This window comes from Mirounga angustirostris, unplaced genomic scaffold (genome assembly GCF_029215605.1).
Source record: "Mirounga angustirostris isolate CCGP_5_RB_7025 unplaced genomic scaffold, mMirAng1.0.hap1 SCAF_3, whole genome shotgun sequence".
In the NCBI taxonomy this organism is placed as follows: domain Eukaryota; kingdom Metazoa; phylum Chordata; class Mammalia; order Carnivora; family Phocidae; genus Mirounga; species Mirounga angustirostris.
In genome coordinates this window covers 79,677,415-79,749,503 of record NW_026991711.1, presented here as the reverse complement: position 1 = coordinate 79,749,503, position 72,089 = coordinate 79,677,415, and the positions used below count along the sequence as shown (strand labels likewise).

At 39.2% G+C, this 72,089-nt stretch overlaps 1 protein-coding gene across 10 annotated transcripts; it reads right to left on the bottom strand.

Moving 5' to 3' along the window:
* Window positions 1–26,936: 26,936 nt before the first annotated feature.
* Window positions 26,937–63,905, bottom strand: ZMYM5 (zinc finger MYM-type containing 5). 10 transcript variants are annotated; one of them, XM_064586321.1, is made up of 10 exons: window positions 62,478–62,608; window positions 61,592–61,656; window positions 53,830–54,328; window positions 53,497–53,680; window positions 40,927–41,212; window positions 39,736–39,895; window positions 38,101–38,313; window positions 34,030–34,078; window positions 33,680–33,800; window positions 28,244–28,383 (listed from the first exon to the last, which is right to left on the bottom strand). In XM_064586321.1, exons 1-10 carry the CDS (start codon window positions 62,517–62,519, stop codon window positions 28,380–28,382), a joined length of 1,623 nt encoding a protein of 540 aa, XP_064442391.1. In that variant the 5' UTR covers window positions 62,520–62,608; the 3' UTR covers window positions 28,244–28,379. The 10 variants fall into 10 exon arrangements, with proteins under 10 accessions (XP_064442389.1, XP_064442390.1, XP_064442388.1 ...); XM_064586319.1 differs by lacking the exons at window positions 33,680–33,800; window positions 34,030–34,078; window positions 62,478–62,608 and adding an exon at window positions 63,882–63,905 and having other exon boundaries at window positions 26,937–28,383; XM_064586320.1 differs by lacking the exons at window positions 33,680–33,800; window positions 34,030–34,078; window positions 62,478–62,608 and adding an exon at window positions 62,716–62,861 and having other exon boundaries at window positions 26,937–28,383.
* Window positions 63,906–72,089: the final 8,184 nt, after the last annotated feature.

Here is a 72,089-nt window from a genome sequence, read left to right as displayed (position 1 = left end):
TAATTGATTTTTGTTTTTGTTTTTTTATTTTTTTACTTTTTTTTTTTTTAAGATTTTATTTATCTATTTGACAGAGAGAGACACAGCAAGAGAAGGAACACAAGAAGGGGCAGTGGGAGAGGGAGAAGCAGGCTCCCTGCCAAGCAGAGAACCTGATGCAGGGCTCGATTCCAGGACCCTGGGATCATGACCTGAACCGAAGGCAGACGCTTAATGACTGAGCCACCCAGGCGCCCCTAAATGATTTTTGAATGTTGAACCAGTCTTGCAAACCTGAGATAAACCCACTTGATTGTGGTATACCATTTGTTTTACCTATTGTTAGATTAAATTTGATAATATTTATTGAGAATGTTTGCATCTATGTTCCTGTAAATTATTGGTTTGTAGTGGTCTTTTTTCTTTTTTCCCCTTGCAATATCTTTGTCTAGTTTGAGAATTAAGGTAATGCAGGCCTCATAGAATGAGTCAGGAAGAATTCCTTCTGCTTCTACTCTCTGAAAGGGATGATAAGAGAATTGGTATAACTTATTTCATAAATATATAGTAGAATTCACCAGTGAACCCAACTGGGACTAGTGCTTTCTGTTTTGGAAGGTTATTAACTATTGATTAATTTCTTTAAAAGATACAGGCTTATTCAGATTGTCTATTCATATTTCTGTGATTTGGGGCAGACTGTGTCTTTCCAGAAATTAGTTCATTTCATCTAGACTATCAACTATGTGGGCATAGAGTGGTTCACAGTATATCTTCATTATCCTTTTAATATCCATGGGATCTGTAATGTTGTCCCCTCTTTCATTTCTGATATTAGTAATTTGTATCTTTTCTCTTTTTTCTTAGCTTGGCTAGAGGTTTATTGATTTGTTTGATCTTTTCAATGAACTAATTTTTGGTTTTATTGATTTTCTCTAATATCTGCTTTTCAATTTAATTGACTTCTACTCTAAATCTTATTATTTCTTTTCTTCTGCTAACTTAGGATTTAATTTGCTTTTGTCTTTCTAGTTTTCTTTCTTTTTTTTTTATTAAAAGATTTTCTTTTTTTTTTTTAAGATTTTTTTTTTTTTATTTATTTGCGAGAGAGAGAATGAGAGACAGAGAGCATGAGAGGGAGGAGGGTCAGAGGGAGAAGCAGACTCCCTGCTGAGCAGGGAGCCTGATGTGGGACTTGATCCCAGGACTCCAGGATCATGACCTGAGCCGAAGGCAGTCGCTTAACCAACTGAGCCACCCAGGCGCCCTGTCTTTCTAGTTTTCTAACTTGGAAACTTAGATGATTGATATTAGATTTTTTAAATTTATGCATTCAACAGTATAAATGTTTCTCTAAGCATTGTTTCTGCTGCATCCCAGAAATTTGGTAAGTTGCATTTTCATTTTCCCTTAGTTCAAAATATTTTTAAATTTCTCTTGAGATTTCTTGTTATTTAGAAGTATACTATTTAATCTCCATGTATTTTAGGAATTCCCAGTTATCTTCTTGTTATTGATTTCTAGGTTAATTCTAGAAAATCCCAAAGAGGCTCCACCTCAAGCACGGAGCCTGACACATGGCTTGATCTCACAACCCTGAGATCATGATCTGAGCTGAAATCAAGAGTCAGACACTCAACTGACTGAGCCACCCAGGCACCCCACAGTCCATGTGATCTTGAGGAGAATGTGTATTCTGCTATTGTTGGACAGAGTAGTCTATTAATGTCAATTATATCCAGTTGAATGATGGTATTGTTAAGTTCAACTATGTTCTTACTGATTTTCTCCCTGCTGGATCCATCCATTTCTGATAAAAGTGTTGAAATTTCCAACTGTAATTGTGGATTCATCTATTTCTCCATGGAGTTCTATCCATCATGTATTTTGATGCTCTGTTTTTAGGCATATTGAAAGCCAAGATTGTTATGTCTTCTTGGGGAAATGACCCCTTTATAAATATGGAATTCCAAGAAAAATGGGAGGTGGCCGAGTAGTAAGATCCTGAGCTCACCTACTCCCATGGAAACAACAGGGCTGTGACTATGAATAGAGAAACTCTCTCTGAGAATGACCTGAAGATTAGCAGAACAGCTCTTCCGCAGCTGAAGACATAAAGAAAAAGCCAAAGCACTGGAGGGGCAAACACACCGTCTAATCAGGAACCAAATTCCTGGCATGGCAACCCATAAGCAGGAGGCATGTCACTGGCACAGAGGTACTCCCTGAGGAGTGAGAGTTCAAGCTCTACATTGGGTAATCCCTGCCCTGCAGATCTGAACCAGGTAGATGAGCTCCCATAATGTCTGGCTATGAAAATGAGTGGGGCTTAACTCCAGGAGAGCCAGACAGCTAGAGGAAACCAAGACTCTACTCTTAAAGGTATTGCACACAATCTCACTCCCTCCAAGACCCAACACAGAGGCAGCAGTGTGAAAAGGGCCTGGGCCAAAAGTGAAGACTTATTGACTAATTTTAGGGCATGTGCCAGAGGGACAGGGATCTGTAGAAATTTTCTCTGGGAACAGAAGGACTGACGGGTGCCATTTTTCTTGCCCTCTTTCAGCATAGTTGACCTGATGCTGATGGGCACCAGTTCTGACACTCTACATCTAACATGCTAACACTGACCACCCCTCGAAAAGCAGTTTTTGCTCTGCTGCAGCCAGTGGGCAGCCTCAGCAGGGAACACAACCCCTCCAAAGCAATTCCTGCTCTCACAGAAGGAAGGCCACCCTGGCCCAACAGCACACCCACACCAGTCATGGCCAGGCCTCATGGTCAGTCCTGCCCACCACTGCACCTGCAGCAGTCATGGCCCAATCACAATAGTAGGGCACATGGAACTCATACAGAGGACATCACTGGAATGCCTGGTTCTGGTAACCAGGGGGAAATTGTACCTTCTTCGTAAGGCCACTACTTTCAAGACCAGGAGACATAGTTGACCTACTTAATACATAGAGAAAAACACAAAGAGTCAGACAAAAAGAGGAGACAGAGAAATATGTTCCAAACAAAAGAACAAGACAAAACCTCAGAAAAGGAACTACACAAAACAGAGGTAAGCAATCTATCTGATAAAGAGTTCAAAGTAATGGTCATAAAGATGCTCACTGAACTTGGGAGAAGAGTGGATGAACTCAGAACTTTAGCAAAGAGATAGAAAATAATAAAAAGAACTAATCAGAGCTGAAGAATACAATAAATAAAATGAAAAATACACTAGAGGAGCCAATAGTAGATTAGGAGATGCAGAAGAATAGATCAGTGATCTAAAAGACAGGATAGTGGAAATCATTCAAACCGAACAGCAAAAAGAAAAGGGAATTTTAACAGGGTAGGTAAGGGACCTCTATGACAACATCAAGAGTACTAAAGTTAGGAGTGCCTGGGGGGCTCAGTCAGTTAAATGTCTATCTTTGGCTCAGGTCACAATCCCAGGATCCTGGGATAGAGCCCCCTGTCGGGCTCCCTGCTCATTGGGGGGTCAGCAACTCCCTGTCCCTCTGCTTCTCGCCTCAATCGTGTGCTCTCTCTCTCAAATTTTATAAAAAAGGGTACTAACATTTGCATTACGGGGGTCCCAGAAAGAGAAGAAAAAGAAAGGGGCAGAAAACTTAAAGAAATAATAGCTGAAAAATTCCTTAACCTGAAGAAGGAAACAGACATCCAGGTCCAGGAGCTACTGAAAGCCCCAAATAAAATAAACCCCAAAAGATCCATGCCAAAACACATAATAATTAAAATCACAAAAAATAAAGATGAGAGAATCTTCAGAGCAACAAGAGAAAAGCAACTAGTTACATACAATGGAACATCCATGAGGCTGCCAACTGATTTTTCAGCAGAAACTTTGCAGGCCAAAAGGGAATGAATGACATGATATATTCAAAATGCTACAAGGGAAAAAAACCTACAATCAAGAATATTTTCCCCAAGTGTGCCTGAGTGGCTCAGTCAGTTGAGCGTCTGCCTTCGGCTCAGGTCATGATCATAGGGTCCTGGGATCAAGCCCCATATCAGGCTTCCCTGCTCAGCAGGGAGTCTACTTCTCCCTCTCCCTTTGACCCTACCCCTTGCTTATGCTCTCACTCTCACTCTCTCTCAAATGAGTAAAGAAAAAATCTTAAAAAAAAAAAGAATATTTTACCCAGCAAGATCATTACTCAGAATTGAAGAGAGAAAGAATTTCCCAGACAAACAAAATTTGAAGGAGTTCATCACCACTAAACTGGCCATACAAGAAATGTTAAAGGGATTGTTTTAAGTGGAAAAGAAAAGGCCATATATAGAGGTAAGAAAATTATGAAAGAAAGATTTTCATTGGTAGAAGCAAACATATAATAAATACAGTAATCTTTTATAAAGCTAGTATGAAGGCTAAGAGACAAAAGTAGTAAAACTAACTATATATACAATAGTTAGTTAAGGGATGCATAAAAAATTAAAAGCTGTGAAATGTGGTGTCAAATACATAAAACATGTCAGCAGGGAGTAAAATTGGGCTTTTAGAATGTGTTTGCCCTTAAGTGACCATTAACCTAAAACAGATTGCTATAAACATAGGGTGATATTTAGGAACATCATGGTAACTACAAATCCAAAACCTATAATAGATACACAAAAACAAAGAATCCAAGCATAACAATAAAGCAAGTCATCAGAATGCTAGGAAAGAGAGCAAGAATAAAGAACTACAGAAACAACCAGCAAAGAAAATGGCAATAAGTATAACCTATCAAAAATTACTTTCAATGTAAATGTACTAAATTCTCCAATGAAAAGACAAAGGGTGACTACATGAATTAAACAAAACCAAACCAAAACAGGACCCATCTATATGCTGCCTAAAAGAAACTTGCTTCAGACCTTAAAACACATAGAGACTGAAAATAAAGAGTTTGAAAAAGACATTTCATGCAAATGGAAATGAAAAAAATAAAGCTGGTGTAGCAATACTTATATTAGATAAAATAGACTATTTTTTAAAAGATTTATTTATTTATTTATTTGAGACAGAGAGAGAGAGAGAGCAAGAGGGTGGGGTAGGATGGGCAGAGGAAGAGGGAGAAGCAGGCTCTCTGTCGAGCGGGGAGCCCGACGTGGTTGGGGCTCGATCCCAGGACTAGGGCTCAATCCCAGGACCCTGGGATCATGAGCCAAGCCAAAGGCAGACAGACACTCAACTGACTGAGCCACCCAGGTGCCCCAAAGATTTTATTTTTTAAGTAAGCTCTACACCCAATGTGGGGCTTAAACTCACAACCCCAAGATCAAGAGTTGCATGCTCCCCCAACTGAGCCAACCAGGAGCCCCCAAACAAAATAGGCTTTACAACAAAGACTACAGTAAGAGGAGAGAGGAGTTAAGATGGTGGAGTAGTAGGAGGACCTTATGTTTGCCTTGTTCCCTGAACACAGCTACATAATTATCAAATCATTCTGAACACCCAGGAATCGATCGGAGGACTGAGAGAACAAATTGCACATTGTGGAAGGTAGGAGGTGTGGAGATGTGATTTGGGGGAGAAAAGAATCATGGATGCTGCAGAGGGTAGGGAGCCCTGATCAAGGAGAGAGGAGAGAAAGAGATAAAGCAGCACACATGGGATTGCACAAGAAAAACACTTCCCCAAAACCACTGACTGGGAAATGAGAGGGGCTGATTATCACAAGTTTTTACTAGCAGCAGAGCTGAAATTCTGAAGTTTTAGAAGTCCACACCATTGCTGGGGTCATGCCTGGTGGGCATAGCCCAGGGAGCCAACAGCATGCTCTGAGGATCCCCTGGGTCATGCTGGGAGAGACACTTCCCCTTCTTGGAGTGCATTTGGGAGAGGTGGCCCTGCCTCTCAGGGGACAAAAGAGCCAGCAGGCACCATTGTGTTGTGCCATTCATTAGCATATGAGCAGAGACAGAAACTGAGGGCAGCTAACCTGGATGCCAGCTTTTTGCTGTGCTTTATCATAAACCCCAAGCCCCTGCACATTTGTGCAACTTTCCTTCTGGAACAAACCAGCACCAGCCACAGCCAAGTAAGACCCTATCCCAGAGGATCAGAGCAGTTCTGCACCACCCCGGGTCTCTAAAATTTGGAGTTTTAAAACCCAGCTGCATGCCTGAGATAAAACACAGGAGCACTACACCACTGGCAGGCAGATGGCTCAGACACAGACAGGGTGAAGGAAGGGATCTGATGGAAGCCTGGGACACAAGAGGGGAGATTGTTTACTCTTCTGTGAGGGCTTCCTGAACAGTGATCGGCGGGAACTCCCCTCTCTGTGGAAGAGAGCAGACTGTCGCCATTTTTACACCCACCGATTAGCACCCCTGGATTTCAGTGAGCAGCACAGTGCCCCACAGTGGACGCTTGAGCCACTTACACCAAGCCCCAACCCTCCTCACTCTGCAGGTGTCTTTGTTACTAGGGCAAGTGTGACTGAGAGCCAGAAGAGCAGTGGGCTCCTCCCCAGAAAACCAGCACAAACCCTCCACTCCCACCAGTTTTAGAGTGCGGCAAAGCTTCTTCAGCTCTAGTGGAAATAGGACCAGGCACAGGGTTCCTAAACACAAAAGACAGAGTCCTAGACAAAATGCCAAGATGGAGGAATTCATCCCAAAAGAAAGAACAAGAGGAGGTCAGGGCCAGGGAGCTAATCAAAATAGATAAATGTAATATGCCTGGACCAGAATTTAAAACAATAATCATAAGGATACTAGCTGGGCTTGAGAAAAGCATAGAAGAAACCAGAGAGACCCTTACCACAGAGATAAAAGTCTTAAAAACTAGTCAAGCTGAAATAAAAAATGCTTTTACCAAGATGCAAAACCAACTGGATATAATGACTACAAGGATGGAAGAAAGCAGAGGAATAAATCAGTGATTTAGAAGATAAAATTACGGAAAATAATGAAGCTGAAAAGAAAGGGGGAAGAAAAATATTGGATCATGAATGTAGACTTAGGGAACTCAGCAACTTCATAAAGAATAACATTCGTATCATAGGGCATGTGGGTGGCTCAGTTGGTTAAGTGTCTACCTTCAGCTCAGGTCATGATCTCAGGGTCTTGGGATCGAGTCCTGCATCTGGCTCCTTGCTCAGCGGGGAGTCTGCTTCTCCTTCTCCCTCTGCCCCTACCCCTGCTCATGCTCTCTCTCTCTCAAATAAATAAAATCTTAAAAAAAAAAAAAAAAGAAGAAGAACATTTGTATATAGGAGTCCTAGAAGAAGAGAGGGGGAAATGGGCAGAAGGTTTATCTGAGCAAGTTATAGCTGAAAATTTCCCTAATTTGGCGAAAGAAACAGACATCCAAATCCAGGAGGCACAGAGAACTCCTATCAAAATCAACAAAAGCCAGCCAACACCAAGACATATTGTAGTAAAATAGGCAAAATTCACAGATAAGGAAAGAATCCTGAAAGCAGCAAGGGAAAAGAAATCCCTAACCTACAAGTGAAGACAAATCAGGTTAGCAGCAGATCTCTCCACAGAAACCTGGCAGGCCAGAAGAAAGTGGCAGGATATATTCAACATGCTGAATGGGAAACTACACAGCCAAGAATAATTTATCCAGCAAGGCTGGATAGAAGGAGAGATAAAGAGTTTCCCAGACAAAAACTACAGGAGTTTGTGACCATTAAACCAGCCCTGCAAGAAATATTAAAGGGGACTCTTTGAGTGGGAAAGAAAGACCAAAAGCAACAAAGACTAGTTAGGAACAGAGAACGCCCCCAGAAACAATGACTTTACAAGTAATAAAATGGCACTAAATTCATATCTATCAATAATTGCTCTGCATGTAAATAGACTAAGTGCTCCAATCAAAAGACATAGGGTATCAAAACGGATAAAAAAACAAGACCCATCTATATCCTGCCTACAAAAGACTCATTTTTATACCTAAAGACACCTGCAGAGTGAAAGTGATTTTTCCAATGGAGACATCCAGATGGCCAACAGACACATGAAAAGAGGCTCAACATCACTTAACATCAGGGAAATACAAATCAAAACCACGATGAGATACCACCTCACATCTGTCAGAATGGCTAAAATTAACAACACAGGAAGCAATAGATGTTGGCAAGGATGTGGGGAAAGGGGAACCTTCTTGCATTGTTGGTGGGAATGCAAACTGATGCAGCCACTCTGGAAAACAGTATGGAGGATCCTCAAAAGTTAAAAGTAGAGCTACCCTACAACCCAGCAATTGCACTATGAGGTATTTACCCAAAGAATACAAAAATACTGATTTAAAGGAGCACGTGCCCCCCAATGTTTATATGTTTATAGCAGCATTATCAATAATAGCTAAATTATGGAAAGAGCCCAAATGTCCATTGACTGATGAATGGATAAAGAAGATGTGGTGTGTATATTGTGTGTGTGTGTGTGTGTGTGTGTGTATATAATATTACTCAGCCACCAAGAAGAATGAAATCTTGCCATTTGGAATTATGTGGATGGAGCTAGAGTGTATTATGCTAAGCAAAATAAGATAGTTAGAGAAAGACAAATACCATACAGTTTCACTCACATGTGGAATTTAAGAAACAAAACAGATGAACATAGGGGAAGGGGGAAAAAAAGAGAGGGAAGCACACTGTAAGATACTCTTAACTGTAGAGAACAAACTGAGGGTTGATGGAAGGGTGGAGGGGGACGGGCCAAATGGGTGATGGGTATTAAGGAGAGCACTTGTGTTGAGCACTGGGTGTTATATGTAAGTGATGAATCACTGAATTCTACTCCTGAAACCAATATTACACTATATGCTAACTAACTAAAATTTAAATAAAAATTTGAAAAAGAAAAAACAAAACAAAACAAAAAACCAAAGACTATAACAAGAGACAAAGAAGGGCACTGTATAATGATAAAGGAATCGATACAGTAAGAGAATACAATTGTAACTTTCTATAAACCCAACAAAAAAGCACCTAAATATACAAAACAAATATCAACAGACATAAAAGTAGAAATCAACAGTAATATAATAACAGTAGGGGACTTTATCATGCCACCTACATCAATGGATCAGCCAGACAGAAAATCAATATGGAAACAGTGTCTTTGAATATCAGATCATATACACTTAGATATATACAGAACATTCCATCCTAAATCAGCAATATACACATTCTTTGGACGTGCACAAGGAACATTCTCCAGGATAGACCATATATTGGCCACAAAACTAGTCTCAATAAATTTAAGAAGATTGAAATCATATCAAGCATCTTTTCTGACCAAAATGATATGAAACTAGAAAAAAATTGGAAAAAAACCACAAACATTTGGAGGCTAAACAACATGCTACTAAACAACCAATGGAGTAACAAAGAAATCAAAAAGAAGTAAAAAATACATGGAAGCAAAGGAAAATGGAAACACATTTCAAAATCTTTGGGAGGCAGGAAAACAAAAAGTCTTTGGGATGCAGCAGAAGTAGTTTAAGAGGAAAGTTTATTGTAATATAGGTCTACCTCGAGTACAAGAGAAACTCAAATAAATAATGTATCCTTACACCTGAAGGAACTAGAAAAAGAAGAACAAACAAATCCCAAAGTAGGAGGAAGGATATTCTGAAGATCACAGTGGAAATAAATCATATAAAGACTAAAAGTAAAAAATAGAAAAGGTCAAAGAAACTAAGAACTGGTTCTTTGAAAAGCTAAACAAAATTGATAAACCATTAGCCAAATTCATCAAGAGAAAAAGATAAAGGGCCCAAATAAATATAACTGGACATGAGAGAGGAGTAGTTACAACCAACACCACAGAAATACAAAGGATTATAGGAGACAACTACAAAAAATTATATGCCAACAAATTGGACAATCTAGAAAAAATAGACAAACATACAATCTTCTAAGACAGAATGAGGAAGAAATACAAAATCTGAACAGACTAATTACTAGTAGTGTAATTGAATCTGTAATCAAAAAACTCCCAGCAAACAAAAGCCCAGGGCCTAATGGCTTCATAGGCGAATTCTATAAAACATTTAAAGAAGGGTTGATACCTATCCTTCTCAAACTATTCCAAAAAAATTTGAAGAGGAAGGAATGCCTCCAAATTCATTCTACAAGACAAGCATTACTTTGATACCAAAACCAGACAAAGACACTACAAAAAAGAAAATTACAGGCCTATATCTCTGATGAACACAAATGTAAAAATCCTCAACAATACATGCTAAAATATTAGTAAACCAAATTCAGCAATACATGAAAAGGATCATTCCCCATGATCAAGTGGAATTTATTCCAGGGATGCAAGGATGGGTCAATATTGGAAAATCAATCAATGTTATTCACTACATAAACAAAATGAAGTATAAAAAATCATATGATCATCTTAGTAGGTGCAAAAAAAAAAAAAAGCATTCAACACCCATTCATGATAAAATTTATCAACAAAGCGAATAGAGAGGGAACATACCTCAACATAATAGAGGCCATATATGAGGGGCACCTGGGTGGCTCAATCACTTAAGTATCTGCCTTTGGCTTTGGTCATGATCTCAGAGCCCTGGGATTGAGCCCCGCATCAGTCTCCTCACTCAGCGGGGTGTCTGTTTGTCCCTCTGTTCCTCCCCCCATTCATGTTCTCTATCTCTCAAATAAGTAAATAAAATCTTTTAAAAAATTGAGGCCATATATGATAAACCCAAGCTGACATCATACTCAACAGAGAAAAGGTGGAAGTATTTCCTCTAAGATCAGGAATAAGAGAAGGATGCCCACTCTCATCACTCTCTCTCTCTCTTTTTTTTTTTAAGATTTTATTTATCATTTGACAGAGAGAGAGAGAGAGAGAGCACAAGCAGGGGAGGCAGCAGGCAGAGGGAGAAGCAGGCTCCCTGCTGAGCAGGGAGCCCAATGTGGGACTCAATCCCAGGACCCTGGGATCATGACCTGAGCCAAAGGCAGACGTTTAACTGACTGAGTCACCCAGGCGCCCCTCACTCCTATCACTTTTATTGAAGATAGCACTGAAAGACCTAGACAAAGCATCACAGAAGAAAAAGAAATAAAAGATATCCAAATTGGTAAGGAAGAAGTAAAACTGTCACTATCTGAAGATGACATACTATATACAGAAAATCCTAAATATTTAGGAGCACCTGAGTGGCTCAGTCAGTCAAGCAACTGACTGGATTTCAGCTCAGGTCATGATTTCAGCGTCATAAGATCAAGCGCCACCTTAGACTTTGCACTGGGCATGGAGCCTGCTTAAGATTCTCTCTCTCTCTCAAAAAAAGGAAGGAAGGAAGGAAGGAAGGAAGGAAGGGAGGAAGGAAGGAAGGGAGGAAGGAAGGAAGGAAGAAAGAAAAGAAAGAAAGAAAGAAAGAAAGAAAGAAAGAAAGAAAGAAAGAAAGAAAGAAAGAAAGAACCTAAATATTTTTTTAAATACAAAAACTAATAAATGAGTTCAGTAAATTTGCAGGATACAAAATTAATTATATAGAATCTGTTGTGTTTCTATACATTAATAATGAACTAGCAAAAAGAAAAATTAAGGAAACAATCCCACTTAAAATTGCTCAAGAAGAGTAAAATACCTAGGAATACATTTAGCCAGATGGGTGAAAGACCTATACTTTGAAAACTGTAAGACATTAATGAAAAAAATGGAAGATGACACAAATAAATGGAGAGGTATAACATGCTCATAGACTGGAAAAATTAAAATTGTTAATATGTCCATACTACCCAAAGCAATCTACAGATTCTATGCAATCCCTATCAAAATACCAATGGTATTATTCACAAAACTAGAATAAATAATCCTAAAAGTTGTAGGAACCAAAAAAGACTCCAAATAGCCAAAGCAATCTTTTGAAAGAAGAAAAAAGCTGGACGTATCACACTCACGGATTTCAAACTACACTACAAAGCTATAGTAATCAAAACAAAATAGACACATAGATCAATAGAACAAAATGGAGAGCCCAGAAACAAATCCACACTTAATGTGGTCAGTCAACCTACAACAAAGGAGGCAAGACTATACAATAGGAAACAGTCTCTTTAATAAGTGGTGTTGGAAAAACTGGACAGCTGCATGCAAAAGCATGAAATGTGGGTCCACTTTCTTACACCATACTCAAAAATAAACTCAAAATGGATTAAGGACCTAATGTAAGTCTTGAAACCATAAATATTCCATGAGAAAAAATAGGCAGTAATCTCTATGATATTGTTGGATCTGTCTCCTCAGGCAAGAGAAACAAAAGCAAATACAAATAATTGGGACTACATCTAACTAAAAAGCTTTTGAACAGTGAAGGAAACCATAACAAAACAAAAAAGCAACTTATTGAATGGGAAGATACTTGCAAGTGATGTATCAGGTAAGGAGTTAATATTCAAAATATATAAAGAATTCATGCAACTCGACATCAAAAAATCAAACAATCCAATTTAAAAATGGGCAGAAGACCTGAATAGACATTTTTCCAAAGAAGACATGCAAATGGCCAACAGACACATGAAAAGATGTTTAACAAAACTAATCACCAGGGAAAATGCAAATCAAAACCACAATGAGATACTACCTCACACCTGTCAGAATATCTAGTATCAAAAAGACAAGAAATATCAAGTATTGGTAAAAACATGAAGAAAAGGAAATCATGATGGTGGGAATATGAAATAGTGCAGCCACTATGGAAAACAATATGAAGTTTCCTCAAAAAATTAAAAATAGAAATGATCCAGCAATTCCTTTTCTGGGTATTTCCTCAAGAAAAGTGAAAACACTAATTCAAAAAGATCTATGCAGCAGTCATAAAAAAAAAAAAAAAAAGAAAGAAATCTTGCCATTTGCAAAAATGTGGAACTAGAGGGTATTATGCTAAGTGAAATAAGTCAACCAGAGAAAGACAATTATCATATGATCTCACTGATATGTGGAATTTAAGAAACAAGGCAGAGGATCATAGGAGAAGAGAGAAAAAAATGAAACAAGACAAAGCCAGAGAGAGAGACAAACCATTAGAGACTCTTAGGAGAAAAACTGAGGGTTGCTGGAGGGGAAGGGGCTGGGAGGATGGGGTGGTGGGTGATGGACATTAGGGAGGGTATGTGTTACAGTGAGCACTGTGTGTTGTGTAAGACTGATGAGTCACAAACCTATACCCTTGAAACAAATAATACATTATATGCTAATTAATTGAATTTAAATTAAAAAAAGATATATGCACCCCTATGTTTATTGCAGCATTATTTAAAATAACCAAGATATAGGGTGCCTGGGTGGCTCAGTTGGTTAAGCGACTGCCTTCGGCTCAGGTCATGATCCTGGAGTCCCGGGATCGAGTCCCACATCGGGCTCCCTGCTCGGCGGGGGGTCTGCTTCTCCCTCTGACCCTCTTCCCTCTCGTGCTCTCTGTCTCTCATTCTCTCTCTCAAATAAATAAATAAAAATCTTTAAAAAAAAATAAAATAAAATAACCAAGATACGGAAAAAAAAAACAAATAACCGAGATATGGAAGCAACCCAAATGTCCACTGATCGATGAATAAAGATGTGGTGTATATACATATTACATATTATTGTATATATTATTATATACACACATACACAAAATCAATTGATATGTGACATATATGTATATATATGCTATAGGTGATATGTGATATGGAATAGTACTCAGACATAAAAAATAATGAAATCTTGCTCTTTGTGACATGGATGTACCTAGAGGATATTATGCTAAGTGAAATAAATCAGGCAGAGAAAGACAGATACTATATAATTGCACTTATATGTGGAATCTAAAAAACAATGAACAAAAAAAAGAAACAAACTCATAAATACAGAGAACAAATTGGTAGTTGCCAGAAGGATTGAGAGTTTGGAGATGGGCCAAATTAAGAGTTACAAACTATAACTTATAAAATAAAATAAATAAATTTATATAATATATAAATTATAAAATAAATAAATCATGGGGATATAAAGTATAGCATAGGGAATATAATCAATAATATTGTAATAACTTTGTATGGTATCAGAAGGTAACTACAATTGACGCTTGAACGTTGTGGGGGTTGGAGGCACTGACTCCCGTGCAGTCAAATATCTGTGTATAAATTTTGACTTCCTCAAAATATAACTACTGATAGCCTACTGTTGACTAGAAGCTTTATTGATTACACAAACAACTGTTATATGTATTATATACTATATTCTTACAGTATGGTAAGCTAAAGAAAAAATGTTATCAAGAAAATCATAAGGAAGAGAAATTACACTTACAGGGCTGTGCTGTATTTATAATAAAAAATTCTTGTGTAAGTGGACCCACATAGTTCAAATGTGTGTTGTTCAAAGATCAACTATATACTTGTTATGGGGAGCATTTTGTAATGTATATAAATGTTGTACACCTGAAACTAATATAATATTGTATTTCAACTATACTTCAATTTTTAAAAATTAAATTAAAAAGAAAATAAAGAAAACCACCACAAAAATTATGGAATGCCTTTGTTTGTCCCTGATAATGTTCCTTACTTTGAGGTCTGTTCTGCCTGAAATTAATATAGCTAATTCTTCTTTCTTTTGATTTGCATTAGCATTGTAGATCTTTCTCCATCCATTTACTTTTTTTCTTTTTTTTAAGATTTTATTTATTTGAGAGAGAGCGAGAGCACGCACAAGCAGAGGCAGCAGCAGGCAGAGGGAGAAGCAGGCTCTCCGCTGAGTAAGGAGCCCAAGTGGGAGCTTGATCCCAGTACCCTGGGATCACAACCTGAGCCAAAGGCAGACACTTAACCCACTGAGCCACCCAGGCATCACTCTATCCACTTACTTTTAATTTGTATATAATCTGAATAAGCAGAGGGAGCAGTAGAGGGAGAGGAAGAAGGAGGCAGAGGGAGAGGAAGAAGTAGGCTCCCCACTGAGCAGGGAACCCAATGCAGGGCTTGATCCCAAGACCTTGAGATCCTGACCTGAGCCAAAAGCAGCCGCTTAAATGACTGGGCCACCTAGGTGCCCCAATTTTCCTTCTCTTTAAAGAACATCCTTTGACATTTCTTTTTTTAAAAAGATTTATTTATTTATTTTAGCAGAGGATGGGCAGAGGAAGTGGGAGAGAATCTCAAGCAGACTCTCTGCTGAGCACAGAGCCCCATTTGGGGGCTCAATCTCATGACCCTGAGATCATGACCTGAGCTGAAATCAAGAGGCAGATGTTTAATGGACTGAGCCACCCAGGTGCCCCAAAGCACCACTCTTTTAACATTTCTTACATGGGGGAAAACCATACATTTCTTACATGGATGTGCTGCTTGCAACAAAGTCACTCAACTTTTGTCTGAGAAAGCCGATTTCTCCTTCATTTTGGAAGGATATTTTTTCAGGGTACAGAATTCTAGATTGGTGGGGTTTTCCTCTCCACACTGTAAATATTTCACTCATTCTTTTCTTGCTTGCATGGTTTCTGAGAAGTCAAACATAATTGTTATTTTTGTTCCTCTATAGGTAATCTGCTTGTTTTCTCTGACTTCTTTCAGGATTTTTTATTTACTTTGATTTTCTGTAGTTTTTTTTTTTTTAAAGATTTTATTTATTTGACAGAGAGAGACACAGCGAGAGAGGGAACACAAGCAGGGGGAGTGGGAGAGGGAGAAGCAGGCTTCCCACTGAGCAGGGAGCCCAATGCGGGGCTCGATCCCAGGACCCTGGGATCATGACCTGAGCCGAAGGCAGATGCTTAATGACCGAGCCACCCAGGTGCCCCTTCTGTAGTTTCAAAATGATATGCCTAGGTGAATTTTTTTAAAATTTATCTTGCTTGATGTTCTCTGAGCTTTGTGGATTTGTGGTTTGGTATTTGATATTACTTTGGGGAAACTCTCAGTCATTAATGTTTCAAGTTTTTCATCTGTTTCTTTCTCTTTCTTTTTCCTCTGGTCTTCCCACTACTCATTTTAACACCTTTCATAGCTGTCCCAGGATTCGTGGATTTTCTGCTCTGTGTTGTTGGGTTTTCCCCCCTTATTCCTTGTTTTCTTTGCTTTCAATTTTGGAGTGTTTTTGTTTGTTTGTTTGTTTTGAGATATCCTCTAGTTAAGGGACTTTTTTCTTTTTTTCTTTTCTTTTTTAACATACTGTGTTATATTTAGTTTCAGGTGTACAATACAGTAAATCAATACTTCCATACATAATCCAGTGCTCATCATAACAAGTGCACTCCTTAATCCCCATCACTTATTTAACCCATCCTCCCAACCCCCTTCCTCTCTGGTAACCATCAGTTTGTTCTCTATAATTAAGTGTTTCTTGATTGGTCTCTCTTTCTCTCGTTTTTTTCCCTTTGCTTATTTGTTTTGTTTCTTAACAAATATATATGCACAAACAATCCACCATGAGCAAGAATCAGTAGGAAAAAAAATAGGACTTCAGGCACTGGAATGATTATAGCACATAAAATAATTTTATTTAAAGTGTTCACAGAAATAAAAGAGGGAACTAACAATAAAACAAAAAGAAAATATCATAAAAAATGAGAAGGTACACTATCAAGGAAGTGAAAAGACAGTCCACAGAATGGGAGAAGGTATTTGCAAATCATACATCTGGTAAGGGATTAATATCCTGAATATATAAAGAACTCCTACAACTCAACAGCATCCATTAAATAAATAGATACATAAATAAATGTAAAAAATGAGCACAGACTTGAATAGTAAGCCCTATGTAAGTCCCAAAGAAGATACACAAATGGCCAAAAACCCAATGAAAAGAAGTTCAAGGTGATGGATCATTAGGGAAACACAAAATGAAACCACAATAAGACACCACATCCACTTCAATAACAAGAACCAGGGATTTTTGGAGAAATGTCTGATTCTAGGGCTGGAGCAGGAAAAGTACAAGAGCCTGAAACATCTTATAATGCCAGAAAATAAGAAAATGCAAAAACAGATGGAGATAGGTCAAGAGGCATAGGATTGAACTTAAAGAGACTCCCAATGGCCAAATCTGGGAAAATTTAGGCAACAAAATAAATGACATTATGGATTATGGATTATAATCAATAGAATTAAATAAGAATCTGTGAATCCATGCAGATATAAATAAAATAATTGCAGCCCTGAGGACCCAGAAAAAGGCTCCCAGAGGAGAAAAAGCGTCCCAGAGAACCATTTGTCTGGCTTTGCTTTGCGCAGCGGCTTTGGGCAACACAAAGGAGCTAGCCCCCCTTCCCCGGGTCCTAACAGCCCCCTCTATCCTGCGCCTCCGCGGTGCCTCAAGTGGAAATCCACAGCTCGGGAACAATTTCCGCAGTCCACACCACACCCGGAGGCTGTGACCAAGTTGCTCAGGATCCCCGGGCCTTCTCTACGACCCTTAAGGAATGGTGTCCTCCTCTGGTCCAGAGTCAGCAGACAACGCTGTCCCACTCCTGGCCCGGGGAAAACGGCCCTAGGGAGGCGGCGGCTCTGAACCTGGAGGAGGTGAGGATGGGCCCGGCGGGAAAGATCAAGCGACATAACCGGCACCACCCAGCTGCAGTTCGCCTTAATCGGGCTCCACAAATCAAATTTATAGCCATAACCTAAGAAGGACCAAGCCAAAGCTGTGGCCTCCGGGGATCGGCAGCCCCGTGCGGAGGCTGGAGGCACTGTAGGACCAGGGTTTCCAGTGCTAGGGTGTGCCTTGGTGTTCTCCAGCATTTGCCCACCCATAACGCCTGCACTGCTCCAGGACTCCTTCTGGAGGCCTGAAGTCTCGGACCCTCCCACGTAGAAGTCTCTACATGCCCACAATATTAATGGCGTTCCCTTACATGGGGATCCCTGAGGGCCTGACCAGGCCAATGCACTTGAAAATTCCAAAGCACTCTCCGTACAGGGAGTACAAATCTAGATACCAGTGAAGCCGTTGACTTACGGGATAAACAAAACTTCACCCATAAAAGGAAAATGATTCAGGACCTACCAGTTTTAAGCTTTCAGGGGAGCTTTTTATTTTATTTTATTTTTAAGATTTTATTTATTTGACAAAGAGAGAGCACAAGTAGGCAGAGCATCAGGCAGAGGGAGAAGGAGAAGCAGGTTTCCTGCTGAGCAGAGAGCCTGATGCGGGGCTCCATCCCAGGACGCTGGGATCATGACCTGAGCAGAAGGCAGATGCTTAACCCACTGAGCCCCTCAATGGAGCTGTTTAGAGGAAGAACGCAAAGAGATCACATCGGATTATTCAGTTCAAGGAATGCAATATAAATCTGCAGAGATTTATAATCCAAACCAGCCTTAATAATAGAAGAATCACTCCTGCTTAGAATCCTACAGCTGTATCTTTGGCACTATTTCCTTATCATGCCTTTTGCCTATTCAGAAATGGCCTGCATGAAGATGGATCTCAGCCTGTTTTAACAAAGTTTGGGTGCTCTGGTCCCCCCAATGCCTTTCAACATTGCCATTTATCTCCTTGTGAATTTTTTTAAAAAAAAGGATATATATATAGGTATTATATATATACACACCATTTCCTCAAGCTTATCAATTATGAACACAAAGCAGTGTTAATACACTCAAATAAAAATAAGGGAGAAGAGGAAACAGAAGTCAGTTAGAGGGATGACTTATGCAAAACCTGGAGTCATAATAGTATATGCCTCACGGGGAAACAGGAAGAAGTTTAGGAAGGCAAGGCTGTGAGGGATGTGTGATAGGAAGTAATCAGAGATGAAGTTGGCAGTGGCTTGTAGGGCCCAGTAGTAAATGTCCTTCTATACCAAGCTTTTGTGTATTGAAGTCCTAGCCCTCAGTACCTCAAAATATGACTATATTTGGAGATGAGGTTTTAAAGAGGTAATTAAGTTTAAATGAAGTCATTAGGGTGGATCCTAATCTGATATGACTATCCTAATAAGAAGATGAGAACGAGGTTAGGACACAGATACACAGAAAAAAGACTGTGAAGACAAAGGAAGAAGACAGTCACATGCAAACCATGGGCTAGACCTCAGGAGTAAACAACCCTGCTGACACCTTGATCTTGGACTTTTACTCTCCACCACTGTGAGGAAATAAATCGCTGCTGTTTAGGGCACCCAAACTGTGGTACTTCGTTATAGCCACCCTAGCAGACTAATATAGGAGCTCATAGAAGTATTGAGGCTGAAGACTGGACAAGGCTGCCTTTTTTTTTTTTTTTTTTGGATATTAGAGTGAAGGATGGACTATAGTGGAGATACACAGATACCAGGGAAATAGGTCTTGTATAGGAAATTATGGCAAAAGGGTAAGAAAAATATGAGTAGGCTTGGACCAAGGCAATAGTGGGAATGTAGAAGAAAGGCTTATTTTAAGAAGAAAGGGAGGAAAAATCTGTAGGGTTTGATCTCTGGTTGTCTTGTCAGGGGGAAGGTGGAAGGAGAAGAGACACGCATTATAAGAAAGAGTCAAGAAATTGAGCAAAGCACCAGAGTGTCAACTGTGTATATTGAATATTTTAATTAGGATTAAAATTAGAACAGAGGCAGCTGAGGCATATTAGACTGAAGGATAAACCCGTAGACAGGTGAAGTGAGTCACCCTATTAGCTTTAGGACTTTGAGTCACGATTATGAAAATGTTTGGCTCAGGGCATTGACATATTGGCACTCAATAATAAACATTTGTTTTTAGGGACGCCTGGGTGGCTCAGTCAGTTGAGCATCTGCCTTCAGCTCAGGTCATGATCCTGGTCATGATCCCGGGTCCTCGGATGGAGCCCCGCATCGGGCTCCCTGCTCAGTGGGGAGCCTGCTTCTTCCTCTGCCTGCTGCTCCCCCTGCTTGTGTGCACTCTCTCTCTGACAAATAAATAAAATCTTAAAAAAAAATAAAAATAAACATTTGTTTTTAAAAGACAATACTAGTATCAAAAATTATAAAATACATATGAGTAAGCTTAATTGATGAGACAAAAGACTTGTACATTGAAAACTACAAAACACTGGATCTCCTTTGAAACAACAAAACTGGTTGGTTTGGTTACAACATAAATTAGGAAAAGATATATTCCACTTCATATTTAGAAACTAAAATTGTTGCTTGTTATACACATATAACTGGGAATTATATATAATTGTTGCTTGTTATACACATATAACTAAAAATCTATCTCCTGGGGTGCCTCGGTGGCTCAGTCGGTTAAGCGTCTGCCTTCCGCTCAAGTCATCATCTCAGGGTCCTGGGATTGAGCCCCGTGTTTCCCAGGCCCCTGCTCAGTGGGGAGCCTGCTTCTTCCTCTTTTTCTGCTCCCCTGCTCGTTCTCTCTCTCAAATTAAAAAAAAAAAATACATCTCCTAAATTAAATTTAAGGCCTACAGAGAGTGGAAGGTAATAAAACACAGTATATAAATTAGGTGTGCATGAAAAATGGCTATGGCATTTGTAGAACACAAAAATTCAGCAGTGGCTGGTAGCATTTTGTTGTCACAAGCAGCAGCAAAAACAGAAAAGAAGCACACATATGCCAAATTCAGTTGCAAGGAATCCGTTCTCCTGGCCCAGTGTTTCTTATAGTGTGATCTAGTGATAGCCTGCACAAAAATCCCCTACAGAATGGTCAAAGTACAGGCCTCATGGCCACACATCAGACATCTGCAGTTTAAACAAGCTCCCAGGACTTTCTTAGGTTCCCTAAAGTTTAAGGACACTTCTCCAAATCTCTGAAAACAACTGTTTTTCTGAGAAAGCCACAGGGAATATTTGTCTCTAGTAGCAGCAAATTAAGGATAACCCACAAGAAACTTACTTGAATGTTCTGAGATTATAGAGTCTAAGAAAGTCATGTTTTTCACTTTAATATTTTGAGCTTTGAGGAAGGAATATCAAAGATATAACCTCACTTACTGTTTAGTAAAGAAAAGATGTTTTGGGCTCCTGGGTGGCTCAGTCATTAAGCGTCTGCTTTTGGCTCAGGTCATGATCCTGGGATCGAGCCCCACATCGGGCTCCCTGCTCGGCGGGAAGCCTGCTTCTCCCTCTCCCACTCCCCCTGCTTGTGTTCCTTCTCTCACTGTGTCTCTCTCTGTCAAATAAATAAATAAAATCTTAAAAAAAAAAATGTTTCTTGGAATGAAAGAGTTCTTCCTACCAAAAAAAAAAAAAAAAAGTCAAGATATAACAAATTCATTCTTTGTTCTAGTATTCTTTTCCTCAATAAACTCAATTTCTCTACTGGCATGTTTTGTTTTGTTGTTGTTGGTTTTTTTCTTTTTAAGATTTTATTTATTTGACAGAGAGAGCGAGAGAGCACAAGCAGGGGGAACAGTAGAGGGAGAGGGAGAAGCAGGCTCCCCGCCAAGCAGGGAGCCAGATATGGGGCTCGATCCCAGAACCCTGAGATCATGACCTGAGCCGAAGGCAGACGTTTAACTATCTGAGCCACCCAGGCGCCCGTTTTTTTTTTTTTTTTCTGACAAACAAAATGTAGAATGAAGGTGGTAGACACTGCTTCTTAACTTCTGTGTTTTCCATATTCTTGGCCTCTGAATATGCACTATGTTTCATAGACTCTCACAGGTCCTCCCGCTCTGTAGTAAATCTGTTGATCACCCCTTCCAAGGCACCTTGACCATTCTTTGCATCAGGTGACATAGGGTTTGTCTTTAAACTTTCCATATGCCTCCCTAGGCTAATTCCTTTCACAGTAATGATAGCTTCTTGTATCGGCATGGTCATTCCAGGATTCTCTGGATGAGGAGCATATACCAACCTTTCATTAACTGATACTAAATTTGTGAGTGTAATATAAGTGGCACAAAATTCCATGTTTTTTACCACTGGATCCACAACAGAATGTTCTTTGATGTATATCAAAGATCCACAAGTTCCCCAAATCTGAAGGTTCAACACTTTTGCAAGAGTATGCAACCCCCACTCAGTTGTGAGGAATCAGTGGATATGAAGCCTGTTGACAAATCAATATTCTGCTTCAACACATCTACTTCCATTATTCAAGTAGTTTCCCATAGCAGCTGTACCCTGGGTGTCTCCATGGGTCCACTATGGCCCCATGGGTGGGAAAATGTGCTCTAAGTTCTAGATCTTTATATTCATGAGCCATGGGCATAGGGTTGTTGGGCCACTGGATGTGATCTCCATTTCTTTTTTATTTTTAAAAATGTCCCCCATTTAGGGGCACCTAGCTGGCTCAGTCAGTAGAGCATGCAACTCTTGATCTCGGGCTCATGTGTTCAAGTCTAACGGTGTAGAGCTTACTTAAAAATAAAATAAATAAGGAGCACCTGGGTGGCTTAGTATGTTAAGCATCCAACTCTCGATTTCAGCTCAGGTTGTGGTCTTGGGGTCATGGGATTGAGCCCGAAGTCAGGCTCCATGCTCAGCACAGAGTCTGCTTGTCCCTTTCCCTCTGCTCCTCCCCCCACTCACAATTTCTCTCTCTCAAATAAAGTCTTTTCAAAAAATCAAAAATAATAAATTTTTAAAAAGTCCCCCATTTCACTTTTTAAGGCACTATATGTTGTGTTTATTCATTCTTGTGTTCCCTCTACCTTACTCTTTCTAACACTTTTATTTCTATTTTTTTCTTGACATCTGTGCCTTCATTTCTCTTTTTTTTTTTTTAAAGATTTTATTTATTTATTTGAGAGAGAGAGAATGAGAGAGAGCGAGTACATGAGAGGGGGGAGGGTCAGAGGGAGAAGCAGACTTCCTGCTGAGCAGGGAGCCCGATGCGGGACTCGATCCAGTGACTCCAGGATCATGACCTGAGCAGTCGCTTAACCAACTGAGCCACCCAGGCGCCCTTTTTTTTTTTTTAAAGATTTTATTTATTTACTGTGCCTTCATTTCTGAGGTTTTGATTAAGGTTCTATCAAATTGGGAATCATTTTCTTGAAATTTTTTCCTTTTTGAATCTTGTTTTTAAGTAATATGCTGCAGTTTTGATGTTTTCTAAGCATGTCTTTCTAGCATATTTTCATTATCTCTTTGGATGTCTGTTTCTTATTTTTTTTTAATTTTTAAAAGATTTTATTTATTTATTTATTTGAGAGAGAGAGAGAGAGAGAGAGAGAAACAGCATGAGAGGGGAGAGGGTCAGAGGGAGAAGCAGGCTCTCCGCTAAGCTGGGAGCCTGATGTAGAACTCAATCCCAGGACTCTGGGATCATGACCTGAGCCGAAGGCAGTTGCTTAACTAACAGCCACCCAGGCGCCCTTTATTCTCTTTTTTCTTATAATTTTGTTGGGATTTGGCCTTGATATTTTTGTTGCTTTTTTGTAGGTTGAGTTTAGTTTTCCGGAATTATTAGGAAGTGTAGTTCAGGGTAGCTTTTGTACTTCAGAGGGCTTTCATCTGTTGTGTTTGTGTAGTGTTAAAAAACTATGTCAACCTGCTTTCTGAGATTACCTGGCTCTGTTCTCATTTCACACTTGAATCCAGACATCTTTGCTTGGTCTCTATTGTTCCTAATCTGCTTAATTTTGATTTCTCTGTGTGGGGCCTTGTCCTTGAAGGGACCCCTAACTGTTCAGTTTCTGGAATTTATACTCATCAGTTACTGAATTAGGAAAACCCCTTCCAGTGTCAGTTCTTGGATTGGCCTGCTGTATCTCTCAGTGAGTACTTGTTGGCTCTCTTGCGGTTTTTCTATTCTCAGATCCATCAAATGCCCCTTGCTTTGCTTTTCCTCATTCAGAGGGCTGAACAGGCACCCCTTTTTTTTTTTTTTAAAGATTTTATTTATTTGACAGAGAAATAGCGAGAGCAGAAACACAAGCAGGGGAAGTGGGAGAGGGAGAAGCAGGCTTCCCACGGAGCAGGGATCCCCACGTGGGGACTCGATCCCATCTGGCCCCTTGCTCTGCAGGGGGTCTGCTTCTCCCTCTGCCCCTCCCCTGACTCGTTCTATCTCTCTCTCTCTCTCTCTCTCAAATAAAATCTTTAAAAAAAATTTGTGTCTTCCAAGGTCATGAAAATATTTTCCTGTGTTTTCTTATAGAAGTTTTATTGTTTTACTTTTCATATTTAAGTCTGTGATCAATTTCAAATACATTTTTGTGCATGGTGTGGATAGAAGAGTCAAGGTTTACATCTGGCACTATTCATTGACAAAACCATCAATCATCCTTTCTTCACTGAATTGCAGTAATACCTTTACTGTAAAGGTAAACCAGGTGTTTATACATGTGTAGTTTGGTTTCTGGGCTCTCTATTCCATTCTACTTACTGGATTTATCTGCCTATCCTTTCCACAAAATCAGACTTAACTAGTTTTATAATATATATTGATAGGGCAGGATAAGTAGATCCTCCACAAATTCATTGTTTCAAGAATGTTTTGCTATTTTTTTTTTGAGATTTTATTTTTACATAATCTCCACACCCAATGTGGGGCTCGAACTTACAACCCTGAGATCAAGAATCACATGCTCTACTGATCAAGCCAGCTGGACACCCCTATTTTGGCTATTATTCTAAGGCTTTATATTTCCTATAAACATTAGAATCAGTTAATCAATTTCCACCAAACACACACAAAAACTGAGATTTTGACTGGGATGGTAATGAATCTACATCAGCATTGGGAGAACTGACATATTTTATGTTAATATCAAGTCTTCCAATCTAGGAAAATGGTTATTCATGTTTTCTTCAATGTTTTATAGGCTAATGTGTGGAGTTTATGCATCTATTTCACTATATTATTTGCATGTATTTGATTTTTTGATGCTATTATAAGCAGCACTTGAAAAAATTTTAAAATTTTAAAATTAATTGTAGTCCTATATATTAACAATAAACAATTAGAAAATAAGCTAAGTGCTGCTTATAATATTTATTTTTTTAAAGATTTTATCTATTCGAGAGAGCGAGCATGAGCAGGGGAGGGACAGAGGGAAAGGGAGAAGCAGGCTCCCCACTGAGCAGGGAGCCTGCCACGGGGGCTCCACCCCAGAACCTGGAATCATGACTTGAGCCAAAGGCAGATGCTCAACGTACTGAGCCACCCAGGCGCCCCTAAATTCTCAAATTTTTAATCTCATCCTAACATGGTCACACTTTATAATTCAAAATTATAGAGCACTAGTCACTTCTACAATTTTGTACTTAATGTTGTCTTTGTCTACAACCTCTTTGCCTATTATCTGCCACTCAGGATTGCAGCTATTTATGATGTGCCAAGGAGTTGGGAGTTTTAAACTAAAAGCAATGGGGAATTTTAAAGCTTTGAATCAGAAGAGTGACATGACCTAAAATGATAAAGTATTATTCTTTCTACAGAACTTGAGCTCTTCACTTACCCCCTTTTACATCCTGTGTAGCAAATTGTACCTTGTACATATAAAAAATTTATCAAAGAATTTCACTTGTCCTCTGTGAAATGAGAAAACCAATAAATTGCCATTTCTTAAGGACTGTTATTCTGAATTGTCCTTCCTAATTTTTTATATTAAATTAGTGGTAGATGTTTCCTAATGCCTTTTCTCAATAAAATTAAAAAGATGAAAACAAATCCTGGGTACAGTCCAGATCACTGATGACAAGTCCTTCAGCAGGGGAAGTAGATGAAAAACAAGACTTTTAACTGTTTTCTTCCTTCCTTCTACAGTAAGAACATAGTAATTTTACAATTAAAAAAAAGTTGATAATGGAAAAAAAAATTATCCCCTGCCTAGAGGTATTTATTATGTTCTGAATTTAGTTGATTTTTCCATCAACATTTCATTATGAAAAATTTCACATACCAAAAAGTTGAATGAACTTTACAGGGAACAAGGATAAACCCAGCATCTACATCTTTTGAAATTTTCACATTTACTTCATTACTACATGAAGAGCTTATGGTGCCTTACAGGTGTTTGCAGTATGTTGAAGAAATGAAAGAATTTTTTTTAAAGATTTTATTAATTTGTCAAAGAGAGAGAAAGAGCACATGAGAAGCAGGGGGACCGGCAGGCAGAGGGAGAAGCAGGTTCCCCGCTGAGCAAAGAGCCTGATACGTGGGACTGGATCCCCCAGGACCCTGGGATCATGACCTGAGCCGAAGGCAGATGCTTAACTGACTGAGCCACCCAGGCGTCCCAAAAATGAAAGAATTTAAAGGAGAGGATTTGGGGCGCCTGGGTGGCTCAGTCATTAAGCGTCTGCCTTCGGCTCAGGTCATGATCCCAGGGTCCTGGGATAGAGCCCCGCCATCAGGCTTCCTGCTCCCTCTGCCTGCAGCTCCCCCTATTTGTGCTCTCTCTCTCTGTGTCAAATAAATAAATAAAGGAAAGGATTTAATTGTTTTCTCAATGGACAAATTCAATGTTTTTAGCAAATTATCTTAAGTAGCCACTGGCTGATTTCATTAGTTTACTCAGATACCACTGATACCAAGCGTCTATCTAATATAATGTCATTCAATTAACTGTTAAGTTTTAATGAAATAATGGGCCCATTAATCATTTGGAAAGGAACTTCAAAACCTGTGTTATATTCCTAGAGAAGCCTCTTAGGCCTCCAAGAGTAAACTGGATTTTTGGAAACATCCCAAAGCTTCATTCAAATCCGACTCCGAAAGACTGAAACGGTCCAGTGTCAAAACCCAAAATGGTTATAAATTAATGAGAATGATTTTCCTAGGTATTCTAAAAATAATTTTATGCACTGGCATCACTGACAAAGTCTACAAGTACTCCTAGTGTCACCCCCCACCAAAGGGAATGCACCTTGTTCTGCTCTGGTCATCGCTTATATGACATTTTGTTCCACAGCTTGAAAACACAACCCAGGTATATGTTAAGAATTTAATATATGATAAAGTTGGTTTCAATTTCCAAAATCAGAAGGGAGAATTACTAAATATAGTGATGGGAATAGTGACCATTTGAAAAAACAGAGATCCTTAATTTTCATTAGTGTATTTCTCAAATTTAAGCATGTAGTCTCCTTCAGAGGAAAAAAAAATTGCCACAATACCTAAAGGTTGACTTAACATATTTTTAATATTTCTTAGATTTGTACTAACATAAAAATAGGTATACACTCTTTATTCCCATAGTTCTCACACAACAATAAGAGCAAAAACATTTATAAATTAAGACCAATAAAATGCAAATTAATCACCTTAATACAATGTAACAAATAATACTGCTTTGCTCAAATAATAAAAAAATGTTTTGCCCAAAAGGAATAAATCACAGGTATTTGGTTTAATAGCAAAAAGCTGCAGTTTCAGATTCCATTCTACTCTCAAACTGTTTCTGAATGTTTTTACCTTAATAATGAGAATAGTCACACAGTATCTTGTTCAAACTAGTATTGATAAATTGAAGCCTTTTTCTCCTCCTTTCAAAGTAATCAGAACAGAAAATTAACCAAACATGTTAAATGTTAGTCCTCAAATGCCAATTGTAAAAGGTGTGAATTCACACAGAATGAAAAAATAACTGCCTTTACTGAAATCTGCATTAATCACTACTGAACCCAATTAGCTTTAGAATTTGGAACAGAAACATTCTTTACTATTTATTTGCTATTATACTTATTGCTAATGAACTGCTGCAAGTCATAGGAGCCTGAGCCTCCCAACAAAAATGGTACTGACCATTAGGGTATAGATCTTTTCTGAATAAATTTAAGACCCTATTACGTCAAGAACCACATCAGGTATATTATGTGTACAACAAGAGCACACCATCATTTTTCTCATTCTCATGTAATCCATGTTCTGCAGATTCCACAGTTTTATTTTTTTTCAAATCAGATTTTAATTTTGAATACTTAACACTATTGTTGATATGCATTTCACTTTCCTCATGTTTGCTAAGAATATGTGATAAATGCTGCCAATCTTTGCACCCATTCTCATTCTTCAGTTGATTTTTTCCTTCCCCAAAGAGTTTGCAATACAAACAAAATACAGAATCTTTTGAAGTCGAATAAAGTAACCAGGATCTAGTGGTTTTATCACCATTTGGAAGAATTCGTGTGTAGTAAGTTTCTGAAAATTTCCTCCCTGTATTGTCTTTTGGAAAGTTAAAATTTCTTACTTGAGGTGGATCGTTTTCAACAAGAATGTCCCGTTGTTTAGTATTCAAAATTCGGGGCCATGTACCTGGGTCTGTAGAAAGTACAACTGATATAATGCAGTCTTCTGATTTTTTCTCTTCCAGTGGCTCTTGAAATTTATCAGCTATGGTTAACAAAGAAGAAGGTAAATTCACATCCTGCTTGATCAGTGATGCATCTGTGCTATATTCTGCCAAAACCTGTAGCTCTGAAGTCTTTTCCTTTTTCTCTGGTATTCCCTCTTTTTTTTCTAAAAGAGTATTCGATGGTCCATATAATTTTCTCTCATTTTCTTCTTCTCTAACCGCATTCCTTTTTCTGTTTTCTGATGCTGACAAATTTTTTGATTTTGTTTCCATCATCTAGGGAGAAAGAGATTACAACTTTATCTTAGAATTGTTAAAAAGAGGGGCGCCTGTATGGCTCAATCAGTTAAGCATCTGCCCTTGGCTCAGGTCATGAGCCCAGGGTCCTAGGATCGAGCCCCGAGTTGGGCTCCCAAGCAGGGAGCCTGCTTCTCCCTCTGCCCCTCCCCTCCGCTTGTGCTTTCTCTCTCAAAATAAAGAAAGAAAATCCTTAAAAAAATGTTAAGAAATTAATGTATATACAAATGCCCAATAAGCACATGAAAAGCTGACCACCACATACCACTTCACACCCACTATGATGGCTATAATGAAAGGATATATAATGTCAAGTGTTGGCAAAGATGTGGAAAAATCGAAACCTTCCTGAGGTGCTAGTGCAGATGTAGAATGGTACAGGTGCCTTGGAAAACAGTCTGGCAATTTCTTAAGAGTTACCATATGACCCACCAATACCAGAATGAAAATGTAGGTCTACACAGATTTGTACAAAGTGTTCATAGCAACATTATTCATAATAGCCAAAAACTAGAAATAATTCAAATGTCCATTACTGATGGATAAATACAAAATGTGGGTGTTATCCATACAATGGAATATTGCTTGGCGATAAAAACAAGTTATATGCTACAACATGGATGAACCTTGAAAACAGTATGATATGTGAAAGCCAGTCACAAAGTATCACTATTGTATGATTCCATTTAATAATAAGACTTATAACTGATTTTAGAGTCAATAAAATTCAAAATAACAAAAATGTATACAATGTGAATGGCACCCTATTAGCTGTAATATTTTTGTATACACCACAACTGGAACCCTGCACTTGATAATGTTTAAGAAAACTAAGAGTCTTGGGGTGCCTGGGTGGCTCAGTCAGTTAAGTGTCCTGACTCTCAGGTCATGAGCTCGGTATTGTGAGATCGAGCCCCGCGTCGGGCTTCGTTCTCAGTGCAGAGTCTGCTTAAATTCTCTCTCTCTCTGCCCTTCTCCCCTCTAAAATAAATAAATTTTAAAAACAAAAACAAACCAACTAAAAGCTTTGTTTTGATTTAACCCTGAAAGCAACATTGCAATGCAGCATGAAGTAAAAAAAAGCAGGAGCAACATAATCAAATTCATACTGAAGTAAAAAAAGCAGGAGCAACATAATCAAATTCATACTTAGAAAGATTGCTGATTTGCTGATTGCATTATGGATTTCTAACTGTAAGGAAGACCAAGGGTACAGAGACAGTCAGAAGCTGTGGTAGTTTAATTCTGGCAAGAGATGATGGTGGCTATATATCTAGGATTGTAGGAGTAGAGATAGGATAGAGTTGAGAGATATCTGGACTACTGCTAACTGAGTGGCTCTGGAGGCCAAGGAAGAAGAAGGAGTAAAGAATGACCCTAAGTTTCTGCCTGGGCATCTGACTGAATGGTGGGATCATTTACTGATACAGGAAACAGAGCGAAAACGGGTTTGGAGTTTCAGTTTTAGACAAGGAATTTGAGATTTGTGGAACATTCAAATGGAGATTACAAATGGATATACTAGTCTAAAATTGAAAAAAATATCTACACACACACAAAAAATTAAAAACAAAAAACAAAAAACAAAAAAAAGGGAAATATTATCTACAGATATATTTTGGAAGTTATCAAAATCTACTAATTAAAACTATGGGATTGGATGAAACTGTATTGAAAAGCATATAAAAAAGCCAACAGAAGGCCAATGACTATAGTTAGTGTTATTTTTTATATAACCAAATCCAAGTTTAGACTTGTTTCTCCTTCCTGAGTTTCCTGGTAATGAACAGGTATTCAACTTGTTATAGTCATAATTCTCAATGGATGGGCCATGTCCCAACTGTATGACCTTGGGCAAGTTACTTGACCACTGATGCTTCAATTTCTTTGGCAATAAAATGAAGATATCGACTGCACCTAACTAGGGAGGCTGTTTAGATGATTAAATGCAAAAATACATGTAAAACTGTATCTGGCACCACAGTCATGTTAGCTATTATTCTGGGCATGAGCTCTAACAAGGATACCTGTGATCATTTAACAATTACTGAATGTGGTCTAATACCAAGAACTGATAAGAAGAAGACAAAGGTGGCTGATCCAAAGGCTCATGGGTTTTCTGCTTTCTATTCTAGGTTCCAAGATTAAACTGGTTATATCTTTCCCTATCTGTGTCTTCAGGCATCTTTCCAGGGACATTCATCTGAGATTCTCTGAAAATGAAGTTCAAAAGTACTCTAGTGCAATACTACATCTCTCACAACCAACATTTTTACTGATGACCTGGGTGAAAACTGAAGCTAAGTAAAAAAAAGCAGGTGAGGCAGGCACCAATTAACTATAAAGCCTCTAAAAAAACAGAAGGGCAAAACAAAACAAAACAAACCACTGGAAAGAAAGGTATCAAGATGAAGAGCACTATATTTATTGACAGAATCTCATTTCACTCTCAGAAGTGTCCCAGTGAGATGGTTAAGTCACCCCACATAGAAGGCTACTTATTCTGAAGATTACTAAATTGAATCAGATATAGATCCTGGCCTCAGGGAACCTACAGCTTATTAAGGGAGATAAGGCACATGTATAATTAAATATTCATGTCAGATTCAATAGAGCAAACTAGGGTTTTTAGATGTAAGGTCAAATCTAGCTATGTGACTTTGGGTAAGACACTTTATCTGAACTTCAGTATCTTTAACATATTGTAAAGGTTTTATTCAATCAAAATTGAATATACATTTAATATAAAGCAACAACTAGTTTTACCTGGTTAATTAAAACAAATAGCACTCTCCAACCACCTTTACCCATTTCTTCTTTCCCAGAAGTTAATCACTTTTAACTCTATTAGCTGATTCATTTGGTGTTTACGTCCAAATCTCAAAGTAACATGTTTGTATCGCTATTTACTGGCTTTTCCTCCCAGTTTTAGGCATCACAAATTGGCTTTTCAATGAGGAAAAAAGAAATTTAGTTTTCTTCTTTCTCATTGTATTTACCATGTGTATCATCCAGCCATCTATTTATCCATTGGTTGTAGGATTTCTCAACTTTGGCGCCATGGACATCTTGGGCCAGATAATTCTTTATTGTTTTTTTTTTTTTTTTAAAGAAAGATTTTATTTTATTTTATTTTAGATTTTATTTATTTATTTGAGAGAGAGAATGAGAGAGAGAGAGCATGAGAGGGGGGAGGGTCAGAGGGAGAAGCAGACTCCCTGCCGAGCAGGGAGCCCGATGCGGGACTCGATCCCGGTACTCCAGGATCATGACCTGAGCTGAAGGCAGTCGCCTAACCAACTGAGCCACCCAGGCGCCCGATAATTCTTTATTGTGAGGGACTGTCCTGTGCATTGCAGGATGTTTACCATCATCCCTCGGCCCTAACCAGTGGATGCCAACAGCACTACCCCAACTGTGATAATGAAAAATATTTAGATGTTGCCAAATGTCCTTAGGGGGAAAAAATGACCCCTGGTTAGGTCATTGGGTAAGATCAAGATTCAATCTCTGCTTCTCCCTCTGACCCTCCTCCCTCTCATGCTCTCTGTCTCTCATTCTCTCTCTCTCAAATAAATAAATAAAATCTTTAAAAAAAAGATTCAATCTCTGCATTTAATTACTGTGTATGCTTTTCTCAGATAAACCATTAACTGCAAGATTTCAGTTTTTCCTTAAAGTCTTCTTATATTACTAAGACTTTCTACTGTGAAAAGGCCTGACACTAACCATTAATGTGATGGTGGTGGGGGAGGTACATTTATAAAACTTCTATAATATATGGAAATATCTTTTTTTTTTTTTTTAAGATTTTATTTATTTGACAGAGAGAGAGTGTGCACAAGCAGGGGGGAAGGGCAGAGGGAGAAGCAGGCTCCCCGCTGAGCAGGGAGCCTAATGCAAGACTCCGTCTTGGGATCAGGACCTGAGCCAAAGGCAGACGCTCAACCAACTAAGCCACCCAAGAGCCCCTGGAAATATCATTCTTGTATCTGCCAACTGTTTATGAGCTATTTTGCATCACTGAGATATACATGGTAGAATGGAGAGACTTTCTTTTGGGGATCAGAGTGGCAGACAATATAGTAATTCAACAAAGTCTGGATATATAATTGCTGCCTATTTTGACTATGTGTATTTTCTTGTTTTTACTTCCTTTGGTGTTCATTTAGGAGTAAAAAGTGGGTTATCTATGTGTAAGTTTCATGCTCTTCAGATGATATGCATTATATCCGTTTATGAGCTCACTGCCTTTAACTTAGTAAAAAGTCATGGTCTAAGCAGTTACAAGTAAATCATCCATTTAAAAAAAATACTTGTAGGGGCGCCTGGGTGGCTCAGTTGTTAAGAGTCTGCCTTCAGGGGCGCCTGGGTGGCTCAGTTGGTTAAGCGACTGCCTTCGGCTCAGGTCATGATCCTGGAGTCCCGGGATCGAGTCCCGCATCGGGCTCCCTGCTCAGCAGAGAGTCTGCCTCTCTCTCTGACCCTCCCCCCTCTCATGCTCTCTATCTCATTCTCTCTCTCAAATAAATAAATAAAATCTTTAAAAAAAAAAAAAAAAAAAAAAAAAAAGAGTCTGCCTTCAGCTCAGGTCATGATCCCAGGGTCCTGGGATCCAGCCCCGCATCGGGCTCCCTGCTTGGCGGGAAGTCTGCTTCTCCCTCTCCCTCTGCCTGCCGCTCCCCCTGCTTGTACTCACTCTCTCTCCGTTAAATAAATAAAATCTTAAAAAAAAAGAGGTATGGTGTATATAAAGAAAATAAAGATAACATAAATAAGCCTTCCTTTTAAAAACTTGAAAGTTAACTATAGACACCTATTGTTTCTTCTACTGTTTAATAAGCTTTGCACACTTCAGGGTTACTTTTCCCTTAAACTAACCACTTAAATCCTTATCCAATGAAATGGGGGTTAAGAACATTCCTGGTTTTACATTTATTGAATAAATTTTTTTGTATGGAAAAAAAATGAGGTCAAGGCGCATTTATTTCCAAACAACCAAAAATCCATCCTAGCACTACTTGTTAAAAAGTTCTTACTTTTCCCATTAAAATGATATGGTACCAAATGGTGGAAGATAGCAGAGTAGGAGGGTCTTGAGCTCACCTTGATCCACGGACACAAGAAAACAGCTATACCTAACACACTAACTGAAAATGACCTAAAGACTGACAGAACAGACTGGATAATCAGAGAGAAAAGTCCACACTGAAAAAAGATGTACCCGAGAACCAAATACCTGGTGTAACTAACCACAACAAGGAGAGACACTCACAAGCATGAAGAAGAGAGGCTCAGACTCCACACAGGACACTCTTGGCACTGGGGATCTGCGCTGGGAAGATGAATTGCTGTAATGTGTAGCTTTGAAAACCAGCAGGGCTTAACTCCAGAAGCTTTAAAAACCAGTGACACTTATATGAACTACTATAGGACTAGGCCCCTTTCCTTGCACCCCCCCCCTTCAGTAGGGTGGGAAAGGTCCCTCCCAGGGGAGGGGGCTGTGGTGGTCTTCGTGATAGGGCTCACCAGCCCTGTCCCCCCCTCACTACACCCTCTTGGGGTGTCTGGCCACAGAGTGAGGGTATGCTCCTATATCCTGACCCTGACCCCCTGTATTCCTACCATGTTGTGTCTGTGTCTGGCTCATCTCTGCTTGAATAAACGCCTCTGCCTTAAAAAAAAAAAAAAAAAAAAATCAGTGGGCTTAACTCTGGGATAGCTGGAAGGCAACAGGAAACTGAGTGCTCATCCTTAAAGTGCCAGCATACTAAATAACAACCTGAGACACAGAAGAGAAGTAGCAGTTTTAAAAGCACCTGAGGTATACATGAAGATTTATTGACTTGTTTTAGAAGGTGTGCCAAACGGGCAGGATCTGCAGATTACTCTAAGAAAAGTGCTAGTGGGTACCATTCCCTCCCACCCCCAGCCTATATAACTAACTGGTCACTTGCAAGAGCCAACACAAACACTCTCCATCTACTTTGCTAGCACTGTGTACCCTGCCCCATCCAACCTGGCAGCCTTAGCTGGGACTGGTGCCACTCTAAAGTGATTCCCGCACTGGGAAAGTGGGGGGAAATAAGCCCACACACCATGCGTGCAGTTCTTGTAGCTGGGAACCTTAGCTGGCTGCACAGGGAGCAAGACTTGCCCTTTGATGCACCTATAGCTGTGTCAGAAAGGCTAACTGCAGACTGCTAGGCTGACGGCTTCCCCATCCACCAATGAGACCACAATAGCCGCCTGCAGCAGCCATGACAGGTTCCTCAATAGCACCCGGAGCAAACCCTGCCCACTGCACCCACAGCAAACAAAGTGAGTCATTATAAGTGGCTGAACTGAAGGCAATCGTGGCTCAGTTACAATAGGAGGGCGCAAGCACCCCACACAAGGGACACACCTGGAGCATTTGGTTCTGGTGACTAGGAAAGACTGTGTTATAGGGCACCACAGGACTTCTACATAAGGCCACCATTTTCAAGACCAGGAGATATAGGTGACTTTCTTAATATGGAGAAACAAACACAGAGGAATATGGCCCAAAGGAAAGAACAGGACAAAATTACAATAAAAAAGCTAAATGAAATGGAGATAAGCAATTTGCCTGAGGAAGAATTCAAAGTAATGATCATAAAGATACTACTCACTGGACTTGAGAAAAGAGTAGATGAATCAGAACTTGAACAAAGAGACAGAAAATACAAGAAAGAACCAGTCAGAGCTGAAGAATTCAGTAACTGAAATAGAGGGAATCAACAGCAAATGAGAGGAAGTAGAAGAACAGATCAGCAATATGGAAGAATACTGGCAATCATTCAAGCTAAACAGCAAAAAGGAAAAAAGAATAAAAAGTGAGAACAGGTTAAGGGAACTCTGCAACATCATTAAGCAGAATAGCATTTGCAGTATAAGGATGCCAGAAAGAAACATTTCAATTAAGTAATAGCTGAAAACATCCCTAATCTGGGGAAGGAAACAGGTTTAGGAAGCACAGAGAGCCCCTAACAAGATGAACCCAAGAAGGTCCATGCCAAGACACATAATAATGAAAATGGCAAAAAGTAATGATAAATACAGAATTTTTAAAGAAGAGAAAATAGTTACAAACAAGGGAAACCGAAGGCTATCAGCTGATTTTTCAGCAGAAACTTTGCAGACCAAAAGAAAGTGGTATGAGATATTCAAAGTGCTGAAAGAAGAAACCTATAACCAAGAATACTTTACCCAGCAAGATTATCATTCAGAATAGGAGAAACAGAGTTTCCCAGACAAAAGTTAAAGGAGTTCATCACCACCAAACCAGCCTTACAAGAAATGTTAAAGGGAATTTTTTTTTTTAAAGATTTTATTTATTTGAGAAAAAGAGAGCAAGACACAGAGAGAGAGAGAGAGAGAGAGAGAGAGCGTGCGCACATGAGCAGAGAGGAGGGGCAGAGGGAGAGGGAGAAGCAGACTCCCTGCTGAGCAGGGACTGACTAAGCCACCCAAGCACTCCAGGAATTCTTTCTTTTAAAGATTTATTTATTTATTTTAGAGAGTGTGTGTGTGTGCACGTGTTGGGGGAGAGGGAGAGAAAGAGAGAGGGGAAGCAGACTCAGCTGAGCACGCAGCCTGACACGGGACTTGATCCCAGGACCCTGAGATCACGAGATCAAAACTTTAGCTGAAACCAAGAGTCAGAGGCTTAACTAAGCCACCCAGGCGCCCCATAAGAAATGTTAAAGGGAATTCTTTGACTGGAAAGAAAAGGCCATAAATCACAGAAAATTATGAAAAGAAAAAATTTCACAGGTAAAATATATAGTAATATATAGTAAAGGTAGTAGATTAATCACTTATGAAGCCAGTATGGAGATTAAAACACAAAAGTAGTAAAATCTATTATATCTACAAAAATTAGTTTAGGAATACACAAAATAAAAGGATGTAAATAAAATATGACATCATATACATAAAATGTGGAAAGGGTAGTAAAAATGTAGTGTCTTCAGAATGCGTTTGAAATAAAGCAACCATCAACTTAAGAGACTGCTATACAGAGTAGATGTTATATATGAACCCAATGGTAACCATAAACCAAAAACCTGTTATACACAAAAAATAAAGAGAAAGGAATCCAAGCATAACATTAAAGAAATCCATCAAACCACAAGGGAAGAGAGCAAGAGAGGACATACAATTGTAAATATCTATGCACCAAACACAGGAGCACCTAAATACATAAAGCAAATGTTAACAGACATAAAGGAGAAACTGACAGTAATAAGAGTAATAGAGGGGACATTAACACCTCACTTGCATCAATGGATAAATCATCTAGACTGCAAATCAGTAAGAAAACTGTGGCTTTGGGCACCTGGGTGGCTCAGTCATTAAGCGTCTGCCTTTGGCTCAGGTCATGATCCCAGGGTCCTGGGATCGAGCCCCGCATCAGGCTCCCTGCTCGGCGGAGAGCCTGCTTCTCCCTCTCCCACTCCCCCTGCTTGTGTTCCCTCTCTCGCTGTGTCTGTCAAATAAATAAATAAAATCTTAAAAAAAAAAAACAACAACAAAACTGTGGCTTTGAATGACACATTAGACCAGACGACTAAACATTTATACATATATACATATATACATATACATATATATGTATGTATGTATATGTATATGTATATATGCATATACAGAACATTCCATCCAAAACCAGCAGAATACATTCTTTTCAAGTGCACACAGAACACTTGCTTGGACAGATCACATGTTAGACCACAAAATAAGTCTCAATAAATTTAAGACTGAAATATCAAGCATCTTTCCTTATTGATAACAAGAGTGTGAAACTACAAATCAAGTATAAGAAAAAAATGGGAAAAAACAAACACATGGAGGCTAAAAAACATTCTACTAAACAATCAACGAATGGGTCAATGAAGAAATGAGAGAAAAAAAAAAAAAAAAAATACATGGAGACAAATGAAAATGAAAATGTGAAGGTCCAAAATCTTTGGGACACAGCAAAAAGCAGTTCTAAGAGGGAAGTTTATAGCAACACAGGCCTACTTTAAAAAGCAAAACAAATCTCAAACAATCTAACTGTACACCTAAAAGAGCTAGAAAAAAAGCAAGTCCAAAGCCAGTAGAAAGAAGAAAATAACAAGAGAGTATAAATGATTTCAGAGATTAAAAAAACAATAGAAAAGACCATTTGAAAAGATAAAACAGAATAACTGATAAACCATTAGCCACTCATCAAGAAAAAAAGAACACCCAAATAAAATCAGAAATGGAGAAAAAATAATGACACTACAGAAACACAAAAGATTCTAAGAGGATATTATGAAAAATTATATGCCAACATATGGACAACCTAGAAGAAATGGGTAAATTCCCAGAAACATAATCTTCCAAAACTGAATCAGTAATCAAAAAACTCTAAACAAAGTCCAGGACTGAGTTCACAGATGAATTCTACCAAACATTTAAGAAAAGTTAGTACCTATTCTCTACACTATTCTACAAAATAGAAGAGGAAGGAAAACTAGCTTAGAATATGAAACTGATTTCAATACTCATTTGAGATGGGACAGCTTAATGACAGATTGACAAAAACGGAACTAAATGAGATTCTAAGATAAACCTGATTATTGTAAGCTAACAGGCAGAAGCTATTGTATACTTGATCATTTAAAATGCATTGAAAAGAATTACCTGTTTATATTCATTAACACAACCTTGGCAGCAAAATCTTGTCTGCTGACCTTCAATGATCAGGACATTATTTCCAGAACTTTTACCGGGCAAATACTCTCCACACTGTTCACAGCAATTCATTATTAGTCCATTGGCCAACCTGTACTTATTAAAGCACTGGTTACTGCACAGTTTATGTATTACATTATTAACGCTGACTTCATGGCGAATCTAGAAGAAAAGCCAGAATTTATTAAATAAATGAGTCAGATTAGCACAGTAAGTGAAGAGAAAGTTTAAAAAAAACACACACAGGGCGCCTGGGTGGCTCAGTTGGTTAAGCGACTGCCTTCGGCTCAGGTCATGATCCTGGAGTCCCTGGATCGAGTCCCGCATCGGGCTCCCTGCTCGGCAGGGAGTCTGCTTCTCCCTCTGACCCTCCCCCCTCTCATGTGCTCTCTCTCATTCTCTCTCTCTCTCAAATAAATAAAATTAAAAAAAAAAAAACACACACACACACACAAAAACCCCCACACCCTCAAAAACCAACCTCCAGTGATTTCTCCGTGGAAGACATATTCAGGGAAAAGACTAATAAGCACATTTTGTTACTCTTACATTTTTATCTCTGATTTCTTTGTAAATCATTCTTTCATTTTATTCATAGATTCACAGAACAAAAAACCCTGTAAAATCAGTAATAACTTCCCCAGAGACACTTAAGAACTAGAGGAAATGAACTGGTTTAGAAGACTTTAATATGACCTGCTTAAAAGAAATGGATTGGGAATTTCTGGTATTATAAACTTCATTGCCCTAGAAAATTTATGGGAGGGGCTACAAGAATAATATTACCATATTCGGGATGGTGTCTGTATATACACAAGTAAGGTAGTTCTTGCTTTGCCCAGTTCTGTGGTAACTGAGATAAAATTGTATCTTCAATTTGCAAGGCTCTGGGAAACACCAAATTCAGTCACCAAGAACTGTGTTAAGTGAAGACTTCCTGTATGAATGTTTCTTCTTTGAGCAACTGGAAAGATGGCAATACCACTTAAGAAATGTGAGGGTACCAGCACACTTAACTCCACTTGTTCTACATATTCTTGTACCAGGATTGGTTGCATCCTTTGCATCCTGAACCTACACTTTTATTTAGAGTGGCTAGTAAGAACAAAATTCACCAGAGAACTACTGCTTTGTTTAGGAGTAGATCTAATTTCATGGAAATAGCTGTGTACTTTCCATAGCATGCAAATGGGATATCTGTTCCTAAGAGAGTTAGTTTGAACATATCCTTATCATTCCCTTTAACTTCATTGTGTAGATCCAGGACATGTGTATTATGTAGATGGCAGAGCATATAATAACACTGAAAAGTTAAAATTATCCCTGTTAACCTAGATAATAACGGGGCGCCTGGGTGGCTCAGTTGGTTAAGCGACTGCCTTCGGCTCGGGTCATGATCCTGGAGTCCTGGGATCGAATCCCGCATCGGGCTCCCTGCTAAGCAGGGAGTCTGCTTCTCCCTCTGACCCTCCCCCCTCTCATGCTCTCTATCTCATTCTCTCTCAAATAAATAAATAAAATCTTTACGAAAAAAAAAACAAAAAAACGTAGATAATAACTGAAATAAGATATGAAAGTCCAGACCTCTGTTAGTTTACTACAGATTATACATCTTGATTTATTAATTCTTTTTCTAAGATTCTGGTTGTCTTCATAGGGAGGCAAAGACGTACTACAAAATTCTTGGGAGGATTCTCTTGACTCAACTTGAGGAACGTTAGTAGCCCTTTTTGTAGGTACATCTCTGAAACAAAAGGGACAGACATCATTTAAGAATATTGCATTCTAATAAAAATCAAATATATGAACAATAAACAACATTTTTGCTTTTTTTCATGATTTAATCCTAGGAATCAACTATAATTTTTGGATCTAACAAAACCCACTTTTTTGGTTTCACTGTCAAGAGTTCCTAATTAATATGGCAAGAGATGATTTGGAGATAAAAACATTTTATAGCACAAGAACCTTGTCATAAGTTATTATGACTTTTTGAAGCATTCAAAAAGGGTGGCAGCAACTTGCAAGACCTAAGGTAAAAGCTGGGGAAGGGATGAGGCGAAAACAGTGGCAGGGAGAGGGTCAATTTATTTCTATATCTACATTCCATTTCTTGCCAAGAATAAGGACAGTACAAGATGAATGGATAAAGAAGATGTGGTGTACACAAACACACACACACACACACACAGGAATATTATGCAGCCATCAAAAAAATGAAATCTTGCCATTTGCAATGACGTGGATGGAAGTAGAGGGTATTATGCTAAGCGAAGTAAGTCAATCAGAGAAAGACAATTATCATATGATCTCACTGATATGGTGGAATTTGAGAAACAAGGCAGAGGATCATAGGGGAAGAGAGGAAAAAATGAAACAAGACGAAACCACAGAGGGAGACAAACCATAAGAGACTCAATCTCAGGAAACAAATTGGGGGTTGCTGAGCAGAGGGGGGTGGGAGGGATGGGGTGGTTGGGTGATGGAGACTGGGGAGGGCATGTGCTATGGTGAACGCTATGACTTGTGTAAGACTGATGAATCACAGACCTGTACCCCTGAAACAAATAATACATCATATGTTAATAAAAAAAGAAAAAAAAATGACAGTACAAATGAACCTATAGCTCTGATACACGCTAGGGTAACTCAAGCTCAAAAACCTTGAAGATACCTTTGCAACAACTGTATCCATGAAATCTATGCAGCTCTCCAATTACATTCAACACATATCTATATTGCCAGTATTCAAGCATGTTGAAAAGTACGGCTTACTTTTTACTTATTACGTTGCGTTTCTTTGGAGTGCACTTATGAGAGAAGGAAGAAAGGCAGGTGGTAGAACAAAAGAGGTGAGCCGATCCTTTTCGTTGATAAGCTGTCTGTCCCTTCTGTAAAGGTTTTCTGCAGTGTGCACAAGTGATTTTAGCTGGTTTTGTAAGTTGCTGTTGGACTGAAGACTGGAAAATCTGTTTAGGAAGGGAGACCACTGGTGATAAAGAATCCACCCCTGGCTGTTTCTGATTACGGGGAAATGATGCTGACTGGGAGATCCAAGAATCTTAAAAACAAAACACACAAGAAAAAGTCATGGAACAATTCAAAGTTCACATCAGAAAAATATGTTAAATTTTCATTTTGCATAAGTTTAAGAGAATAATGACGCAGCCCCATAAGCAAGTGGTTAATGCCAGGTAGCCCTGTTGCACAATTCCAGGGAAATGTTCCACTTTGTATTCTTTTTTTTAGAGAGAGAGAATCTTAAGCAGGCTCCAAGACCAGCGAGGAGCCTGACTGGGGGTGGGGGTGGGGGGGACGACACACTCGATCTCTTGACCTTGAGATCATGACCTGAGCCGAAATCAAGAGTCGGATGCTTAACCGATTGAGGCACCCAGGCGCCCCTCCACTTTGTATTCATAGTGAACGATACTCTTATCGTGCCAAAAATATACATGGTGACCCTTGAATCAGGTAATGCGGTAATCATCATCTCTTAAGTCAGAGACCCCAGGTTCAAAATGCATCTCCTAAGCTTACAAGTATATTAAATTGTTTTGTTGGTTTTCTCAGCTACAAACTGGCAATGATACCTAACTCATCAGAGTGTTATGAAGACTAAATGAGATAATGCATATAGTAAAAGCACTATGTTTGGTACATGGGGCCCTTTCAAAAAAATATTAGCCACTTTATCTTCTTAAAGAGGAAAGTATTAATATATTATAAAGTAAAGCAAATATGCAAATCAAAGATAACTACAGAATCTGGTATATGATGCCCATTTTCATATTCCTAATATTTTATTATGAAAAATTTAAAGCATATAAAAGTCAAAGAATTTTACAGTGAACACTCATATGCCCAACAAATAGATTCTATACTATTTTATGATTTTTGCTTTATCATATCTATTCCCTTTAAACAATCAATCCACGTATTCTGTGTATTTCAAGTAATATGAAGAATATCATGGGGTGCCTGAGTGGCTCAGTCAGCTAAGCCTCCGACTCGATTTCAGCTTAGGTCATGATCTTAGGGTGGTGGGATCAAGCCCCCAGTCAGCCTCTGTGCTCAGCATGGAGTCTGCTTGTCCCTCTTCCTCTGCTCCTCTTGCCACTTGAGATATTTCTAAAATTAAATAAATAAAATCTTAAAAAGAAAAAGAACATCAGTATACTTTCCTCCAAAATATTTTTCCCCAAGATTTTATTTATTTGACAGAGAGAGCGCGCACACAAGCAGGAGAAGCAGCAGGCAGAGAGAGAAGCAGACTCCCCGCTGAGCAGGGGGAACCGGATGTCCCTGGGATCATGACCTGAGCCGAAGGCAGGCTCTTAACTGACTGACCCACCCAGGTGCCCCCAAAATACTTTTTATTTGTTCATTTTAAGTAAGCTCCAACGTGGGACTTGAACTCATGATCCCAAGACCAAGAGCTGCATGCTCTACCAACTAAGGTACCACTCAGGCACCACTCCAAAACACTTTTTTTTTTTAAAGATTTTATTTATTTGAGAGAGAGAGCACCAGCGGGGGGTGGGAGTGGTGGGGGCAGAGGGAGAGAAAGAAGAAGACTCCCCATTGAGCAGGGAGCCTGAAGTAGGGCTCAATCCCAGGACCCTGGGATCATAACCTCAGCCAAAGGCAGACTAACCAACTGAGCCACCCAGGCACTCCCCACTCCACTTTTTAAAGCAACTCTTTCTACAATTCCTTCCCAGCCTTCTAAATATTATTCCATAATCATTAATATAAGAGATGGGTTAATCTGGGAAGACTCAGCTTTCCTAACTTCACACAGGGACTCCTCCATCATATATTATTGTTAGCATCAAAATATACAGGTAACAATGTTTCTCAAACTTTAACATGCATGAGATCATTTGGGAATCTTGTTTAAACAGAGATTCTAGGGGTGCCTGACTGTCACAGTTGGTAGAGCATGTGACTTTTGATCTCAGGCTTGTGAACTCGAGCCCCGTCATGGGTGTAGAGATTACTTTAAAATACATTTACATTAAATACATTAAAAATGCAATTACATATATATGTATATAAATTCATTCATTCAAAATCAATAGTTCTAGGGAGGGGCCTGAGGTTCTACATTTCTAACTCTTGCAAGATGGTGAAAGCTTTGAGGCCCCAGAGTACTGAATTATCCTATCACTATCTTCAAAAACAGCTTTTGTAGGGGGGCCTGGGTGGGTCAGTTGGGTTGAGCGTCCAACTCTTGATTTCGCCTCAGGTCGTGATCTCATGGGTGGTAGGATCCAGCCCCAGGTCAGGTTTCGAGCTCAGCGGGGAGTTTGCTTAAAGGTTCTGTCTCTCTTCCCCTCCCCGCAGTCAGGCACTTGCTCTCTAAAATAAATAAATAAATCTTAAAAAAGAATAGCTTTTGTCATTAGCAAGAGGTCTATTGCCGCCTCCACCTATCACAGCCCCAAAGGCCTCTCACAGTATTAACACTGACAACTATATTTTCATTTCTAAATTCCTACCTACTGCTTCTATTTTTCTGTCCTATTTCAAGATACCTTTATTTCTTAAAAAAGATTTTATTTATTTTTGCGAGAGAGCAAGTGCATGCACGAGTTGGGGGGCGGGGCAGATGGAGAAGCAGACTCCCTGCTAAGCAGGGAGCCCCATGCAGGACTTGATCTCAGGACCCTGGGACCATAACCTGAGCCAAAGGCAGACACTTAACCTATTGAGCCACCCAGGCGCCCAAGACACCTCTATCTTACAAGCAAAAATAAAACAGAATAAGAAAAGCAATTCTTTCATTCCACAGGATGACATGCTGACAAATATGGAATATATCATAATTAGTTTTTCATCACTTAGTGCTCAGAAGTTTCATTACCGCTCAGTTTTCCTACTTCTGAACCATTTCAAAGAAAACAAAAATTACATATTCATCTATAGAACAAACATAGGTTGTATTCTGGGACCACTTTTTTTACGTATCATCTAGATGCCACACTAGATTTAATAAATAACAGAAACAAAAAATAGCAACAATTATAAGATTTGTCATTACCATTAATATGGGAGAAATAAGGACGCCTGGGGGACTCAGTCGGTTAAGCGACTGCCTTCGGCTCGTGTCATTATCTTGGCGTCCGGAGATGGAGTCCCGCATCAGGCTCCCTGCTCAGCAGGGAGTCTGCTTCTCCCTCTGACTCTCCCCCCTCTCATGCTCACTCTCTCTCCCCCTCCCATTCTCTCTCTCAAATAAATAAAATCTAAAAGAAAAAAAGATTCTCTCTCTCCCTCTACCCCGGCCCCCCCATTTGCACGTGTTCTCTCTCTAAAAATAAATAAATAAAATCTTTAAAAAAATATGGGAGAAATAAAAACCCTGAACAAAAATACTGGGCTTTTAAATTTTGTGGACTTATCCATAAAAGTAGCATGTTTATATAATTATGGAATGTGAGACATCAACTATATGCTTAGGACAATAATTAGATTCTGAAATTTCTTTTTTTTTAAAGATTTTATTTATTTATTTTTTAAAGGTTTTATTTATTTATTTGACAGAGAGAGAGACAGCAAGAGAGGGAACACAAGCAGGGGAGTGGGAGAGGGAGAAGCAGACTTCCTGCGGAGCAGGGAGCCCAATGCCGGACTCGAACCCAGAATCAGGACCTGAGCCTCAGGACCTGAGCCGAAGGCAGACGCTTAACAACTGAGCCACCAGGCGCCCCTCAAGATTTTATTTTTAAATATCTACACCTAACATGGGGTTCAAACTCACAACCCTGAGATGAAGAGTCTCATCTCTTCCAACTAAGCCAGCCAGGTGCCCCAAGATTCTGAAATTTCTTTTTCACGTTAGCTTTGGTGCATACATAAATAAAACAAATGTTTCCTTTGTTAACAGCACAACTGTTTTATTTCTCAACCGACTGAGCCACCCAGGCACGCTGCTCAATTAAATTTTTTACAATGAATATTTGCATGACCACCACCCCCACATAAACAAACAGAAAAAGTCCAATATCCCAGAAGCCTTGTCTTTTCTCAATCGATAATTTCCTTCCTTTCCTGTAAGCCATCCCTATTCTGACTTCAAAGATTAGTTTTCTCTTATTTTGAAATTCACATACATAAAATCATACAGTATGTACAATTTTGTGGCTGATTTCTTTAACTCAACATCTTGTCTGTAAGGTTCATTCACATCACATGCAGTAGTATTCCACTGTGTGGCTAGAATTATCCATCCTACTGTTGATGGACATTTGAATTGTTATAAATTTGGACTATGATTTGTGTACATGTCTTTTAATGGTTTCTTAAGGTATTTATCCTGCATGGGATTTGTAAATGTTCTTGAATTTGTAGGTTCATGTTTTTTCTCCATTTTAGAAAATTCTCAATTGCACCTCTTCTGTCTCATTTCTTTCCTCCTCCTGCTGGGACATTAAATACATGTCCTTTTTGTCAATTGTCATAGGTATCTTACATTCTTTTCTGGTTTTCTACCCTGTTACTCTCTATGATTCAATCTGGATTTTTCTTATTTCTTCCAGTTCACTTATATTCTTCGGCTATGCCCAACCTGCAGTTAAAAAATATAGTTCCTTAAAATCTGCATCTGATAATCCTATTATCTGGATCCCTTGTAGGTTCACTTCTATTGTCTGTTTTCCTCTTGATTTTCTGTGATATGGCCTCGTCTCCTCATGTTCGTGCTTGGTTTTCATTGTGTTTACATGAAAAACTGAAAGAAAGAAAAAAAAAAAAAATCGAGGCTCTGGATGTCAGCATCCCAAGCCAGAGGTTGGAAGAGTTGTGTTTTGGGGGGGTTTGGTTTGTTTTTTCTACCAGTATCCCTCTTTGTGGACCCCTGTGAATCTGTTGAAAGTTCTTACAGCCTTTCTCTGCAGTTTTTTTTTCTAGAACTGCACACCCATAAGAGAAAAGCAGCTTCAAATAACAGATTACTTCTCTGAAGCTCCTTCTCTTAGATCTTAGGACCTTCATTTTCCCACTATATTTATAGCTCTGTGATGCTTTCAATGCATATTTTATATATTTTGCCCCTCCTCCCCAATTACTTTTTGCAAGAGGGATTGGAATTACCTAGTCTTTTATTATCAGAAATAGAATGTCTTAGAATCAGAATAGCCAGAAATGACTGTAATGAAATAAAAATAAAACAGACTCAAGAGCGATTTCTACATAAAGGTATTTTTTCTGTGATGAGTTTTTTGCTGTTTATATGAAGATTTGTGATGAGTAGAAAGACCTTTTGTTGAAAAAGTCAACACTAAACATTAATGAAAGGATTAAATGACTCAAAGGTCCATTCTAATGGACATAATCCTGTTTTTATAGGACAAAATGCAGTTTTATGTGTATTTTATGCAGAGCCATAATTCTGTATTATGAAATTTAAACCTATACGCCCTAGATTTATTTGTAACTCAACTCCAGAAATCTTCATCTTGCTCTTTTTTCTTTTTTCTGTTTTGGAAATCCTTCTACTTATAGAAGTAGAAAGCACATAGAAACTAAAGTAAGGTACGCCTGGGTGGCTCAGTCGGTTAAACATCTGCCTTTGGCTCAGGTCATGATCTCAGGGTCTTGGGATCGAGTCCCACATCGGGCTCTCTGCTCAGCGGGGCACCTGCTTCTCCCCCTGCTTGCTCTCTATCTCTCTGACAAATAAATAAAAAAATCTTAGAAACTAAAGTAAGACACTCTAGGTAACAAAATAATAATAATAATAAAATTGGTGCCATCTTCTTCTATAAGTCTGATAGAATTTAGTTAGTTTTACTAATGCAAAAAGAAGCAAAAACAAAACCTAGGGCCAATACTAAAATTAAGACAACTTTTACTATGCTACATTGAAGTTAGAGAAAAATAGCAACAATGACAGACTGTCCTTTTGACAGTTGACTTAACATTTAAGAAAGCTTCAACGTATCTTCAGCATCACTTTTCACCTGACAACTTGGTAAACATTCTTTTTAGAATTCCATACTAATTGTTATTATTATTTAAAGGTATAGTTCTGTAACTTTTGTCCCCAAAGATAGAATTTTAGGGAACTCAGAAATGTTGTAAATTCATACATACTTCATAAATAACAGAAATTTGTTGCCATGTATCAAACAAAATAGTTTAAACGTAGGTAGTCAAGAATGCCTCCATTTAGATGAATGAGTGTCAAGTGAGATATTTTGTGCTTTTTCTCTTTGTTATAGTTTAAAATGACTGATACTTCACATTATGAGAAAATATAGAAATGTAAAATACACTTATGAATTAATGAGATAAAGAGTCGACAAGGCAAGAATAATTGAAACTACTTCCAAATAACATTTGCAAGTTTCAGTTATGCACACAATTTGAGTGAAATGATAGTATAGCATCTAACTACAGTATGCTTTTTTACAGTATCAGTCTAGGTTATGCTTTTATTATTTTTTTTTAAGTAGGCTCCATACCCAGCATGGAGCCCAATGCAGGGTTTGAACTCATGACCCTGAGATTAAGACCTGAGCTGAGATCAACAGTCAGATGCCCGGTGGCGCTTGGGTGGCTCAGTCATTAAGCGTCTGCCTTTGGCTCAGGTCATGGTCCCAGGGTCCTGGGATCGAGCCCCACATCGGGCTCCCCGCTCCGCAGGAGGCCTGCTTCTCCCTCTGCTGCTCCCCCTGCTTGTGTTCCCTCTCTCCTTGTCTCTCTGTCAAATAAATAAATAAAATCTTAAAAAAAAAAAAAAAAAAAAGTCAGATGCCCAAGAGACTGACCCACCCCGGTGCCCCCCCTATGCTATGCTTTACATTGAAAAGCATCTTTGGGGTGCCTGGGTGGCTCAGTCTGTTAAGTGTCTGCCTTCGGCTCAGCTTCATGATCCCAGGGTTCTGGGATCAAGCCCCACATTGGGCTCTCTGCTTGGTGAGAGCTTGCTTGTCCCTCTCCCTCCCACTCCCCTGCTTGTACTGTCAAATAAATAAAATCTTAAAAAAAAAAAAGAAGAAGAAGAAAAGCATCTTACTTATACACATTTGCCAATAAATATACAACTTCATCAATTTATTCCAGAAGGTGAAAAATGGTCAAAGCAAACATTAAAGAAATACAAGGCAAGGTTTCTGGTTTTAACTAAAGAGTTTATGTGTACATAAGATGGAATTCATGCTTACACAAACAGACATCTAAAATTTAAGAAAGAATTGTGAAACAAAATATAGGTAAGAGAGTAAAAGAAATAAACAGATCCAAAGGACAATTTTCTTTTTCTTTCTCCTTTTTTTTTAAAAAAGATTTTATCTATTTGCCAGAGAGAGAGAAAGCGAGAGAACAGCAGGCAGAGGGAGAAGCAGGCTCCCCACTGAGCAAGGAGCCCGATGTGGGACTCAATCACAGGACCCTGGGATCATGACCAGAGCCAAAGGCTGACACTCAAAACTGACTGAGCCACCCAGGCGTCAAAAGGACAATTTTCAATGGACATTATTTCAAAGTCTTCAATACCTTCAATTGCTTTTAAGTTTACACATCCTTCATTATAAAGATCACAAGTTTTTATGACAGGATTTCTCAGATTTAATTCTTATTCAATAAATAAAAGATGTACACAGTAATAAACGGATGACAAACATGAACAAAAAGTTTGCAAATATATTTTTAAAAGTTCAGTGATGTGTAAATTAAATTAAGATGACACCACCTTTCAATGACCAGTTTAGCAAACATTAAATAACACTCCTATCCCCAAACTTGCAATATGGAAAAATTTATGCTGTAAGGAAAGTAATACCATTTTTTGGTGGGGGCAATTCTGCACAGATCATCAAAAGTTTTAAAAATATGTTGACACTTTGGGGTGTCTGGGTGGCTCAGTCGGTTTGGTCTCCCATTCTTGGTTTTGGCTCAGGTCATGATCTCGGGCTCATGGGATCAAGCCCCAAGTCCAGCTCTGCACTCAGCGCAGAGTCTGCTTGGGATTCTCTCCTCTCCCTTTCCCTCTTCCTCCTCACATATGCATGTACACGCATGCTCTCTCTAAAATAAATACATAAAATCTTAAAAAAATATATGTTGACACTTTTTTTTTAATATGTTGACATTTTGACCTAGCAATTCCACCTATAGAACCTTTTCTCAAGAAAATAAGAGAAGTGTGCCACCTTGCAGAACTATTCATGAAAAACCTCTTTACAATTGCAAAGACTAGCAACAACTTCAAATAACAAACTATTAAATGATTATATAAACACAAAAAAGATAATTATATTTGACAAGAGCTAATAATGATGAAATGTCAAATGTTGTCCTACCCTCACTCCAGGTCAAAAACAAGGCAAGGCTTTATACTTTTACCATTTCTATTCAACACTGTATTAGAAAAAGAAATAAACAGGGATCTGTGCGGCCAAACTATTTCTATGATAATACTAAGATTATTTGCATTTTTCACTGTGTTGGCATTTACAATAATGGTGCAAAAGCAGTGATGGGTAAAACTGCTGGCAGTAGAACCGAATCTTACTTCTTTACTATCACACAGTTGCAGAAAAGAAAAAAGTGTCACCTGCACTTATGGTTGTTATATCAACACCAACTGGTGAATACAATTCTGACACTAACCTGGAATTAGAATCAGACCCCACAGGTTTAAAAGGCATAATGCCCAACAAGACTGCCAGTCACTTCAGATGCCACCCATACTTCTGGCCAACTAGCTATAAATCTGGGAGGTTCCTAAGGCCCCCTTCAGGTTTAATAATTTGCTAGAATGACTCACAGAACTTAGGAGAGCTCTATACTTACAATCACAGTTTTAATATTAAGGATCCAAATCTGGACCGACCAAATGAAGAGACAAAGAATGGTAAGGTCTAGAAGGCCCCAAATGCAGAGCTTCTGTGCCTCCTTTTTATGGAATCAGGTAGCGATACCTACCTGGCATATTGATGAGTACACCAACCAGGAGGCTGCATTGAGCTTTGGTGTCTAGAGTTTTTATTGGCGCCTCACTGCATGTGACTGAACTCAATCTCCAGCCTCCCTCTCCTCCCTTGAGGTTGGGCTGGTTAAAACCTCCAACACTCTATACTCACATGGTTGGTCTTTCTGGTGACCCTCCCTCAGCCTCGGTCATCTCATCTAAGTCTTAGCCCAAATTCAAGTGTGATCCAAAGGGCTCATAAATAGAAAACACAATCCCAATACTTGGGAAATTCCAAGGATTTAGTCTTTCTCCTAAGAACTAAGGACAAAGACCAGTAAAATGATGTATTATATAATAGATGTCCATGATGAAATAGTAAATATTATTATTAATCTTACTAAATTTAAGCTTTTGAATACATCTTAATATTCTGTGTGATAAACAGAGAAACATGCATAAGCAGGGAAGCATACATAGACCACCTCTGTTTCATACCAAAGTACAATGGTTGTCTGAAGGAAAAGTGGAAAAGTGCTTGTAAAATAGTTACATTGCAAGATGAACTACGCTTTTTCATGAAATACCATTTTAAATACCATTTAATAACCATGTTAAAAAACACTGGTTATTGACATTTTCTTGAAAATAAATCAAGAAAAATTCACTTCAAGAAAAATGACAGTATTTGTTGCTGAGAAAATCTGAGCTTTCAAGTGAAAATTAGCATCTTTGAAAACTGTATCCACCACTGTCAGTTTGACAGCTTCCTAAAGTGTCAACATTTAAAATAAAGTGTCAACATCCAGAAGTTCAGTGAATCGGTATTTTCCAAATCTATGTATTTTTTAACTGACTAAAGCACAATGTTACCAAATCATACAAAGGTAAAGACTCATTCACAGATCAATGAATCTTAATGTAATAAAGTATGAAAACTTCACTAGTTGGTTTCAGATTCCACAGTATTAAGAAACTTTAAGAAACTGCCACTTATCAAGTTTTGGTGCTGTGTCAAAAACCCCACAACTATCCATAATTACCTAAAATAGTGCTCTCTTCTACAACCAAATGTCTATGTGAGGGCAGATTTTCATTTTATACTTAAAACAAGATATAGCAACAGATTCAATGTAGAAATAGATACGAGAAGATACCATATACCTTGCTGTCTTCTATTATGTCAAACTTTAAAGAGATTTGCAGAAATATAAAACAATGCTGTTCACTAAATTCTGAAAGTAATTTTCATTAAAAATGGTATTTTGTCATATAATACATAATTATTGTTAAATACATACTTAAAAAAAACTTAAGCTTTAATTTCTTTTTTTTTGTTTTTTTAAAGATTTATTTGACAGAGATAGCGACAGCAGGAACACAAGCAGGGGGAGTGGGAGAGGGAGAAGCAGGCTTCCCGCTGAGCAGGGAGCCCGAGGAGGGGCTCGATCCCAGGACCCTGGGATCATGACCTGAGCCCAAGGCAGACGCTTAATGACTAAGCCACCCAGGTGCCCCAAGCTTTAATTTCTAACATGATAATTAATCGATATAAATTTAAAAACTTTGGGGGTCCTCAAATATTTTTAAGAGTGAAACAGCCTAAAATGCTTGAGAACTGTCCTACGGAAATAATAAACAATGTAAACAAAGAAATTTAGAGTTTCAACAGTAAAAAATGGGGAACCATAGGAGCACGGAGGTGGCTCAGTTGGTTAAGCATCTGCCTTTGGCTCAGGTCATGATCTCAGGATCCTGGGATTGAGCCCCCATCAGGCTCCCTGCTCAGAGGGGAGTCTGCTTCTCCCTTTCCCTCTGCTCCCCTCCCTCGCTTGTGCTCACTCTCAAATGAATAAATAAAATCTTCAAAAAAAAAAAAAAAAAGAAAACCATACAAATGCTAAAAAAAAAAAAAAAAAAAAGTAGAGGAAAGAGTATCTCAGAAAAAAAATATTTTATAGGCACAGAAACTTCTATTTTTTTAAAGATTTATTTTTCTATTTTAGAGAGAGAGAGAGCTCATGTGTGAGCATGAGTGGGAGGGGCAGAGGAAGAGAGAATTCCAAGCGACTCTGAGCTGACTGTGGATCCTGAGGCAGGGCTCGATCTAACAGCCCTGAGGATCACCACCTGAGCTGGCCCTGAGATCATGGCCTGGGAATAAACTAAGAGTCCGACGCCTAAACAACTGTGCCACCCAGGTGTCCCACAGAAACTTCTATTTCTCAAATGACATATTAAAATTTAGATTAAGTAAACCAATAGAACACAAAACTATATATACTATGCTCTGAATTATATATATATATATATATATATTTTTAAAGATTTTATTTATTTATTTGACAGAGAAAGAGAGATAGCAAGGGCAGGAACACAAGCAGGGGGAGTGGGGGAGGGAGAAGCAGGCTTCCTGTGGAGCAGGGACCCCAATGCAGGGCTCGATCCCAGGACACCAGGATCATGACCTGAGCCAAAGGCAGATGCTTAACGACTGAGCCGCCCAGGTGCCCCTGAATTATATTTTTTAAAATCACAGAGGCAAAAACTGAATTCAAGCAAAGAAACCAAAATTTTAACAGTAGTCCCTGCTAGTTAGTGGGATATGGTGACAAATATTTTCTTATTTCTAACCATGATTTCTTACAAGTGTTCTGTAATAATCAGGCAGTATTCTCATAACCAGAGAAAAAGATTAATTTAAAAAAAGGAAAGAAAAAAAATTCTGGCATTCCATTAAAGCAGTAAATGAGGTTCTTAGCTTTAGTTACTTTTTAGACATTCCCAAAATTATTATTTGGTCAACAGCTTAAAAAGCACCAAAACGGCCAAAAAACAATACCAAAACAAATTTTAAAACTCTCAAACCCCCACACTAAATCATGATAAAGCTACCAAAAAGATATGCTAACTTTTCAATAGCTCTCATTATATTTTAATTTTAGCAGAACAAGACCATCCATGTAAGTTTTAAAAATATAGGGCTCTGACTTAAAGGCAAGAAAGTTTCCCAACTTTTAAAATAAAGCAACTAATAAAATGCTGATTTAAAAACAAAAATCAGAGACAAGAAGTCCAAAAATAAATACCTCACATGAAAAACTGAAATTTCAAGTTGTCTAATTACAAATTAAATAAAATTCAATTATTACATATTATTTTATTTCTTCAATTCACTGTCCATTTTTTTATTCTATGATTTTTACATTAAAATAAAGATACTAGTTAACATGGTGGTCGTAGTGAAGTACGGAGGTTTTCAATTAAAACACTTCAGATGTATAGCACATTGGGTAAAATAGATTTAATGTCTGAAAAATCAGGGACCAAGCAGACTGCAAGTAAAATATTCCATCTTAATATGGAAGTCAAGAGAAATAAAGTATTTCATATATAGAAAGTAAATAAAATCACTTACTGCTTACCGGGACTATGATGAGTTGCATATCCTCCATTCTGAAATTCAACTCCTGCCACATTCATTCTACCAGGATTAAAAGGTCCTACTGCAGTCTTGGTCTGTGAAGTCAAAGATGGGGTGTATGTTTGTATATTAACACCAAAATTACTTGACTGAAGTCCTTTAGCGACATCTCCCAAGTTGGTATTCTATAGTGATGTAATACGTGTAATCATTAAGTTCATATCTCGCCCAGCATTCACAGAGCTTATACCTGTTTCTAAGGTTGTAACATTAGTAATAGGAATTTCAGAGTCAATTCTGTAGTGATAACATTATTACCCATTCCTGCATTTACCTTACTTCTTGAAAGACTGGAAGTGGAGAAATCCAAATCTTTGGTTCTAGTTTTAATTCCAGGAAGTCCCCATTCAATAAAATTGGAAGAATTTTTCTTTTCCCCTCCATTTGTTTCTATGTCCTCTTCATCATCGATAACAATTGTCTCACTTACATTTCCCTTCTCAGAAGCCAAATCTCTTGAGGAAGGAAGAATTATGGAATAATTTCCTTGTAGCCTTTCATTTCTTGATGAAGCAAATATAAAATTTCTTTGATCAGCTACTGCTGGAGTAGAAGTTGAAGGAGGTTGTATAGATTCAATAAATACAACATCATCATCATCTTCTTCCACCGATGAATATCTACATCTGTTATCTAAAGGACTAGTTGGGTTACCAAATGAATTTCCTATATCCATGAGACTAGCTGCTGCCACGGCTTTATGCTCTAATAAAACAGGAGTCTGTTCAGCCAAGTCTAATCCTCTCACTGAACATTTATCCATGCCAAAGAACCTGTAGGGGACAGAGAATAGTAAAAAAAAAAAAAAAAAAAAAAGTTCTAGTATGATTATTCAGTTTTATTGCAATGAAATAATGCAATGAAATGAAACTTTAATTTTCGTGATTTTTATCTAACTTTTAGGGAAAGAATTGTTACTCATTTTGTTTTTTCTCTCCCATTAACCACTTAATGCTTACTTCAGAATTTGATGGAAATTAATCATCCAATTTGTGGTAGTCCTTAAAAAACTTACTCATTTTAAAGTACTCAATTTAACCCGCTCATCCTTTACAATGAAAAACAAAACAAAACAAAACCAAGTCTTCCTTTGAAATAGGAAATAGTAATAAAATTAATTTTTTTTTTTTAAGTTTTTTTTTTATTTATTTGACAGAGACACAGCGAGAGAGGGAACACAAGCAGGGGGAGAGGGAGAAGCAGGCTTCCCGTGGAGTGGGGAGCCTGATGCGGGGCTCAATCCCAGGACCCCGGGATCATGACCTGAGCCGAAGAAGGCAGACGCTTAACGACTGAGCCACCCAGGCGCCCCAGTAATAAAATAATTCTATCGAATATCAATATGGGTCCAAATATAATTACTATACTATACTTTCATCTACCAAAATAACTACGATATCGTCTAATCCTTATTTTGCTAGTGTCTTTTGTCACTGATTTTCAAATTCTCTGCTTCCGACATAACTGTGATTAAATCTTTCTGAATCTTTTTGTCCAGAAATTGCCAGACATTATACTACAGGTGTTTTATGTAAAATTCTGAAAACAGCCCCATAATGCAGGTATAATTTAATCCACTTTACAATCAGGAAAGAGAAGCCAATTAAATTGTTCTGGGTAAGACTGAATAGGACTTAAACTCCAGACTCTAATTCTAGGCCCCAAATTCTTAGCATTCAGTTATATTCAACAATTACTTTTGTGAACCTACTGTACACTAGGATATGACGAAGGAAAGGATCCAGTAGAGAGACACAGTTGAGGAATCTGAAAAAGTAAATTTATTGGGGTGGCTGGGTGGCTCAGTGAGTTAAGCATCTGCCTTCAGCTTGGGTCATGATCCCAGGGTCCTGGGATTGAGCCCCATGTAGGCTCTGCTCAGTGGGAAGCCTGCTTCTCCTTCTCCCTCTGCCTGCCAGTCCCCCTCCCTGTCCTGTCAAATAAATAAAAATAAATAAATAATCTTAAAAAAAAGTAAATTAATTAATGAAGCAAGGCTCTTAAAAGTAGATGAAGGAAGATGAGGATATGTGCACAAGTGGTAATGAAATTGATCATGAGTAAAAAATCACCTCTATCTCAAAGGCAGGAGGGGAAAAGGTAAGTATAAATGGAATGTATATTAAGTATGTAAAAATGATAGATGAAAAGCTAAGTAAGTTTACATATGCTGGCCTCAATTTTCTTAGAAACTCAAGAGTGAAGAAGGTGGGAACCATATGGGTGTTGAATTATTAAGAAAACTCACTTCATATGGCAGTCATCATTCCATTTTAAACAACTCACACTGAAATATGCTATATAACATTTCTATTCTAAAATTTTCCCAACTAATTTTAATTGATAATGGTTATAACACCTATTCTTAATAGGTGTTATTTCATTCAAGTTAACGCTTATAAAAGTGAAGTATAAACTGCTCTTTTTCCTACTAGGAAACTAAGACTCAGATAAGTAATCTGCATAGCCTGCCCAAGTGTCCATTGCTGGGAAGGATAGAGTCAGAATTCAAATCCAAGAAATCTTTCTCTAGAAATGATTTCATAGTCACTGTATTATTGGCACTTAATGTATAAAACAATTTTTAGAAATTACTTTTTATTAAGATGAGTTTATTAAAATAAAATCAACATTCAATGTCCATTTCAAAGAAAAAGAAATAACAAATCTAAGGGACCACTTTAAAGATTTTATTTATTTGTCAGAGAGAGAGAGAGAGCACAAGCAGGGGGAGCGGCAGGCAGAGGGAGAAGCAGGCTCTCCACTGAGCAGGGAGCCCGATGTAGGACTCGTCCTGGGATCATGACCTGAGCTGAAGGCAGACGCTTAACCAACTGAGCCACCCAGGTGTCCCTCTAAGGGACCATCTTAAAAGGGTTATTAAAAAAACACAAAAATTGGGATCATGGTTACCACACATCCAATAAGCTTATTCTGTGGTTGATTTTCAAAGGAAAGAGGCAATAATTTAGCCTAAACAAGGTTAGGAAATATAAGAGCTGTTATACATGAACTCTCTTAGTCCTTTCTATATTTGAATAAATGACAAGAGAAAAGAACAATTTCTGGAAAAGAGCTATAATTGAGTCCAGTCTCCTTTGGTGGCTATTAGGACATATCTTAACCGTCTCAAAGAAAATAAGAGAAAGAGCATTCTTTATGCTCCACTAATTGCAGTCATCTATCTCTGAAAAAAGATTAAGTATTCACCTATTTTCAAGTCACAGATTATAAAAAAGTTAAACCACTACTAAAAGCCAATAATTTAAATTCTTATAATTTATATTTAATTAAATTTAACCAAACACTTTAATTTCAGGAACAGAAGATTACAGAAAAGTTTTGACTACTTCTACAATATTATCCAAAAACAGAGAAAAAGTTATGGTTTAGTGAATTAGTTGTGTAGCACTGAGCAAATTACTTCAATTTATTTTTAGTTTTCCAAACTACAAACTGTAGGGCTCAGGGTGGTGGCTCAGTCAGTTAAACGTCTGCCTTTGGCTCAGGTCATGATCCCAGGGTCCTGGGATCGAGTTCCACATAGGGCTCCCTGCTCAGTGGGGAGCCTGCTTCTCCCTCTGTCTGCCACTCCCCAGTTCCTGCTCTCTCTGACAAATAAGTAAATAAATCTTAAAAAAAAACCCAAACTATAAATTGTACATGAGGATAATACACGATTCCAAGGTCTTTTATTGAGATAACTGGACATGCAAGTCTCTAGTGTCTGTTTGGACCATATTAAAAAAAAGGAAAAAATGTTAAATCCCTCTCCTTTGAGAACGTATTCAGGCAGATACTTTGCCTACATCCTATGATTTCAACAAGTGTCTAATTAATCTTAAACATTTAGCTTATCTTGATCTCAGGGTCATGGGTTCAAGCCCCATACTGGGCTCCATGCTGGGTGTGGAGCCTACTTAAAAAAAAAAATTGTGGCAAAACATATATCCATAAAACTTGCCATTTTAACCGTTTTTAAGTGTACATTCATTATGTTTTTTGTTTTTTAAAAAAGATTTTATTTGAGAGAGAGCGAGTGAGCATGAGCAGGGGGTAGGGGCAGAAGGAGAGGGAGAAATAGACTCCCACTGAGCAGGGCTTGATCCTAGGAGGACCTGAGATCATGACCTCAGCCAAAGGCAGACATACAGACTGAGTCACCCAAGTGCCCCCAGAATGTGCTCTTTAAAGTTGTAAAAGCTTCTGGATAAATTCTTATTAAATAATTTAGTAGCCATTCAATATTCAGTTATGTTTACACATACCATTACATAGAATTTACATAGTAAAAAGAATCTGTTAGATTTTTTTGAAAAGATTACTTGAGAGTGCGGACGCATATACGCATGTACACGTGTGTATCACATGTGCTGCTGAGGGGCAGAGGGAGAGAGAGAATCTCAAGCAGACTCTCCGCAGAGTGCTGAGCCCAAGTGGCAGGGAGGGGGAGCTTGATCTCAAGACACTGAGATCATGACCTGAGCCCAAATCAAGAGTCAGACGCTCAACCAATGAGCCATCCAGACGCCCCAAGAACCTGTTATTAAAAAAAGTAGCTCAAATAGAAATGTTGAGATATTGGGCGCCTGGGTGGCTCAAATGGTTAAGCATCTGCCCTCGGCTCAGGTTGTGATCTCAGGGTCTTGGGATCGAGTCCCGAGTTTGGCTCCCTGCTCAGCGGGGAGCCTGCTTCTCCCTCTGCCTCTCTCTCCCATGAATAAATAAAATCTTAAAAAAAAAAAAAAAGAAAAGAAATGCTGAGATATTAATATGATAAGACTAGCACATGAGAAAGGTAAACTTGCTTTATGGACCTTCAAAAATTAAAATCACCAGGAAAGTATTTAAAAATAATTATTGAGGTACCTGGCTAGCTCAGTTGCTAGAACGTGTGACTTGATCTCGGGGTTGAGTTTGAGCCCCACGTTGGGCAGAGATTACTTAAAAATAAAATCTTAAGAAAAAAAAAAACACTAAAAAAAATTATTGTTTCAAAGGTTCATTTTTTGGCCACCTGTATATACATATATATATATTTTTTTAATCTATAAAAGATAATATAAATATAAAAAATAATCCAGATGTAGGTTACAAAAACTGCTGTTAATCACTAATTAGTCCTAAAACATGTCCTTTTGCATCTCTGCACACTTATACTGTCACAGACAGATCTTTCTTACTATAAAAATATTTATATATTGGGGCGCCTGGGTGGCTCAGATGGTTAAGCGTCTGCCTTCAGCTCAGGTCATGATCCCAGGGTCCTGGGATCGAGTCTCGCATCGGGCTCCCTGCTCCTTGGGAGCCTGCTCCTCCCTCTGACCCTCTCCCCTCTCATGCTGTTTCTCTCTCGCTTGCTCTCTAAAAAATAAAAAAATTAAAAAAAAAAACATATATTTACATAAAAATAATCTCAACTCAAAAGCCAACTTCATGTTTAGTGAGTATCTGCTACAAGCATTCCCATTTAAAATCAGAAATAAAATAAAGGTGTACCACAATTCCGGAGATATAAAAAATGTAACGAGATAGGAGAAAGACGACTCAAATGAACTCATGAACAACTAGCACAAATAGCAAGAGAATTACTGAAGTGCCCAAGTATAAAATTACTATCTAGAAATCAATACCTTGGTAGGGATTAAGTTGATAGATTGATCACACACAACTAACTTCACTTCCTTCTAAAACAGCCATAAACAAAGGTAAAGTTCCTACTCCCAAGGAAAGGAACAAGAAAGGAAGCAACAAAAAGAAACAAAGCAACAAAATTCTACAAGTTGAAGAGAGAATGGATGAGTAGTTAACTACCTCAGCTGATCTGAGATAAACCAACTCTAAAAGAGTGATGGAAAAAGCTGAGAGAAACATCCTGATTCATGCTGCAGAATCTTCAAAAAGGCTCAGAAACCAGCAGCTCCAGATATCCCTGGAATAGGGGAAAGGGGAGCTAAAATGAAGTTGTGAGATCCCAGATCCATTCCTTCCCTCCAGGTTGAAGATGACAGGTTTTTCCCTACCCTGGCATAAGTTCTAGACTTTTTTTCTTTGAATAGAACATAAGACTTTTCTCTGGGGTTCACCAAGCATGAGTAAATGGTTCAGTATCATGCATGTGATTCCCACAGAGCTGGCATCTAGATCTCTATCTTCTAGGCATGCGACTCTTCCCTGGAAGACTTTTCTCAGAAACACTCTTCTCTGTGGAATTAGGAACAAGCAAAAAAGGAAAGACCTAAAGATAATGACTCAAGAGATTACCCATCAACTGGTGAAAAGAATCATCCTACAGTGAAGCTCACAAATTGAAAGCCCCACACATTTTTCTAATCTGCTTTGTACTTCCAAATTCTTAATCACAAGTAGACCAGTCAAGAATTACTAAGTAGCTGAGGATAGCTTCTAATAAGAATAGTTAAAAGAAAAAAAGAAAAAAGAGAAGTAGATAATGCAGCAAAAACAAAAATAAAACGAAAAACCACAAAATTATTAGTACTCTAGACGGGTGATGAGTAAAAGATCATAAAAATGTCTAGGTCAAGAGTAGCATGCTCTACCCAATGAGCCAGCCAGGCACCCCAAGATAGCAGAAATTTGAACACCATTCTGGCTGGCACTAAAACCTAGTTTTTTGTACTACATCATGCTGCAAATACCTCAGAATACTCCAAGAAAAATGGTTTTTCTAAGTGATAATAACTGAGTGACTTGTTACCATGCCAATCTTAGTCCTCACTAGTTCCCTTTCTCTATGAATGCCCAACATAGCTCTAGAACCATACCTACATCCCATCATCTCACAAAACTCCATAGAATGTGAAATATCATCACTTCAGGGATCCTACGAAAATTACCTAATTGAAACAATATCCATTCCTAAAAGCTAGACATAGCAATCTACATCGTGACACCATAGTGTCCTAGATCTAACTAACTAAAAAGTTGTACCGTGAAGAATAACAGAGTTAAGTGCAAATTCAAGTTTGGTAAGGAACAACAAGGCCAAAGGGAAGGCAGGAATACTACAATGTGAGTTATTCTAACGTCAAGTTTCTTTACAATAACCAACTGTAAACTGTTGGACCAGCTTTAAAGGATAAAATAGGCAGGATCCAACACTGTACTGAATCCCAGGTAACAGATGTAGAATCAATGATTTTTTTTTCCAAATCACCATCTTCAGATTCCCAATAAAATTATTATTTAGGCAAGGATTGGTGTTAAGAAACCATTAACTGAATAGCTGACAAAAAACTGGGCATTTTACTGTACCAAAATGAAACATCACATAGATTACTTTCTGGTACAAGGAAAAGATACATTAACTTCATAATGGAGAGATCAGGCTGTCACTACCAATTCAGTGGTCAATCTTAGAACCACATTAGTGCAACTACATTATGTATCTCCTGATGTGATGCTATCAGGAAGACTATCAGGGTACTTAAACATAAATCTTCCTCAAATATAAGACAAACACAAAAGGGTGCTTGGGTGGCTCAGTTGGTTGAGCCGCTGCCTTCAGCTCAGGTCATGATCCCGGGGTCCTGGGATGGAGTCCCACATCAGGCTCCCCTTGCTGGGCGGGAAGCCTGCTTATCCTTCTGCCTCTGCCTGCCACTCCCCCTGCTTGTGTGCTCTCTGTCAAATAAATAAATAAAATCTTAAAAAAAAAAAAAAGACAAACACAAAAAATACTCTGTCAATCTTAACACAACAGAAGATTCAGTACATTTTTCTTTAAAACAACAGCAAAGAAAAAAACATTTTTATCCATTGGGAAAGAACAAAAAAAGTTAAATTCAAATTATTAAAAATGAAACTAACTTTAAGTCCTATTTGGAACTCTAGAAAATGCTAGTGGTGTAATTATCAGCATGCATTACCAGTGCTTTCCCAGGGATTACCCTGGTTTGACTCTGAGGACAGGGTCCACCTAAGCAATTAGCTCTTTGCCTTCAAGATAACAAAGATAAACCGCCTAACTGCAGCACTAAGTGTATTAAATAAAAAAGCAGGGCTCAATTACTCACAAGGGGTATGTTTTCTTAATTTCTGGCAACGTTTCACCAGACTGGTCTGAAGATAATTCCTGATCCTAGAACGACAGGAGAGAGAGATGAGAAATTAGTTACAGCCAATTTGGAGACAGCACCAACTCCTAACCACCAGAGGGAGAAAGTAAAGAGTAAGAAGTCAAGGAGTTTCCGTGCTCTTCCACCCTCCCCCACCCCCAGTGCGGTGGGGAAACGAGGTGAGTAAACAAATCCAAAAGAGTACAGGGACCTCAACGACTAGACAAAGCTAAATCTCGTTCTTCAAACTACAGAATGGAAGGCAGAGGGCAACAAGGTTGACCTAGGGAAGGGGCAGGCGGGGTGGTTGGAGGGCAAATGTTACCTCGACACCAGCAAGGGAGCTGTATTCCCTCCTAAATTTGCCCACCCAGCGTCATCCCTGTCACTCCCGGCACCAATTCAGAGATAAGGGAAAGCTCAAGTCACCGCCGGGCTGCTATCTCCTACATTTGTCCCAAGCAGTTGCTATGACTCCGAGACTTCCCCGCTCCCTGTCCGCCATTAGAAACTTGCCCAAATTAGACATGAGTACGCGAAATAACCCGAAAGGGAAGAGCGACGGAGGGAACCGAGTGGGGGAAGAGGCAGCACCCTCGCCCCGAAGAACTTGGGGACCTCAGGCTACCGCAGGGACGGTGGGAGCGCAGCCCCGAGAGCGCGAGAACGAACTGAGGCACCCCTCCCCCACCTTCCCACCACCACCCCGCCCCCCGCCCCCGCAAGAAAGGAAGGAAAAATACCCCGCGACCTCCCACCCTCCCGGCCCGGGCGGCCCCCGCTCCCCGAGCGACCCCCCGCCTCTGGCGTCCGCCTCACCCAGCCCTCCCGGCCTCGCCCTCACTCTCGCAGCCCTTCGGGCCGCACGCGAAGACGCCTGTGACATAAGCGGAGCCCGGAGCAGCCACCGAGGCCCCGACGCGGTAGCGGCGACCGCGGCCGTGCCGCGGGGTATTAATCCCGGGTCGGTGGGAGGCTCCGGAGGCTGCCCTCACCGCCTCCGCCTCCCGAGGCTGCGCTGCTCCCAGCCACCCCCACTATCGGCGGACCTGGACTGGAAAGACAGCGGGGATAAGCCTCACCCGGTTCTGGCTGCGGCTCCGCGGAACGAACCTCCCCTCCCCCGGCCCACCCCCCTTCGGCAACACGCACAACTCCACTCGGTCCAGTCCCGGGTTTAGCGCTGGTGAGGAGGAGGAGGCGGAGGAGGCGGCGGCGCGTCCGAGCCCGGGAAGGCCCCGCCCGCCGCACCCTCATTGGCTGGCGGGGAGGGCGGGCCGGGGCGCTTCGGGCACGTCCATTGGCTCCATCTGCCTTCCTTCAGGACCCCCCTGGAGGGGGTGGTCCGGAGGGCTGTCCATCAGGCGCAGACCACACCCCCCGGCGTTGCCGTTCCACTCCCCCCTCCGCCAGCGCTCGGCCCTCGGCCGCGTCCCCTCCCCTCCTTACCCCCGCCTCCCACCCCGCCCCCACCCCCGGGTCCGTCAGGGTCAGGCGGCCCGAGTTTCGCTGTCCGCTGCACCGGCCGCCGGCTCGGTGCCTGGGGGCCCGGGGGGGGGGCCCTCCAGGGCCCGATACAGCCCGAGAGACTGAGGCCGTGGCCGCCTGCCCTAGCTCGGGCCTGGGCGCCCAGGCCCCTGGAGCCGCTCCCAATGACCCTGCCCGAGGAGAGACGGGGCCTCGATGTCCCCAACGCCCTCCCTGTCCAGTTCCTGAAGCCCCCCATGAGGGGCGAGCCCGGGCAGGGGCTGGAGCGAGGCAAAGTGGGAGGTCGGGGCAGCGCGTGAAGTGGGTTCCCGAATGTGCTGAGGGGAGTGGGAACACTTCCACCCTCGCCTCACCCCCGTGGGGAATTGTCCCCCCACCTCCCGTCATGGCTGCAGGAGGAGACGACGTCCTCCATTTTGTCGGGACTGCTGTGGGAACTTGGGACCAATTCAAAACCAAACCCCGTGGGGCAGGGAAACTTGGCCCCGCGAAGCCCCAACTGGGCTCCGCCATTCGGCCGAGGGGACAGCCCCTGATTCCAGCGTCTGCGCCTGAGGGGCCCTTGGGGGACGGGCGCCACGGTGGAGAGACCCAGACGCCGCTCCCCGCCTCCATCAACCAAGATGGAGGAAGCTGCGGGCTCCCCTGGAGCTGGGCTCCCGCCTGTTGGAGGGGCTGGAGCCTCCCCTCGGTGTGTCCTTCGGCGCTGCCGTCGTCCTCCTCCGCAGCCTCTTTCCCTTGCCCTCCCCCAGCCTCTAACCCAGCCTCTCCACTGCCTTCCACCATCTCCTGGTCCTCAACGGTTGATGGAGACTCCACTCCACAGTCTGCTCAATCGCTTCGCCCAACCAGGGCCGGCCCGGGTGCGGGGAGCCGAGCGAAGGTGTGGAGTGTTGCGGCGCGCCCCGGGGCGGGCGTGCCCGGGGAAGCCACATCGACGATGGGGCTTCTCTTTTGTTCATCGTCTACACCTACGTCTTCGGCGCACGTCATGGTGCTGTGCAATTTCCAAGATTCCATGTAAAGATGAAAGTGAGGCCTCTTTCGTCTCACCCTAGTGGTTGTTAGTGGGATTACAATTGATGGTGGGGAAATGATGGATGGATAAATTAGACTTCTCACTATCATGATTATCTAACACCACTGCCTATTAATAAGTAGACGTGTGATGTTACAATTTAAAGTTTTGCACGATGATGATGAACATGAGGTTTTTAATGAATTAATCAACTCAGTAAAAACATGTTGAACAGTTTAAATGCCACTTACAGAACGTAAACCAGTAGAAGTTGAGATTCATTCTAATTACAAATCCATGACCATCCTCATTCCAACCTTGCTTGCTATTTTGTAATCGAATAATTTAGGATGTTGTAACGTCCAAATAAAAAAATTGTGACACTGATAAATAACAAGACAATGTTATTTATTATGGGTATTTTGATAATTAAAGACTTAACTGCTCATGGAAAGGCAGATAGACATTGTGACCAAGAGTATGTTTTCTGGAGCCACATTGCCTGCCTTTGAATCTTTATCATCAGTAATAAGTTCCTTAGACTCTCGCACTCTTAATAGCTGCTATATTGGACAGCATAGATAACAAAATATTTCTATCATTACAGAAAGTTCTATAGGAAATCACAACATTCATCTTAAATATTATTAGGAGAGTGGGGAAAAAGACTGAAAAGCCAGTCAGCCATTTAAGCTTCTCCATCCTTCTTCCTTCTTCCCTAGTTTCTCTCTTTTTATAGCTTAAAATACACTTTTGTTTTGTTGGCAATTGTTTGTTAAGATAAGCATCAATTTCCTCAGTCTCTTTTCTCACTTGTCCTTCACCTCCACAAATGTTTTGATCTGTGCTTATGATATACTGTGTAATACTTGGATCATGATTTTAGAATACTAAGCCACTTTCCAAAAGTAAATTTTGGTTTCAAGTGTATTTTCTCCCAGCTTCTTCATTTTATGGACTGATTCCAAGCATTAAATCTTTTTTTTTTTTTTTAAGATTTTTATTTATTTGACAGAGACAGAGAGAGACACAGCGAGAGAGGGAACACAAGCAGGGGGAGTGGGAGAGGGAGAAGCAGGCCTCCCGCTGAGCAGGGAGCCCGATGCGGGACTTGATCCCAGGACCCTGGGATCATGACCTGAGCCGAAGGCAGATGCTTAAGGACTGAGCCACCCAAGTGCCCGCATTAAATCTTTTTTTTTTTTAAAGATTTTATTTATTTATTTGAGATAGAAGGAGGGGGGCAGAGGGAAAGGGAGAATGTTAAGCAGACTCTGCCCTGAGCAGGGAGCCCACCTGGGGCTTGATCTCACAACCCTGAGATTGACTGACCCAAAACCAAGAGTTGTTTGTTTAACCAACTGTACCACCTAGGTGCCCCAAATCTTTTCTTTTTGTATTACAGTAATTTTCTTTTTGTATTAAAATAATATGCATTAATTTTACATTAAAGATATTTTTATGAAAAATTTTTTTCTTCATGTACCACTGAGCTAGTTGGGAATTAATAATATGAATTAATAGTAATAAAAGCTAGACTGTATCAAATTCTTACTGTGTTATAAGTACAATTCTAACTGTAATATGTGTGATAATTCATTAAATCCTACCAAAATTATCTAAAGTATTTTTATTAATCCATATTTTATTATTTTATTTTATTTTTACCCACATTAAAAGATGATGAAACTAACACAGAGAGTTTAAGTAACTTGCCTATGATCATACAGCTAGCTGGTGATAAAGTTAAGATCAAACACAGGCAATTTGGTTCTAGAGAATGTACCCTTAGTAACAATGTTTGCCTTTCCATGAGCAATAAATCAAATCCAAAGATCAATAATTAGGGGCACCTGGGTGGCTCAGTCAGTTAAGCCTCTGACTCATGATTTTGGCTCAGGTCATGATCTCAGGGTTGTGGGATCAAGTCCCCAAGTCTGCACTGGGGATAGAGCCTGCCTAATATTCTCTCTCTCCCTCTCCCTGAGCCCTTCCCCGCCCCCCCCAAATTTTAAAAGATCAAGAATTAGGGGCGCTTGGGTGGCTCAGTGGTTAAGTATCGGCCTTCAGATCAGGTCATGGGATCAAGGCCCACATCGGGCTCCCTGCTCGCGAGAAGACTGCTTCTCCCTCACCCACTCCCCCGGTTTGTGTTTCTGCACTCACTATCTCTCTCTGTCAAATAAATAAATAAAATCTTTTTTTTAAAAGATTTTATTTATTTGAGAGAGAGAGATTGAGAAACAGCATGAGAGGGGAGAGGGTCAGAGAAAGAAGCAGGCTCCCTGCTGAGCTGGGAGCCCAACATGAGACTCGATCCCAGGACTCCGAGACCACGACCCCAGCGGAAGGCAGTCGCCCAACCAACTGAGCCACCTAGGCATCCGATAAATAAATAAAATCTTTAAAAATAAATAAATAAATAAAAGATCAATAATAATAACATTGCTTTGTTGTCCTTATTAAACAGATACAAAAACCCTAAGTGGTCACATATGATAACAGAATTAGTATTATATAAATTCTGTTTGTTCTTTACAATGACTGTGTTATCATCATTTATTTATAATCTATTGTGGGTTTTTTTAGATTTTATTTATTTATTTGTCAGAGCACAAGCAGGGGGAGCAGCAGGCAGAGGGAGAGGCAGGCTCCCCGCTGAGCAAGGATTCTGATATGGGACTCAATCCCAGGACCCTGGGATCATGACCTGAGCTGAAGGCAGACACTTAGCTGACTGAGCCACTCAGGCGTCCCTATAATCTATTGCTTAAAATGAAGTAATACAGACCTGAATTGCACATGATACAAGTTCTAATGATTTAGAATAATTATAAACTTACTCTCAAAACAAAGATGTATAAATAAGTTTATCCATATTGTGGGATGATAATAGTATTGGGAGTTTTCTGAATTAACCTCTATGTAAAATACAATCTTTGTTAAATGATAAGCAACAAGTCATGTTAATTTGAAGTTTACAAGTTCATTATTAATACTCAACAATACCTGCAGTAATTACTTTGTACCAAGACCAACAAAAGATAATTTTAATAAGTATTTTAACTGTGACATTATTTAAAATTGCCTGAACATAGTGATAATAAAAAGCAGACTAATTCTTAGAGTTCATTGTCTTTAAATTCCCTACAGACACTCCAACTCCCAAGTAACAACTCCCCCTGCTGCCTACCTCACCCATGGCATGACACGGGATATATACATTTATATACATTTGTGTATATGTATGTATATATTTTTATATATTAATGTATATACATGTATATAAAATAATGGCATATTATAATCAGCCAAATAATAAGGTACAACTGTCATACACATACATGTACCTAATATATACCACTTATACTGGATTGAAGGTTGTCCTCCCCAAAATATATGTTCATCCAGAACGTGTAAAAGTAATCTCATTCAGAAAAAAAGTCTTTGTACACCTACTTAAGGATCTTGAAATGAGTTCATCTCGGGTGAGGGTGGGCCCTAAATACAATGACAACTGTTCATATAACAAAAGAAAACTCACAAAGGATAAGTGCATGTGAAGATGGAAGCAGAGACAGGTTATGCTGCCACAGTCTAAGGAGTGCCTGGAGAAACCAGAAACTGGAAGAGGCAGGAAATCTAGAGTTTTGAAGGGAGCATGGCTCTGCTGACAACTTGATTTCAGAATTCTGGCTTCTAGAATTGTAAGAGAATAAAATTATATTGTTTTAAGCCACCAAGTGTGTGGTAGTTTGTTATGAAAGCTCTTAGAAACTAATATACAGCTACAATATAGCTACAAAGCAAAACAAGGAAATGAAGAAAGAATTAGATAAATCAATGAACAGTTTTATTTGAGGATTTAAATATACCCACTCTCAGAAACTGATAGATCAAGGAGATCAAAAAATATGATGATATAAAAAAGATCTAAACAAATAACTGAGTTAATATATATATGGAGAATTACACAATTAGCAAGTAGAAAATAGACATTCTTTTTACATTAAAAATATTTATAACAATACATCAGATTTGGCCCAAAGTAACCTTAATGAATCCTAAAAGTCAGTATCATATAGACCATGTTCCCCAACCATAATCTAATAATATTCAGGATTAATAACAAAATAAATAAGGCTTAAATGTGTGAAAACTAAGTAAATGATAACTAAATACCTGTTGGGATAGAAGGAAATTATGAAGAAATGAAGAAATACTTAAGAATGAAATGGTAATAAGGGGCACCTGGGTGGCTCAGTCAGTTAAGCAACCAACTCGATTTTAGCTCAGGTCATGGTCTCAGGTTGGTGAGATAAAGGGCTGCATTAGGCTCCACACTCAGCAGCGAGTCTGCTTCAGGTTCTTTCCCTCTCCCTCTGCCTCTTTCTCTCCCTCTACCTCTCTCCCTGCTCATGTGCTCTCTCTTTCTAAAATAAAAAATAATAAATAAATAAATAAAATACATATTAAACAAATAAATAAATAAAGAGAATGAAATGGTAACAAGAATACAAAATGTCAAAATTTGTGAGAAAGACCCAAAGCAGAAATAGAGGGAAGTTGTAACTTAAAATGTATTTATCAGGAAAATTTACCTCTTCAAAATCTTCCACACTTCACACACTGCCCAGTTCAAAAGCCACTTTCACATTTCTAAGAATTTGTAACAGCCTCACCCCCTTCCAGGTGCCAAAATCTTGTTTCATATCTCCCTTTTCTCTAGTTTGGTGATTTATTAACTTATCCTTACTAATACCCTCCTTTTTATTTATTTGCATTTGCTCTATTGATCTTCTCAACTTACTGACTTAAACATTTCACTGAATACTCTTAGTAGAAATCTGGACTTTAAGGACACTACTAGTAAGGAATAAGAAAAAAGTTATAAACATGTTATTGTCTACAATAGCTGTAGGGAAAAAGGTATTTTTATATATTTCTACTGGCAGAGCAAACTGATACAACATCAGAGAAGAATTGGCAATACAGGTATAATCACATAAAACTTACATTTAAACCAGAAATTCACTTCTAAGAATCTATCTCAGATATACTAGGAAAATACTAAAAATGCTATCCTCAATAGATGCAGAAAAAGTATTTGAGAAAGTACAGCATCCTTTCTTGATGAAAACTATTCACAGTGTAGGGATAGAGTATACATACCTCAAATTGTAAAAGCCATCTACAAAAAGCCCATAGCGAATATCATTCTCAATGGGGAAAAATTGAGAGCTTTTCCCCTAAGGTCAGGAACACAGCAGGGATATCCACTATCACCACTGCTGTTCAACATAGTGTTAGAAGTCCTAGCCTCAGCAATCAGACAAGAAAAAGAAATAAAAGGCATCTGAATCGGCAAAGAAGAAGTCAAACTCTCATATCACTTAAATGATATGATACTTTATATGTAAAACTCAAAAGACTCCACCCCAAAACTGCTAGAACTCATACAGGAATTCAGTAAAGTGGCAGGATATAAAATCAATGCACAGAAATCAGTGGCATTCCTATACACCAACAACAAGACAGAAGGAAGAGAAATTAAGGAGTCGATCCCATTCACAATTGCAATTGCACCCAAAACCATAAGATACCTAGGAATAAATCTAACCAAAGAGGCAAAGGATCTGTACTCAGAAAACTATAGAACACTCATGAAACAAATTGAGGAAGACACAAAGAAATGGGGAAATGTTCCATGCTCATGGACGGGAAGAACAAATATTGTTAAAATGAGAAGTCTATACATTCAAAGCAATCCCTATCAAAATACCCTCCACTTTTTTCACAGAGCTGCAACAAATAATCCTAAAATTTGTATGGAACCAGAAAAGACCCCGAGTAGCCAAAGGAATATTGAAAAAGAAAAGCAAAGCTGGTGGCATCACAATTCCAGACTTCAAGCTCTATTACAAAGCTGTCATTATCAAGACAGTATGGTACTGGCACAAAAACAACCACATAGGTCAATGGAAGAGAATAGAGAACTCAGAAATGGACCCTGAACTCTATGGTCAACTAACCTTTGAAAAGCAGGAAAGAATATCCAATGGAAAAGAGACAGTCTCTTCAACAAATGGTGTTGGGAAAATTGGACAGCCACATGCAGAAGAATGAAACTGGACCATTTCCTTACACCATGCACAAAGATAGAAACAAAATGGATGAAAGACCTAAATGTGAGGCAGGAATCCATCAAAATCCTTGGAGAACACAGGAAGCAACCTCTGTGACCTCGATCACAGCAACTTCTTGCTAGACACGTCTCCATAGGCAAGGGAAACAAAGGGAAAATTGAACTATTGGGACTTCAAGATAAAAAGCTTTTGCACAGCAAAGGAAACAGTTGACAAAACCAAAAGAGAACCAATAGTATGGGAGAATATATTTGCAAATGTCTTATCAGATAAAGGACTAGTATCCAAAATCTATAAAGAACTTATCAAACTCAACATCCAAAGAACAAAAAAATCCAATCAAGAAATGGGCAGAGGACATAAACAGATATTTCTCCAAAGAAGACAACCAATAGACACATGAAAACGTGCTCAACATCACTCAGCATCAGGGAAATCCAAATCAAAACCACAATGAGATACCACCTCACACCAGTCAGAATGGCTAAAATTAACAGGTCAGGAAACAGATTTTGGCAAGGATGCAGAGAAAGGGAAACCCTCTTACACTGTTGGTGGGAATGCAAGCTGGTGTAGCCACTCTGGAAAACAGTATGGAGGTTCCTCAAAAAGTTGAAAATAGAGCTACCCTATGACCCAGCAATTGCACTCCTGGGTATTTACCCCAAAGATAAAAATGTAGTGATCTGAAGGGGCACAAGCACCCCAATGTTTATAGCAGCAATGTCCACAATAGCCAAACTATGGAAAGCGCCCAGATGTCCATTGATAAAGAAGATGTGGTATATATATACAATGGAATACTACTCAATCATCCAAAAAAAGGAAAGAAAGAAAGAAAGAAATCTTGCCATTTGCAGTGATGTGGATGGAACTACTGAGTATTATGCTAAGGAAAATAAGTCAATCAGAGAAAGACAATTATCATATGATCTTCCTGATATGTGGAATTTAAAAAACAAGGCAGAGGATCATAGGGGAAGAGAGGAAAAAATGAAACTAGACGAAACCAGAGAGGGAGACAAACCATAAGAGACTCTTAATCATAGGAAACAAACGGAGGGTTGCTGGAGGGGAGGGGGGTGGGGGGGATGAGGTGGTTGGGTGATGGACACTGGGGAGGGTATGTGTTATGGTGAGTGCTGTGTATTGTCTAAGACTGATGAATCACAAAGCCATACCCCTGAAACAAATAATACATTATATGTTAATAATAATAATAAAAAGGAAAATAACCAAATCTCAATCAATAGGGAACATGTTTTTAAAATTATGTAACATCCATGCACACTCTCTTCCCTACCCCTTCATTTTTTACTTTTTACCCTTTTAGAAGCTAGACATTAAAGACTAAGATATTAAAAAACAACTGCTTATATGAAAAAATTAGAGAGTGACCATGTATGCCCAGGGGAAGGCTCAGAAAAAATATTAAAAGACCTTAAGTGTAAACCTCAGGTTGATTCTTGGCACACAGACAGACTACATAAATAAAAAATAATAACAATAACAGAACCAGTAAACCCTGACAAAGGGGGAGAATCTGATTTCCAGAGTTATCACGTGGTTAGACTGAAATGTCCAATGTACAACAAAAAATCACAAAGCATACAAAGAAAGAGGAAAGCATAGACCATTCAAAGGAAAAAAATAACAATATTAACTGTTGACATAATGGCAGCTATAGTAGAAAAAACGTTATAATAATCATGTTAAGGATAATCAAAGAACTAAAGGAAGACATAGAGAAAGTCAACAAAATAATGTGTGAACAATAATGTAAATATCAATAAAGAGATAGACA

Coding starts and splice junctions, on each gene's coding strand:
- ZMYM5 (XM_064586319.1), bottom strand. CDS start 54,318: ATGGATAAATGTTCAGTGAGAGGATTAGACTTGGCTGAACAGACTCCT. Junction 38,314..39,735: donor TCTGTAGTAAACTAACAGAG/GTCTGGACTTTC, acceptor CTTTTCTTCTAG/ATTCGCCATGAAGTCAGCGT. Junction 28,384..38,100: donor GTGTTAATGAATATAAACAG/GTAATTCTTTTC, acceptor CTTTCTCCCTAG/ATGATGGAAACAAAATCAAA.